This window comes from Magnolia sinica, chromosome 12 (genome assembly GCF_029962835.1).
Source record: "Magnolia sinica isolate HGM2019 chromosome 12, MsV1, whole genome shotgun sequence".
Lineage (NCBI taxonomy): Eukaryota > Viridiplantae > Streptophyta > Magnoliopsida > Magnoliales > Magnoliaceae > Magnolia > Magnolia sinica.
Genome location: NC_080584.1, coordinates 13,822,081 through 13,894,169, shown reverse-complemented (window position 1 = coordinate 13,894,169; position 72,089 = coordinate 13,822,081). Strand labels below are relative to the sequence as shown.

The 72,089-nt window shown below is 40.0% G+C and overlaps 2 protein-coding genes, 2 long non-coding RNA genes and 1 pseudogene across 4 annotated transcripts; all 5 read right to left on the bottom strand.

Annotated features, from left to right (window-relative positions):
- Window positions 1-23,068: 23,068 nt before the first annotated feature.
- LOC131221992 (uncharacterized) lies at window positions 23,069-25,291 on the bottom strand. Its single transcript, XR_009159703.1, has 3 exons — window positions 25,122-25,291; window positions 24,544-24,606; window positions 23,069-23,142 (listed from the first exon to the last, which is right to left on the bottom strand). It is a non-coding gene; the product is annotated as an uncharacterized LOC131221992 (long non-coding RNA).
- Window positions 25,292-27,892: 2,601 nt separating this feature from the next.
- On the bottom strand, window positions 27,893-29,064 carry LOC131220958 (uncharacterized). The gene is made up of 2 exons (XR_009158925.1): window positions 28,153-29,064; window positions 27,893-28,044 (listed from the first exon to the last, which is right to left on the bottom strand). It is a non-coding gene; the product is annotated as an uncharacterized LOC131220958 (long non-coding RNA).
- Window positions 29,065-29,092: 28 nt separating this feature from the next.
- LOC131219941 (uncharacterized) lies at window positions 29,093-32,401 on the bottom strand (annotated as a pseudogene).
- Window positions 32,402-47,098: 14,697 nt separating this feature from the next.
- Window positions 47,099-49,059, bottom strand: LOC131220957 (UPF0481 protein At3g47200-like). Its single transcript, XM_058215986.1, has one exon. The coding sequence runs from the start codon at window positions 48,713-48,715 to the stop codon at window positions 47,120-47,122; it is 1,596 nt and encodes a 531-aa protein (XP_058071969.1). The 5' UTR covers window positions 48,716-49,059; the 3' UTR covers window positions 47,099-47,119.
- A 17,600-nt stretch (window positions 49,060-66,659) lies between these two features.
- On the bottom strand, window positions 66,660-71,003 carry LOC131220956 (uncharacterized). The gene is made up of 3 exons (XM_058215985.1): window positions 70,830-71,003; window positions 68,599-68,700; window positions 66,660-67,386 (listed from the first exon to the last, which is right to left on the bottom strand). The coding sequence occupies exons 1-3, from the start codon at window positions 70,860-70,862 to the stop codon at window positions 67,072-67,074; spliced, it is 450 nt and encodes a 149-aa protein (XP_058071968.1). The 5' UTR covers window positions 70,863-71,003; the 3' UTR covers window positions 66,660-67,071.
- Window positions 71,004-72,089: the final 1,086 nt, after the last annotated feature.

The window sequence follows — 72,089 nt, the reverse complement described above, 5'->3', positions numbered from 1 at the left end:
ATATAACATGGCAACCACAACCCATACCTGGGTCGTGGTTGTAATGTGGTAAGGGTCGTGATTGTAATGTAGTAAGGGTTGTAGTTCTCATGTTATATGGGTCGTGGTTGTCATGGGTCGTAGTTTTTTCAGGTCGCAGTTTTTACATATTCACTTCCTTTACTACCAAATGAAAAGATAGCCATCAGTACAATAGCTGAGGCCAACAATGGGGAGATCCGTTCCGTCCATCTTGTCAGCCAACTCGGCGTAGGCCCAAAAAGTCCTGACTTGGGCAGTATCTGCTTCTAACAAACATCACGGTGAGCCTAGAAAGTTTCAACAATGGGTTCTATTGTCACCATTATTTTCTATTATGTGACCCACACGAGCTCTGGATCAGGCTGATATTTAGGCCCTAGCCCTAAAGTGACATGGTAAAAAGGATGGACGGCATGGATTATACACATACATCAATATAGGCCCCACGAGTTTAGTCCTTGCCCATGCGCAAAAAGGGTTTCATACACATCACTTTACTAGCATTAAATACTACGTAAATTCTTAGTCCCTAGAAAAGCGTGTAACTATTGAACCAAGGTCAGGGGCATTTTCATCCGAAACAAACTCCAAAAGCTGTCAGAAGGCCCTTTAGGGAATATATGGAGTGACGTAGCGTTCTAGGTAATTTGCCCAAACTTTAAGGCGAGTACAGTCAATTTCCCGGTAGAAAATCCTAGTCAACGCGATGTAACTCGCAAATCGAGTCGCTTGCGAGTGTTTGTTTTAATGAAACGAAAAGGGGATAGAAAAAACTAGACTGTTCGCTTATTAGATGGACCCACATGCTACAAAACAAATCCAAAAAAGAAAACCTTGGTTTTGCCATCCGTCTTCTTTCATACACTGTGAACAGCCCGATTTCTAGGTCACCCAATATATAAGGTGGGCCACACGTTATCACAGACATGTGCCCAGCTAGGCCATACATGCATTTGCGGAGATAATTAAGGTCTCTAGATGTTCTTAATTCAGGTGTTAGATTGTCATACCTTGGTCTCATCCTTTTGCGGTGTGATGCTGAAGATCGTCTTTTCATCGGAAGGGGGTGAATGAGGCTGCGAGTATCAACGGTTAAATGCGACGGTGTTAGAGATTTGCAACAAATCAAGAGATTATAGCAAGCATGAAGAAAGCTACAGAACACTTTCTGCACCACCATTGAAAACACAATTCTAGCCATCAATCAGCAGCCTACAAAATGACCGTCAAGATCATCTATACAGTGAAAAGGTCCAATGAAAACTTGACTGGGACATTTAGTGGAGCCCCCATGGATCACAGTTATAAAACTCAGTAACTCAGACTTGAAATTTGAGTGATGTAGAGTGGGTCGCGGACAGTTTCATGGCTAATATGAATCAGAAAAGGCCCGGTCGATGACAGAAGTGATCCGCACCATCAGACCTTAAATCGGGTGTATCTCACAATCCGGAATGAGTTATTCCACAAAACATATATGATTTTGGGGTAGGACAAGCTACTTTAGCCATCCAACCCCTCTACACCAGGTTACGCAAGCCGAATTTGTGCAATACCATCAGATCGACGGTCGTTTCCCAGTTTTAATTTCATTTTTTACTATAAATAGTAAGTTTTAGTTTAATTATAAATCTTCATTCGTTGGGCTTTAAGAGTTGCGCCCAATATGAAAAGTACAATTAAAATAATTAGGAGAACAGTGTGGTGACGCCAAATAGGACACTTACTATTTTTGGTCGAAAACCTTGCGCACTAGTAGACATCACGATTGTCTATAAATAGTAAGTTTACTATTTATAATAAGTAATGAATTCTAGGAGTTTTAGTTGTAGTTTGATTATGAAATTTCTTTTATTACTTCGTATCCCTATTTAAATTGTTGTCCACTCGTTTATTTCATTCAACAATCAAATTACGAATTTTCTAGAATTTATTTCTATTTTTCTTGTTTTTTCCTAATGGATTCGAGAAGTCTCTCTGAGGAGTCTAGAAAAGCTACGTAAATTCGAAGTAGTTATCCCCTTTAAGGAATACAGTGATCGACCTCTTGTAAGTGCAATGGGTTCTTGCTCCTTTGTTTGTCAAATTTTATAGTGCCAAAACCACAATCTGTCTTGTGTAGCACGTTGATGTTTAAGGCATTGCATTACAATGCTTCAAGTCAAGAATGAAGATCTACTTCAAGAAATGCAATGTTGAGTACCTTGTCCACTCCTGTAAGCTTCAAAGTTCAAAGTTTTTAAAGAGGTACATCAAAAGACAAGTTCTTATTCAAGATAAGATAAAGTACAACTCAAGACATAGTACAACTCAAGATGAAGTATAACTCAAATCCAAGCTTTAGAAGATCTCGAGTTCAAGTTACATCATATGTAGAGATCTCAAGCTTCATAATCTTCAAAGGTCAACCATCATTTGAAGAAATGAAGACTCAATGTTCATACATTACTTTCAAGGTATGATTGACCTTAGACTGACCTTAGGGTAGGTCATTTTGTATACATAATTCAAATTGAATCACTTTGTAAGTGTTTGGACTGTTCTAAGACTAGTCCTAAACCCTGTTCAACTAATCCTACGCTGGCTCGACTAGTCCAAGGAATTCTAGGACCAGTCCTAAGTTTGTTGCAATTTTTCAAATTTTTTTGTTCATCCTCGACCAGTCCTGGACTCTGCTCGACTGGTCGTGTGAATAGTGCACGACTCATCTTACGACCAGTGCAAGATCTATGACTCAAACTACAGCGACTAAATCAGGCTCCTTATGACCAGTCGTGGGAAGGTCACGAACAGTCGTGGAGGACTCACGACCGGTCGTGGACAGCCTTCAACCAGTCGTGGAACGGTTTTATTCGATCGCGCTCAAAAATTCAAAATTCTGTTCGACCTTCAACCAGTCGTAGTGTCCTCAGGATCAGTCGAAGATGCGATTTCTACAATTATAAATAGAGCACGAATTTCAGAGTTTGATAATCCAATTCAAGTAAATTCAAGGCATCACTCTGAGAGATAAGTTTGTGTTCTTTTTAAGCTCATTGTGCATATTTAATATTGTATTTTGTTAGCTTTGCATATTTGATTTTGTTTCTGCATTTCAATCTGATTTGAAAGAGGAGTTGTGATATTCCACTTCTTAGAATCAAAATCAAATAGAGCTAGCCCAAATTGGTTTAATTTAAAATCAATTAGACCTAGAACCATTTTAAAGTGAGTATTGGATATTGAACTTCTATTCGAACTTCTACTCCGACTTGGTTCTTCCGAGCTGTAACAAAAGGAGAAATCCAGGTATTTTACATTTGTGTAAATCTTCTATTTTTTGTTTCTTTTGAGATTGAGCCAGAAAAATCCCATTATATTGGTTCTCTGAGGAGAGCCATAAAACTCAGAGTGGGTTTTTTTAATTGTGTAAGCCCATTAGAAAGACACAATTGTGAGGGTTTTAGGTGAACCTGAGAAAAACCTATTTTCATAGTGAACGCTAATATCCACTGTGTGAGGATATTAGGAGTGGAGTAGCAAGTTGTGTGGCTGTTATTAATAGCTGGTCAACACACAGGCGAACCACTATAACTCCTTGTGTCTTGTGATTTGAATGCTTGTTTAATTTCTATATCTTTTATCATTCAAGTTTGTGGGATGTATGTGTGGATGTGAATGTTGTAATCTTTCATTTCAAGCATTGTGGGAAATGTTGTAATAGTTTAGAATTTATTTCTTACTATTTACTTTATTTTCTTTCCAGTTTGAGATTTTGTTTCTCTAATTGCTCTAGTAAGGTTGTCCTGCCATAAACCCTTGGTTTTTATGGTGAAAGGTTGTCCTTAGAACAACTAGAATTTGAGGTTGCTTTACATTCTGTATTGTGGGTTGTTATCTTTCCTTTACTTGGCTATCTTATTATTTTATTCCGTTGTTATCATTTTAAATTTGGCATGGTCCTATTCCCCACCCCCCCCCCCCCCCAGGACATATAGCTTGGCCTTTTCATTCTTTACGTTCATCCCTGCGTCAATTGGTATCAGAACGAGGATTCCTCATGGGCCGATAACAAATAATGAAGGTATGAACCAAAATCCTATGGATGGTGATCCAGGAATTTACTATCTTTTGAAAAAATTGGAAGTTTTCCACCAGAAAAGTCAATTGACCATGCAAGGGCTAAAGGCAACCCTCGACCATCTTGCGAATATGTTGCTTTCGCCCCAAGCCCTAAGCGATGCTTCACCGCCTATGGTTGTTGTACGGCACAAACTCGATTTCTGTATAGCACTACCAATGGTAAATCGTAGGGCTACACCAGATGATTCAAGTTCCACCGACGAGGACATTAATGAAGGCTTATCTCGACGACCAATTTATGGAGGCGATCACCTATATCGTGCTGAAAGAGACTATCAAGGTAAGACCAAACTTTCTAGCTTTAACGGTTTACTACGTATAGAAGATTTCCTTGATTGGCTAGCCGAAGTAGAAAGATATTTTGATTACATGGACATGTCAGAGCATAAAAAGATGAAATTAGTAGTATTTAAATTAAAATCTAGTACTTCCGCATTATGGGAGCATTTACAACTCTCACGTGCCCAACAAAATAAGGCGACCATCTCATCATGGCCACAGATGAAACGCCTTCTTCGATCATGATTCTTACTTAGTGATTACGAGCAGATATTATTCCAATAATACTAAAACTGCCAACAGGGGAATCTAACCTTCACCGACTATACCAAAGAATTCTAGAGGTGGCAACGTGAAATGACCCGTCAGAAACTGAATTACAGAAGGTGGCACGATTTATAGGTGGGTTACGATCAACAATTCAGGACCGAGCGTTTAGATGCACCCAGTCGAGACCATGGATGAAGCGATTCAATTAGCAAGTAGGGCAGAAATGCAACTTGCAAGAGTTCCTGCTTGGTCTTATCCTTTAACTCGACCCCCCATGACGGGTCCCACACAGGATCCAGTGCTAGCACGAAGAAAAGAACCAGTATGAGAATGTCATCAACCCCCTACAACCGCAAACCATGATATGGGAAGCGGCTCATCTAGGCCTCAACGTGTAGCACCCACAACAGTGGGCCTGAGTAGGATTCTAAATCCTTACATTCATCCAAGGTTGAACAATTGTTACCGTTGTGACAAATCGGGCCACTTATCAAACACCTATCCTCAACGTCTCACAGCACACTTAACTATAAATGAAGGGGGTGTTAAAGGTGATGCCGCAAAAGAAGACCCTGGCTTTGATGAACATGAACAAGCCGCTGAGGAAGGAGTAGATGGCGATGAATGGACGGGCAAGGATCGTGATGAATTCCTAGTTGTGAGGTGATTACTTTACACCCCACGGAAGGAATTATATCCACAGTGACAAAATATATTTCGTACACAGTGCACCGTCAATAGAAAAGTCCATGATGCAATGATAAACAGTGACAGTAGCGAGAACATCATCTCAAAAGTGACAGTGGATAAGTTACAGCTACCAACGATAAAACATCCTTTCCTGCACTCAATTGGTTGGATAAAAAAAGTTGAACGAGACCAAAGTAACTAAACAATGCACTGTCTCATTTTCAATTGGCAAAACTTATAAGGATCAAATCCTTTGTAATGTGGTCGACATGGAAGCATGCCATATGTTATTCGGTCGACCATGGCAGTCGGACTTCGGACCGTGATGCGACACACCGAGGACGTGACAATGTTTGTGTCTTCATTAAGGATAGTCGAAAAATAATCATTGCCCCTATGGCATCAAAGAACCAACTTGAAGCTTCTAAAGTGAAGGGGAGTTCCTTCCTCACCATTCGAGATTTCGTGGAGGAATCCGAGAAAATCAGCAAAGTATACGCCATAGTGGTGAAGGGCGATGAATTAAAACCCTAAAATATTCCTCAAAGTTTAAGGCTATTGCTAAACGAATTCAAAGAAATCTGGCTTAAAATTTTACCCGATGGATTGGCCCCCATGAGGGACATCTAACATCACATAGGTTTCGTCCCTGGGGCTAGCCTGCCCAACCGCCCTCACTATTGAATGAGTCCAAAAGAGTTTAAGATACCTCAAGGGCAGGTAGAGGAATTGATCTGTAAGGGTCTTTTGAGAGAGCATGAGCCCATGTGTTGTGCTGGCATCGTTAACGCAAAAAAAAAAAAAAAAAAAAAAAAAAAAAAAGACAGGGGCTAGAGCATTTTATGCGTTTGATGAATTAAGTCATGACATCAAATATCAGTTCCCAATACCGCGATTAGACGACATGCTCGCTATGCTAAAAGGGGTCAATGTATTCTCTAAGTTAGACCTGAGTAGCGGGTACCATCAAATTCGTATCCGACCTAGTGATGAGTGGAAAATGACATTTAAGACCAAGGAAGGGTTGTATGAGTGGTTGGTCATGCCCTTCGGTCTATCGAACGCACCAAGCACTTTTATGCGTTTGATGAATTAAGTGATAAAATTGTTCACTGGTCGATTTGTGGTAGTTTACTTTGATGACATCCTAATATATAGCCAGGATGAGACAGATCACAGGGAACATTTTAGGAAAGTGTTGCAAGTCCTACAAGTTAACAAGATATACCTCAACTTGAAAAGGCATAGCTTTTTAACGAACAACCTATTGTTCTTAAGATTTGTTGTAACATCTATGGGCATCCGTGTAGATGATGAAAAGGTGCAACCCATTAGGGAATGGCCGATCCCAACAAACATTCATGAAGTGAGGAATTTTCACGGGTGAGCGACATTCTATTGTCGATTCGTGTAAAATTTTACCATGATAGTCGCGCCTATTAGAGATTACATAAAAAAAGGGACCATTTGAATGGACCGATGAGGCTCACAAAAGCTTTCACGAGATCAAGCATCGGTTGTCCACAACACCGGTCTTGGTTCTTCCTAATTTCGACAAGTTATTTGAGGTTGAGTGAGAGCTTCATATGTCAAAATTGGAGGAGTATTATCACAAGAAGGCAGGCTGATAGCCTTCTACGGCGAGAAGCTCAGCAAAGCCTGAAAAAAGTGGTTGACGTATGAGCTTGATTTGTACGCAGTTGTTCAAGCGCTACAACATTGGCGACATTATCTGATTCAAAAAGAGTTTGTTATGTACACTGAACATTAAGCATTAAAGTTTATTAATAGTCAAACTAAAGTAAATTGTGTGCATGGTAGATGGGTTGCATTTTTGCAGGAATTCACATTCGTTCTAAAGCACAAGTCAGGACAACAGAACAAGGTGGCTGATGCACTTAGCCGTCGTAAATCACTATTTGTTATAATGAGCAATGAGGTGGTTGGCTTCGACTATCTTAAGGAGCTATATGCCGAGGACGAAGACTTCAAAGATTCTTGAATGAAGTACCAAGAAGGTCATCCCAATGACCTACATATACAGGACGGTTTCCTCTTCAAATGGAATTGATTGTACATCCCTCAAAGTTCTCTAAGGGAGTAGATTATTCAGGAGTTACATTGAAGTGGCCTTGGTGGGCACCTTGGGTGAGACAAGACGTGAGCTCTTGTGGAGGAGCGGTATTAATGGATGTAATTGGTACGTGATGTGGGAAAAGCAATACAGCGTTGTCATGTTTGTTAAACCTCCAAGGAAAAATCTCAGAATACGAGCCTCTACACCCCGTTACCTGTGTCTGACGACCCTTGGGAGGATTTATCTATGGATTTCGTGCTTAGTGTCCCACAAACACAACGCGGCATGGATTTGGAGTTCATGGTGGTAGATCATTTCTCAAAGATGGCGCATTTTATCCCATGAAAGAAAACCCTCGATGCAACACACGTGGCGAATACTGATGGGCAGACTGAAGTTATGAATTAAACATTGAAAAACTTCATTCGATGTATTTCAAGTGAAAAACCGAAGCAGTGGGATTTGGCCTTGTCTTAAGCAGAGTTTGCATTCAACAATATGGTGAACTACTCAACAGGAAAGTCCTCATTCCAGATTATTTACCAGCAAGTGTCTCGCTACACACTTGACTTGGTCCCTCTGCCCAAGCTCCCAGACATGAGCATTACAGCAAAACATATGGCAAACAGGATCATGGGCATTCATGCAGAGGTGCAGACCAAGCTATATATACCTCAAACAAGAAGTATAAGGAGCAAGTGGACAAGTATCAATGACAAAAAGTGTTCGAGGTGGGTGACTACGTTATGGTCAATCTACGCAAAGAGCGATTTCCGACTGAGACGTACAACAAATTGAAGTATAAGAAGATTGGACCGATACCGATCATCCGAAAAATCAATGACAATGCTTACGTTATTGATCTTCCGGATAATATGGCGATCTCACGGACTTTCAATGTCGCGGACCTCACCAAATATCATGAACCAAAGCAGGACGAGACCTAGAGGGCAAGTTCTTTTAAAGTGGAGGGGACTAATGTAGAGCGGGTCGCGGATAGTTTCATGGCCAAGATGGATCAGAAAAGGCCCGGTTGATGACAAAAGTAGTGATCCAGACCATCAGACCTTAAATTAGGCATATCTTACAATGGAATTCAACCGTCATGATGCTAGTATGTCAAAATCTCAAAATAAAAATTGTCTGCCATTTTAGGAATTAGCTAATGTCGGTCAGTTAATAATATTATTATTATTATGGTCACAATAATTTTTTCGTAGCCACATGCATGCACTGTATACTTAGTTAATAATAATCATATATGTTTCCGAAGTCAACATATATGACCATGTGTCTACTTACATCAGGCATGTGTCTATGAGAGGGACACATGTGATCTAATTCATCCACTCGGGTTGCCCTAACCACGTATATATCCTTATTTAATGTGGACCTAACTTGAAACCAAAGTTCAAAGACCCAATGGGTACACGTATTTGATTTAATCTAGTTTAGGTACATCCTCAGCAAAATCAGACGCTGACCGTGCGAAAAATCCAAGCTGGCTGGTAATTCAAATGGATCACACAAAGGAAATAGTAGGACGAAATGTCCTATGCTGATTTTTATAGGGCCCGCCATGATAATTATAAGAAATCCACTCCAACTATTAGATTCCACAAAAATATTTAGCCCTAATATGTAAGTGACATCAAGGAAAATAATTTAAAGGGTATTAATCACTACGAACATTATTTTCACCCAGATGGTCCACCTAAATAACAGATGAGACTATTTTATTTTATTTTTTTACATATAACTAAAAATAGGTCATATATCTAAAAATAGGTCATATATCTAATAACGGACTAAATTTTTTATAGCTTCCGATTTTTTGGGCAAAAAGATTGAGGCTTTAGGTCTCATCTAAATCTCCCAATTGATATTAATTTTAGCTTTTCATCCTCCATTGGTCATTGATTGAGATATTTTAGTAAATATAGATAGTCAAAGCATGTTATAAAAATATCAAATGTTCCGAGGAATTTTCAACTAAAAACCACAAAAAAGTAAGTAAATAAGCTCATTGACTATGATACTTAGATCTAGTGTCATGTTCGGTGATCTAAACTATTTTCATGACAAACCTCACTGTGGATAGAGACACCCAATACTATTCTCGTACTGGAATATACAATCATTATTATTATTAAACGTGGACAGCCATCTCTCGTCTTGTGCGCTATTAATCTAAATATTCTGGAGCCGTACAATATGGAAAATTTCCAGGGCTGGTACCGGTACCACTGTAATCCACCGCATGCAAAGGTCGGTCCATTGATATATTTATGGAATCCAATCCGTCCATGAGATGCTTCACCTCAGATAACCCCAACATGCCAAAATTCAGGCCGATCCAAAACTCAAGGCCACAACACAGGCTTATCATGTGCAGCCTAACTTGTTTTGTGTGTACACGCGTGAGCGTGTGATAGAGGTGTTCAGGCCCTTCATCCAATCTACATGAAGGAGCAGGCCAAGATTCAGGCTGTTTTCGTACTTGGGCGGGCCCTTGTGAAATTCAACGGTGGTTATTCTCTAGTAAGTCATTCTCTTTCCATCTGCGTACCTTAATTTTGGATCGAGCTGAGCTTTGGGTTGCAGGCACTTTCATGAAGTGACACGTCGTATGGACGGATTGGATGTCGTGCATACATCACTGGGGCCTACATCTGCTTGGTACCACGCTAAGATTGCTTGTGTTTTCTTTTGCATGTGCTTGGGAGGTACAAGAAAAGGTGGGACCCACATGATGTATTCATAAAATCCACTCCGTCCATTAGATGTGTTGCCTAGCATTATCCATGCATTGGAAAATCAGCACAAATGAAAACTTAGGTGGGTCACAAAACAGAGGATTGATGGAGGGGGAACACCCACCCTTGACTTGCGTGGGGACCACCATAATGTTTATACAAAATCCAGCTATCCAGACACTTCATTTACCATGAATGACAAATTAAGACAAAAAAAAAAAATGATGTTTCTCGACTCAGGTGGACCCTAGTGATAATCAAAAGTTAGCATCCCCTCCCATCTTGTTACTTGTATTGTGGCTCACCAGAGTTTTGAGCTTATTTTGCTGAGATGACTAGAGGGGACGCATTCAATGGACGGGTTGGATGTGATACAAATTCTCTATCATTTATCAAATGCACTTGCGTGATTATACAAATTTGGCTTGTGTATTTTGGACGACTTGAAATTCAGGTGTTGGCATGTGTGTATGGTTCTGTCATGCCTGTGCCTGACGCAGGGGAGGACGTGGGGTCGAACACTGTCTTCCTTAAGAGGATAACTATTCTGAATCCACGGAACTTCTCTAAACTTCTCACAGAGACTCTTCAAATCCATGAGGAAAGAAAGCAGAAAATAGAAATAAATTCTAATAAATTCAAAATTAATTAACGAATAAATAAAACTAAGTTCACAACCCTTTAAATAGGGGTACCAAGTAATAGGAAAGAAATCAGAATCAAACTACAACTAAAACTCCTAAAATTCGCGACATACTATAAATAGTAAACTTACTATTTATAGATGATCGTGATGTCTACTAGTGCGAAAGGTTTTTGGCCAAAAATAGTAAGTGTCCTGTTTGGCTTCACCAAACCGTTCTCCTAATTATTCTAAGCTCTTTTCACGTTGGGCGCAACTCCTAAAGCTCGACGGATGAAGAGTTATAATCAAACTAAAACTTACTATTTATAGTAAAAACGAAATTAAAATAGAGAAATGACCGTCGATCCAAGGGTTTTTCACAATTCTGAGTTGCGTAACCCCGCATAGCAGGGTTGGTTGACTAAAGTAGCTCATTCTATCCCAAAATCATATAATTTTACGTCATATAACTCATTCCGGATTGCTACATACGCCCGATCTAAGGTCCGACAGTCCGGACCACTTCTGTCATCAACCGGGCCTTTTCTGATCCATCTTGGCCATGAAACCATCTGAAACCCGCTCTACATTAGTGCCTATTACAGTTCGGCCTCCAAACTGAACATGCTTGACATAGGCAAACAAAAGGATGGTGAGCAAACATCTATAATTCAAAATTAAAGTAATTCGGTGGTCCATTCAGCCACATGTGAATGAAATTATAGGCACTTTGCATGCAAGGGTTTATAGGTTTTTTCCAATCAAAATAACTTTTCTCATTGTGATAAAAGAGATAATTTGGTTTGTGCAATATAAAAGTATAATGAATTTATTAAAAATGAAATAAAAATAAAAGTATACAAAAGTATCCATGCAATCCAGCCCCTATAATGTAGATGGCAATGCCTAAAATCCAAGTTTTTCTTGATTTAGTGATTTAGGCACTGATGAAGGAAATTATATTACTGGGAAAAAAAAAAAAAAAAGTCATCCTTGTAATTCAACACTTGACATAGATGGAAGGAAATTGCACTATTCATAATTTAAGTTGGTCTAGCATAGGCTAAAGTTGGTCCAACATACTAATGTAGACAGGTTCCTAGTTCAAGATAAAGTAAGATTAGATTAAAAAATGATAGACAACATTGCACTATAAATTTGATTTTTATTGGGCTGATGATGGCTCGAAGCTCTACGTTCTCTCTTATTTATAGAATTTTAAGACAACAATTAGAGAGATTTTATAGCAACTCCTCACATATGTTGATGTAAAAATGACCATCTAGACTCAAAGTCAATTGTGACTTATCAAGAACTGTACATTTGTTATTCGTTTATCGTGGGTTGGCCATGGGTGAACGACGGAAATTGAACCCGTCATTTGTTATTCTTTTTTTTCTTTTTTTTTCTTTTTTGTAGTTTCATTTACGCCTTAGATCCAGGAACGCGCAGGCCCTGCTACTATGATGTGGAAAAGAACTTCTCTTGTGATGCCATGTGTTAGTGGTAGTGGTCTATTTCTCTGCGCGTGAACATGTGTAGTGCATTATGAAACTTAGTTAACTTGGTGTTATTGTTTTTTTGCTAGGCATTTTTTGTCATAAGGGATTTTATGTGATGCTATTATGCATAGGATGAATTCCTACTTACTACAACTGTGTTTTGATTGATACCCATTTTTTATTATAAGGCTACTATGGTGAATAGCTAGTTCATACATGAGTAATATATGCAAAATGTGTCTTATGGTTGTGACTAGTTGAACTTTTTCTTTTTGGGCTGCTAATGACCTTTCAAATTCTGATCATATTCGGTTGTTAGCTGGCGCAGGGGAGGACGTGAGGTCGAGCACCGTCTTCCTCAAGAGGATAACTATTCCGAATCCACAGAACTTCTCTGGACTCCTCACAGAGACTTCTCGAATCCACGAGGAAAGAAAGCAGAAAATAGAAATAAATTCTAATAAATTCGTAATTGATTGATGAATCATTAAAAACGTGTTCACAACCCTTTAAATAAGGGTACTAAGTAATGGGAAAGAAATTAGAATCAAACTACAACTCAAACTCCTAGAATCCGCGACTTACTATACATAGTAAACTTACTATTTATAGACGGTCGTGATGTCTACTAGTGCGCAAGGTTTTCGGCTAAAAATAGTAAGTGTCCTATTTGGCTTCACCAAACCGTTCTCCTAATTATTCTAAGCTCTTTTCACGTTGGGCACAACTCCTAAAGCCCGACAGATGAAGAGTTGTAATCAAGCTAAAACTTACTATTTATAGTAAAAACGAAATTAAAACAGGGGAACGACCATCGATCAAGGGGTTTTTCGCAATTCCGGGTTGCGCAACCTCGCGTAGCTGGGTTGGTTGGCTAAAGTAGCTCGTTCTACCCCAAAATCATATATTTTACGTTAGATAACTCATTCCGGATTGCAAGATACGCCCGATCTAAGGTCTGGTGGTCCGGATCACTTCTGTCATCGACCGGGCCTTTTCTGATCCATCTTGGCCATGAAACTGTCCGCAACCCGCTTTACATTAATCCCCTCCACTTCAAAAGAACTCGTCCTCGAGTTCTTATCATGCGCTGGTTCATGATACTCGGTCAGGTCCACAACATTGAAAGTCCGTGAGATTGCCATGTCATCTGGAAGATCGACAACATAAGCGTTGTCATTGATCTTTTAGATGATTGGTACCGATCCAATCTTTTTATTCTTCAACTTGTTGTACGTTCTAGTCAGAAATCGTTCTTTGCGTAGATGGACCATTACTTGATCGCCCACCTTGAACACTTTTTGTCGCCGATGCTTGTCCGCTTGCTCCTTGTAATTTTTGTTCGAGGCATGTAGCTTGGTTTGTACCTCCGCATGAATGCCAATGATCTTGTCAGCCATATGTTCCGCTGTAATGCTCATGCCTGGGAGCTTGGGCAGAGGGACCAAGTCTAGTGTGTGGCGGGATACTCGTCCATAAATAACCTGGAACGGGGATCTCCTTGTCGAGCGGTTCACCATGTTATTAAATGCAAACTCCGCTTGAGACAAGGTCAAATCTCATTGCTTCGGTTTTTCTCCTAAAATATATCGAAGGAGGTTTCCCAACGTGCGATTCACAACCTCAGTTTGACCGTCAGTCTATGGGTGGTAGGCGCTGCTGAACTGAAGTCGTGTATCGAATCGAGTCCACAAAGTCCGCCAAAAGTGGCTTATGAACTTTGTGTCATGATCAGAAGTAATAGTCTTGAGAACCCCATGTAGCCGCACAATTTTCCTGAAGAATAGGTTCGCCACGTGTGTTGCATCGAAAGTCTTCTTGTATGGAATAAAGTGCGCCATCTTGGAGAAACGATCTACTACCACGAATACCGAATCCATGCCGCATTGTGTTCGTGGGAGACCAAGCACGAAGTCCATAGATAAATCCTCCCAAGGGTCGTCAGGCACGGGTAATGAAGTGTAAAGGCCCGTATTATGAGATTGCCCCTTAGAGGTCTGACAAATATAACAACGTTGGACTGCCTTTCCCACATCACGTACCAATTGCGGCTAGTAATATCGTTCTTCCACAAGAGCTCGCGTCTTGTCTCGCCCAAGATGTCCACTGAGGCCACCTCCATGTAGCTCTTGGATTATCTGTTCCCTTAGCGAACTGTTTGGGATGCACAGTCGATTTCCCTTGAAAAGGAACCCATCTTGCATATATAAGTCGCCGGGGTGACCTTCTTGGCATCTAACCCATGCGTCCTTGAAGTCGTCGTCATCGGCATATATGTCTTTGAGGCGCTCGAACCCGACAACCTCATTACTCATAGTGACTAACAAAGTTGTACGGCGACTCAGTGCATCAGCTACTTTGTTCTGTTGCCCTGACTTATGTTTTAGTACGAACGTGAATTCTTGCAAAAACGAGATCCATCTAGCATGCACACGGTTAATGTTAGCTTGACTATTAATGAATTTGAGAGCTTGATGGTCCGTGTAAAGTATGAATTCTCTTTGAATCAAATAATGTCGCCAGTGCCGCAGTGCCTGGACCACCCCGTATAACTCGATCTCATATGTAGACCACTTCTTACGTGCATCGCTAATTTTCTCGCTGTAGAAGGCTACCGGCTTACCTTCTTAAGACAAAACTTCCCCAATTCCGACATATGAGGCATCACATTCGACTTCAAAAAGTTTGTCGAAGTTGGGAAGTACAAGAACCGGGGTCGTGGATAATCTGCGCTTGATTTTGGTAAAGCTCTTATCGGCTTCATCGGTCCACTGAAACTGACCTTTCTTCATGCAATCTGTGATTGGTAACACAATGGTACTGAAATTTTTCACGAACCGACGATAGAATGTCGCCAGTCCATGAAAATTTCACACTTCGTGAATATTTGTAGGAACCGACCATTCTCTGATTGCCTTCACCTTTTCCTCATCCACCTGAATGCCCATGAAAGTGACGACAAAACCCAGGAACAATAGGCTATTAGTCATGAAGCTGCACTTTTTTAAATTGAGGTACAACTTATTTTTAGTGAGCACTTGAAGGACCTTCTTGAGGTGTTCCATATGGGTGGTTTCGTCTTGACTGTATATCAAAATATCATCGAAGTAAACCACAACGAACCGCCCAATGAAAGATTTCAGAACTTAGTTCATCAATCTCATAAATGTGTTAGGCACATTCGAAAGACCGAAGGGCATGACCATCCATTCGTATAATCCTTCCTTGGTCTTAAAGGCCGTTTTCCACTCATCACCCGACCATATTCGAATCTGATGGTAGCCGCTCCTTAGGTCCAATTTAGAGAATATTTTTACACCCTCTAGCATGTCCAGCATATCGTCCAACCGTGGTATAAGAAACATGTATTTTATGGTGATTTTGTTGATGGCTCGGCTGTCGACACACATGCGCCAACTCCCATCTTCCTTTGAAGTTAATAGAGCTGGTACAGCACATGGACTCATGCTCTCTCGAATAAGACCCTTACGGATCAACTCCTCTACTTGTCCCTACAGAATCTCACACTCATTCGGACTCATTCGATAATGGGGACGATTAGGTAAAATGGACCCAGGGACAAAGTCGATATGGTGTTGGATATCCCGCATGGGGGGTAACCCATCGGGAAGGTCATCGGGCCAGATTTCTTTGAATTCATGTAGCAGGGGCCTTAGTCTTTCAAGGATGTTGGTAGGCTCGAGTTCTTCCCCTTTTACAATTAATGCATAAGTCTGTCCTGTTTCCTTTGATTCTTCCACGAAGTCCCGTATGGTTAAGAGAAAATGACCCTCAACTTTAGAAGTTTCAGGTGGTCCCTCTGGATCCATAGGAGCCAATATGGTCTTTCGGTCATCCTTGACGAAAATATATATATTATCTCGCCCTTTATGAGTGGCGTCACGGTCAGATTGCTAAGGCTGACCGAGTAGTATGTGACATGCTTTCATGTCAACCACATCGCATACTACTTCATCCTTATAATATTTTCCAATTGAAAAGGATATGGTACACCGTTCAGTTACCTTTATTTCGCTGACCTTCTTGATCCAACCGATTGTATATAGATGAGGATGATGCTCCGTTTTCAATTGCGATTTTTTCACCATAACCTTGGAGACGATGTTCTCGCTGCTCCCACTGTCAATGATCATGTCACAAACCTTTCGATTCACCATACACCTAGTGCGGAAGATGTTATGCCGCTGTGGATGCACTTCTTTTCTTGGCGGATATAATAGTCGCCTCACGACGAGCGACTCGCCGTGATCTTGCTGAATTCAACCTAAATCATATGCCTCGTCCTCGGTGGTATGCTCCTGTTCTTCAATATCTGGATCTTCATAAGCGTTATCAGCACTACCATCATTGATGGCGAGGTTTGCCACTTTTCGCTGAGGACAAGCATTTAATAGGTGGCCCGGTTGGCCACAACGATAGCAGTTATCGAGCCTTGGCCGAGCATAGGGGTTTGGGATTCTACTTGGAACAGCAGCAGTCGATACGCCCCTTTGGGGTCTAGCTTGCCCGCTTCTCTGATCTCGGTTCTCAATCGTAGGAGGTTGAGTGCGTGCTCCTACGGGCTCCTTCCCCTTAGGCTGTGCAGTTCCCTGGGGCAGACCTACCACAGGGATCTTTGCAGTAGGATAGGTCCGTGTGTTAGGACGTTCAAGTTGCGCTTCTGCCCGAGTAGCCAATTTGATCGCATCATTCATCGTCTAGACGGACTGCATCTGGACCCAATCCTGGATAGCCATACGCAATCCACCGTTGAATCGGGTGACTTGCTGCGATTCAGTCTCGACCAAATCGTTAGGCGCCGCCAGGCGGTAAAATTCTTCTACGTATTCTCTCACCGACCGACTACCCTGTCGACAATTTTGATATTGTTGGAATAATACCTGATCGTAATCGCTAGGGAGGAATCAGGCATGTAGTAGCTGCTTCATCCGCTACCAGGTGCAGATTGGTGCTTTTATCTGCCTAGTTCGCGCGAGTTGCAGTTATTCCCACCAAGCTGAAGCTCCTCCTTTCAACTTGTAGGCCACAAGCTTGACCTTCTTTGCTTCAGAGATGTCCATATAGTCGAAAAATTATTCAACTTCAGAAAGCCAATCGAGGAAATCCTCAATGTGTAGTTGGCCATTGAAGCTAGGAATATCAACCCTCATCTTGAATTCTCGATCCGCTCGATCTACTCGATCGCCGCCATGTCTAGGGTGTTGGAAGATTATGTCGTAAATTTCCTCATCACTGGAACCATCTTCCTTAGGAATGACCCTTGGATGTACTGCCGGTACTATCCTGTGATCAGGGTGATTAATTGGGGGTGGAGGATTGCCATCAGGAACACGGAGTTGCCTTAGGTTTTCTACCAAGAGATCCGCTATGCGGTCGATGGAAGCCTGCAGCACTTGCATAGCTTATTGATTCTCTCGTTGCGCTACTTCGAAAGCTGCCGCCGTTAAAGGTAAATCCCCTGGAGCACTATCCATGGGATTGTTGCCCGACCCGTCATTAGAAGCCATCAATCCAAGGAGAAACCTTGTGTCATGCCTGTGCCTGACACAGGGGAGGACGTGAGGTTGAACACCGTCTTCCTCGAGAGGATAACTATTCCAAATCCACGGAACTTCTCTGAACTTCTCACAAAGACTCTTCAAATTCATGAGAAAAGAAAGCAGAAAATAAGAATAAATTCTAATAAATTCGAAATTAATTAACGAATGAATAAAACCAAGTTCACAACCCTTTAAATAGGGGTACCAAGCAATGGGAAAGAAATCAGAATCAAACTACAACTAAAACTCCTAAAATTCACGACATACTATAAATAGTAAACTTACTATTTATAGATGATTGTGATGTCTACTAGTGCGAAAGGTTTTTGGCCAAAAATAGTAAGTGTCCTGTTTGGCTTCACCAAACCGTTCTCCTAATTATTCTAAGCTCTTTTCACGTTGGGCGCAACTCCTAAAGTCCGACGGATGAAGAGTTATAATCAAACTAAAACTTACTATTTATAGTAAAAACGAAATTAAAACAGGGAAATGACCGTCGATACAGGGGTTTTTCAATTCGGGATTGCGTAACCCCGCATAGCAGGGTTGGTTGGCTAAAGTAGCTCATTCTATCCCAAAATCATATATTTTACGTCATATAACTCATTCTGGATTGCGACATACGCCCGATCTAAGGTCCGACAGTCCGGATCACTTCTGCCATCGACCGGGCCTTTTCTGATCCATCTTGGCCATGAAACCATCTGTAACTCGCTCTACATCAGTGCCTATTATAGTTCGGCCTCCAAACTGAACATGCTTGACATAGGTAAACAAAAGGACAGTGAGCAAACATCTATAATTCAAAATTAAAGTAATTCGGTGGTCCATTCAGCCACATGTGAATGAAGTTATAGGCACTTTGCATGCAAGGGTTTATAAGTTTTTTCAGTCAAAATAACTTTTTCTCATTGTGATAAAAGAGATAATTTGGTTTGTGCAATATAAAAGTATAATGAATTTATTAAAAATGAAATAAAAATAAAAGTATACAGAAGTATCCATGCAATCCAGCCCCTGTAATGTAGATGGCAATCCCTAAAATCCAAGTTTTTCTTGATTTAGTGATTTAGGCACTGATGAAGGAAATTATATTACTAGAAAAAAAAAAAAAAAAAAAAAGTCATCCTTGTAATTCAACACTTGACGTAGATGGAAGGAAATTGCACTATTCATAATTTAAGTTGGTCTAGCATCGGCTAAAGTTGGCCCAACATACTAATGTAGACAGGTTCCTAGTTCAAGATAAAGTAAGATTAGATTAAAAAATGATAGACAACATTGCACTATAAATTTGATTTTTATCGGGCTGATGATGGCTCGAAGCTCTTCGTTCTCTCTTATTTATAGAATTTTAAGACAGCAATTACAGAGATTTTATAGCCACTCCTCACGTATGTTGATATAAAAATGACCATCTAGACTCAAAGTCAATTGTGACTTATCAAGAACTGTACATTTGTTATTCGTTTATCGTGGGTTGGCCATGGGTGAACGATGGAAATTGAACCTGTCATTTGTTATTCTTTTTTTTTTTTTTTTGTAGTTTCATTTACGCCTTAGATCCAGGAACGCACAGGCCCTGCTACTATGACGTGGAAAAGAACTTCTCTTGTGATGCCATGTGTTAGTGGTAGTGGTCTATTTCTCTGCGCGTGAACATGTGTAGTGCATTATGAAACTTAGTTAACTTGGTGTTATTGTTTTTTTGCTAGGCATTTTTGGTCATAAGGGATTTTATGTGATGCTATTATGCATAGGATGAATTCCTACTTACTACAACTGTGTTTTGATTGATACCCATTTTTTATTATAAGGCTACTATGGTGAATAGCTAGTTCATACATGAGTAATATATGCAACATGTGTCTTATGGTTGTGACTAGTTGAACTTTTTCTTTTTGGGTTGCTAATGACCTTTCAAATTCTGATCATATTCGGTTATTAGCCAGCTAAAAATATCTTTCATTTATCTCTTTATGAAATTTCGTCACAACGTGACATCAGAATCTCTAAATCTAACATAGAATGATCACGTACGAGTGTATCGTTAGATTTTGCAATTCAGGACAAAATTCGAAAATTCAAGTAGAAAATAAGGTGGGCCGTTTCATGTTGGTGCACATTTTAAAAGCGACATGATTAGAACACTCAACCACTGAACACCGATAGATAGAAATAAGTTGTGGCCCACATTCAGCAAGCAAAAGTCCTCATCAAATGGCTTGGTCTGATCAATGTTGTGGACTCTCAAATATGGACCTTATGTGATAGGGCACGGTTGAATGGTGTGGATCTCATTCCAACAAGCCACACCTTCAATCTTGAATCAATGACAGGAGTATATTAATCTGAACAACCTATTTGTTTAACTTATCATATTATTAAATTTATCCATGCGAAAATGTAAATTAATACCAAAATAAACTAATGTTGTTGTTTCAACTGAAGTTTCCAATATAAAATTGTAATCGTTACAAAATTTCTCTGTGCAATTCCTTTTATATCTATATTTGACTCTCTAAATATGTACCATAATATTTATTTAAATAAATGCTTTTAAATATAATGATAACTCCTTTATGTTATTTTACCACATAAGGGGAAAGAAACATGCCCTAAAAGTAAAGAGGAGATCCATATGACGACAAATTAGCTTTAGTCCTGGTAGTTTAAAAAACAGTTATGTAATGACTTTTCTAAAATTAAATTTATCTAAAAATGATAATTTTGAAAATCATCTAGAAATGATTTTTTATGATAGCATCTAATTTTCTAGAGTTGTTTTTTTTCTCCTTAAAAATATAGTTTGGATGCCAGAGTCCGAAAAAAAAAAAAAAAGTCATTTTGTGAAAGAAATGCAATATGATGCATTTATCAACTCTAGTATATCTATTGCAAACAAGGTCTCAAGTTAAGGACCACCCAGTGAATAAATTCCAACGTTTCATGTTTGTACCACATCCAATCCGTCCAATATATTAGCCTCATTATAAGGATTGCATTGTACAAAAATCAACCACACACTGATTGAGTGTATCACACTTGTATTTTTCTATTTATCAATGGATATTCATCGCTTTCCTAACATCCAATCCTCTACTTTACCACTGCACAATATATCTTTAACGATGACTATGTCTTACATTTGGATAACCCTTGCCTTATGTTAAATTTTTATTATTATTTTTAAAAAAAAAAAGAAACAGCTGAAACAGAAATTAATGGTTTTTGGCCGTCATCCAAACAGTCTCTTATTTTACTGATCTCACATGTGAAATCATCAGATCATAGGATCACTCTGATTCTTAAGACATGGCATCTACATAATAGGGACCATCTGATGATGGGCTGGGATCTCGCGCACATGCACTTCAATGTGCAATCAAGCGCAGGCACACCCGGTGGCCCACTTTGTTGCTCGATCATCACCGTTCATCTTTCTTTTGGTCGTCTTCTGTTTACTTCTTTTGCCTTTTCTCAGGACTTTGATCACCAACTGAGCTCTTTCTTTTCCTTATGTTCGAATCTTTTGGAAGCTGGTTAACGTTCATCAATTGCTCTTTGGAAGCTGTAGCCAATGGCTCTGCAGCTTCAATTAGTAGGTGGGCCTCGGCCTTGCGAGTCAGATGAGTCTTGTCATTGGCCTCAAGCTCTCTCACCTTCAGCAGTAGATTGGTCACCACATTTTGAAGGCCTTTCATCTGCTTCTCACGCTCCTTTATCTGTTGCTCTTTTAGAGTGTTCATCTCCTTTTTAAGGCCTTCCATCTTATTCTTACACTTCTTTATTTGTTGCTCCTGTTGTATACAATAGTGGACCGTTTAGTCGTACTGGGACCCAGCATCATACATAATATGCTCACCAACATATATATGAAAAGCACATCATGATCATTGATTTAATTTTAAATTTTATTTAATCAATTTAAATTTAAAAATAAAAATAAAAATCCATAAGGTATCATCAGGAGACAGGGTGATACTGCACAGATGTGGGCCCTGTAATGTTTGAACGACATCCAACACATCCACCAGATGTATCATCCCAAAATATCCGAAAGGATAAAAAATCAGTTTGGTCCAAAACTCACGTGGGCCACAGCATGGAAACAAGCCAGGAAGGGGAGCGGACTAGGTGAAACTTCGGATCCACCAAGGTGGGTGGGACCCCTGACTGTGGGGCTCACATTGATGCATGTTCCTTAAATCCACACCGTCCAACCATTTTTAAAGTTCATTTCAACAAATGATCTCACAAATGAAGCATGGTCAAATCTTAAGTGGACCACACCACAGGAAACAGTGTGATTGAATTCCCACCACTAAAAACGTCACGGAGTCCACCAGAATGTTTATTTGTCATCCAACTTGTTGATAAGGTCACAAAAACCTATATAAAGAGACCACACAAATATCACCTTGATCCAAAGCTTCTTTAAAATCTCAGGCGGGGCACACCACATGAAACAGTGAGGATTAAACACTTATCTTTGAAAATTTTGTTTGGGCCAACAGAAGTTTTATATCAAGCTGATATTTGTGTTTTCTCTTCATCCAGGATTTTTTTTTTTTTTTTGAAAAACCTTACCAATAGGTTGGATGGCAAATAAACATTACAGTGAGCCCTAGAAAGCTTTTAAATGGTGGACCTGTTGTGTGGTCGATTTGAGATTTGGATCTGCCTCATTTTTTAATTCGTGCACTGAAATGATCTGAAAAAATGAATGGACGGCATGGATAAAACAGATGCATCATCATGAGACCCACACAGAGCTTTGACCCCAGCTAGCTGGCTGGTGTTGGGGTCACTAGCCAAACCGCGTCCCACTCCTCAATTGCCTAAGAGCTACTTAGATGGTGGCGTTGCCATTATCCCAACAACGCTATCCGAATGGAACTTGTTGGTAACCAAGTGGCTCCTAAGGTTTTGAGTTAGTACAAGTGGGTGTCATACTTGTCATGATCCAGACCGTTAGTCTGGTGGGGCCCACATGGGAATGATCATTCCCCAAACTTATCTCCAATAGGACCCACCTTTCAACCATGTGCCCTACTTGTACGAACTTGAATGTGGAGCATTGTATAATCAGGAAGTGAGGAACACGAAAATACATGCATGTGAAAGCAAGACTTACCAAAGCCGCTAGCGTTCTCTCACTGTGCGCGGTGGAATCAATCCTACCATGCTTTGACCCGTCCTCAACGAGTAGGGTAAGTGCGAGTGGACCCGAAGATTTCTACACTCGCATAGGAAAACTAAAAAAATGAGAGAAAAATAACTTCAACCTCTTTCATCATTCATCGTGTGATCACTCGTAAAGAAAAAGCCTCATCATCGCTGCTAATACATACGTTCAAACGTAAGTGATAAGGGTCCAAAACTCAGCCTAATCCAACGCTCAGAGAGAACGAGATGGAGCAATGGGTAGGGACGTTGATTGCGTGGCGACCCTATCACCGCCGAACTCTGTGGTGGCAAGACTTTGTGGGCCCCACCATAATGTATGTTTTTTATCCATGCCACATCCATTTTTCTGTTTTATCCTTGAGCTTTGGATATGCTTTGGGCTCATCTCCTAAAATGAGTTTGGAAAAATGGATGGCATGGATAAATCACATACATCAGGGTTGGACCCAGAAAGTCCTGCTTTCATAGAGGTCGGTGGTGGCAGTGTCACCACACAATCCGGGTCCGAAAAACTTTCAGATTGTGTGGGGTCCAATAGGATCAGACGCCCCACCAAGATTGGACAGCCCAAGAAGCAGGTCATTCCAAAATTCAAGTGGTCTACATCACATGAACTAAAGGGTTTTAGTTGTGATTTTATGTTGTTCTCTTTGTTGTGGCCTACCAAAGTTTTTTTTTTTTTTTTTTTCTAAATAAAATTATTTTATTTTATTTTATATCAGCTTGTTTTCTGGGAATCTAGGGAACATGAGGCAATGTACCTGATGCACGGTTTGGATTCCACCAACACATAAAGATGGGCCCTAAACAAGATCGACAGCATGGGAACTCAAATTTTCTTTCAAAGCCCCTGTTGGTGTCTGCACTTGGACAGTCCAATGAATGAATCCGGACCGTCTATTTGGTCCCCAATATATTTCAAACGCTGCCCAAAGAATTCAAACCATCCAATCAAAAGCCTGTGAAGTCGATGGTGAGGATGATTTATGAAGAAAGAGCTCCGATCAGTAATTTGAGCCATCTATTTGTTATTGTTAAGTCTCATCATGGATTGCTTATGGTTTTAAAGAATTACTTCAGTTGCATAATCCTAACCATCCCATCATCCATGGGTTAAAGAATGGACGGTTGTGAGTAAGAAGGTAAGCTTAATTATGGATGAATCAGGTCATTCTGAAGTGTGATTTTCATACTGTTGCCCATGGACTGTTTACAGGATGCAGCGGACAGTGCAGATCAATCCATCGGATCATTGAAGTGTCCCTATGCAATTCATCTTGTTTCACACACTGAACGGGCCGATTTCCAGACCACCCAATATATAAGGTGGGCCACACGTCATTGCAGACATGTGCCCAGCTGGGCCATACATTCATTTGGTATTATCAACCCTCCATTTGTAGAGATTAAAGGCGTAAACATGCTCTTAAATCAGGTGTTACGATCATACCTTAGCCTCTTTGTTTTCTGGTGTTCTGGTGAGGTACGTACTTCTATCTACTGATGAAGAAGGCTGCAAGTAATCAACAGTTAGATGCGATGGTGTTGGAGATTAGCAGCTAATCAAGAGAATATAGCAAGCATGCATGAAGAAAGCTACAGACAACAGTTTCTGGACTACCATGAAAAACACAATTTTAGCCATCAATCAGCAGCCTACGAAATGACGGTCAAGATGATCTATATAGTGAAAAGGTCCAAATCTGAGTCATTTAACTCGATGCAACTCGCAAATTGACTCACTCACTTCCGGTTGTTTGTTTTAATAAAAGGAGGAAAACAAATCTGGACCGTTCACTCATCAGATGGGCCCACAAGCTACCCAAAAAAAAAAGGTTTTTCCATCCATCTTGTTTCATACACTGTGAACGGGCCCAATTTCCAGGCCACCCAATATGTAAGGTGAACAACACCTCATCACAGACGTGCCCAGCTGGGCTATACATGCATTTGGGATCGTCAACCCTCCCTTGGTAAAGATAATTAAGTCCTAAACAAGCTCTTAAATTAGGTGTTAGATCATCATACCTTATCCTCTTTCTTTGCCAGTGTGCCGGTGGAGTATGAACTTTCATCGGATGATGAAGAAGAAGGCTGCAAGTATCAACGGTTAGATGTGAGGAGTTAGAGATTAGCAGCTAATCAAGAGATTATAACGAGCATGAAGAAAGGTACAGACAACACTTTCTGAACCACTATGAAAAACACAAATCTAGCCATCAATCAGCAGCCTACAAAATAACGGTCAAGATCATCTATATGGTGAAAAGGTCCAACAAAAACTCAACTCGGACATTTAGTGGAGCCTGCATATATAGATCAGAGTTATGAAACTCAGTGACTCGATGGATTTCGAGCTGAGTCATTACGAAACTCTCTAGTGAGGTTTACTCAGATTATACTCGACAAGATCTACTTGCTGATTCATTCAACTCAAATCGTGGGTGTTTGTTTTAATAAATGAAAAAAGGGGCAGAAAAATCTGGACCGTTCACTCATCAGATGGGCCCACAAGCTACAGAACAAAACATGGGTTTTGCCATCCATCTCGTTTCATACACTGTGAACGGGCCCGATTTCCAGGCCACCCAATATTTACGGTGGGCCACACGTCATCACAGACATGTGCCCAGCTGGGCCATACATGCATTTGGGATTATCAACCATCCGTTTGTAGAGATAATTAAGGTCTAAACATGCTCTTAACGTAGGTGTTAGATTATCATACTGTATCCTCCCTTTTCACTTCCGGTATCTTGTTGAAGCCCATACTTTCGACGGCTGATGGAGAAGGCCGCGATAATCAACGGTTAGATAAGATGGTGTTGGAGATTAGCAGCTAATCAAGAGATTATAGCAAGCATCAAGATGCTTGAAGAGCCTAAAAGGGAAGATTTGCAGGAATGCATAACATACTACCTCTTTTTGTAGAGAAGAGGAACCATACGATCCTCAGCATGAGGATCGATGCGGTATCCTTCGTTGCTTATTTAATAAATGTGGGGCCTGTAGTTGGGACGCGGTTTGGCTACTGACCCCAACATCGCAGAGGATCATATGAGATCTTGGAATAATAAAGGTTGCCAAAATCAATGGTTGATATCCAGTCAATTCTTCTGGAAGCAGATTCGGTGAGATTGACGTATGTGTTTAGAGCTAGGCTTGAGTGGAGTCGGACAGAGTTAGGGTTGACGAAACTCAGCTCAGTTTTGAAATAGACTTGAACCGAACTCGACCCAACGTAGTATCTAGTCCAGCATGTCACCGGATCCTGAGTCCGGGTCTGGCCTAGACTAATTCAGCTTGAGTCCGATCCAGTAGCAGGTATCGATTCAGGTCAAGTTGGCACCGAGTCATGTCAGGTGCAGGGTCTTGTATCCACGGGCTGATATCACAACTCAGAACCTAGGTGCACCTGGCAGAATTGTAGCCTCTCAATCAGCTACTTGCCATCTTGGGTTTCAGAACCCGTGGAATCAGTAGCAAGTTGGATTTTGGGTTCAGTCAAGTCGCAGCTCATTTTATTTTAGTGCATGATACCAAAATGAAGCATATCTAAATCCGAGGTGGACCATACCACACCATACCACAAAAAACATTGATGATTGAATGCCCATCATCAAAAACTTTTACCTACGAAATATTTCGTAGGTAAATGATATTATTTCGTAGGCAAAGAGTTTTACCTACGAAATAGTTCGTCGGTAAATCACCGTTGCCAGGACTTTTACCTATGAACTTTTTCGTAGGTAGAAAGTGTGTTCAGACTTTTATCTACAAACATTTCCGTAGCTAAAAAACACTGTTAAGACTTTTACCTACGACAATTTTCGTAGCTAATAGTTATTTACTCAACCTTTTACCTACGAAAATTTGCTTGGTAAAAGTCTCTTTTTTTCCCCCCAAATTCAGGCAAAATTCCCTGTTATACACCTGTTACAATATATTTCATTATATTCACATTCGCATTTTTCCAAACAAACACAAACTACATCCATCCTTGACCTGAGGCATTCTGGTTTTCTACAAAACTAATTTGATCTAATGCTGGTTGGGACGACAACACCATCTTTTCTTCTTTTTTTTTGCTTTTTCTTTTTTAAGAGTAGAACTGAAGAAAACAAAGAGAAACAGAGGATTCTGGATATGTCGTTGGGACAACCTATCAATGCTTTCCTAGAGTAAAGCATCCATGTTCAACAACAGCTCTTACGTATGTGTTGTTGAGTGCAAATATAAAATAAGCAACAATTTCTTTATATTCAAGTTGAACATGAAAACTTAGTGAATGGAATCTAATCACATAAAAGCATCACAATGCTCCAATCATCAACAGAAGCATCAATTGAAATTATAAGCAAAACATAAACATCTTAGAAAACACAATAGGCAGCTGGATCCTATGACCTTAGGACATACCATCTCAGAGTTGAAGCCGAGAACTAGGAGACTTCATAGGTGCTCCATGTTACTGTAAATGAACTGTAACTCAGACAAAAAAGTAAAATGTTGCACATAGTAACAGTGATGAATTCTCCAAATAAAACATAAAAACATGAAACTGTTGTATCATGTTTTCATGTTTGGATTAATATTTTCTGTTATATCAATTTTTAAGACTTAGTTGGACATTTAGAAAGCATTAAGACTCATAATTTTTTAATACTCAAATTATTTCTTAATATCATGAAGTCAAGCCAGCTCCAGCCCCTCCCTCCATGCCAATAAAGCATAGGAGAAAACTCCAATATATTGTATATTCCACCAAATAGTAGTTTCTTCCCCCTTTTTTCTGTGGGTAGGTAAATTGGGATCACACCTGAGACCTAAATGTTGCGTCAAAGATCACCATCCATGGAGCAACATGATCGAACCAACTCATAGTTACTACTTACTACATTCATCCAATTGTTAAGCGAATTTAGTGGACCCACATATCTTACTCCACTACCTGAAAATACACATCGCAAACGATTATGTAAGAATACAAGTGATACAAATAGAATACATCAAAAAAATAAAAAAGAAGAAAAGAAAAAGAAGACTGAGGGAATTTCACCTTTGCCTAGCTGTAGGCTGTAGCAGGTTGTTGCAGGAATAAATGAGTTGCTATCTATAGAACTGCAGGCCCTTAACGGTGGTGATTGGTTTTCAGCCTTTCATAGATGAGTTGGAGATGTAGTCCTGCTTGTATTTTCTTGGGATGGATATACATTGTTGAGCTCGTTAGTGGAAGTTAAGTGGGTTTTTATTAACAGTTAGTTTCTTTCCTTGTTTTTCTTACATTGTTTAGCAGGCTTTCGTTGCTGCCAATAGTCCAATCTCAAATAGGTGTTACCATTTTTTGGTTTAACACCAAAAGAAAAGACATCTTTTACCTTTAATCCACTCTGGCAATCTCCATGAACTGAGGGGGTAATTCTGGCCATACCTCCTCATTTTCTCCAAATTTAAAATTCCGAAGGTGTGTTAGGAATGACAGAATATGGGATTAAAAATAAAATAAAAAATAAAAAAATCCAAGTTTTTCAGATTTGTCACAGGAAAGGGGATTCAAATATGAGACGGTGCACACATCTCAAATACTTTCAGGGATGGAAGCTGGAAGCTGGCAGAATCCAGCAGTTCTCCTACCAATTTTCTTTCATCTCCCCACTTGAAACGAATGGATGGAGCTAATTCTAATCCTATTCAACTGATCTGCAGTTCAACACCAGTTGTGTGCAAACAGGCTCTTAAACATATCGAATTTCGTTTTATGATTTTAATAGATACAAGTTCGAGTGATTCTGCGACCAGTTGCTCCCACTGAGGAAAGCTGACCGTTCCACACTAATGGGTCCACAATATCAAAGGCTCACCTAAGTAGGGGCATCGGGATTATTTGGTTGACAAGCAATGCAGAGGCTACCCTAATTAGAGATGGAAACGTAACACATCCAAACAAGATCCATGCCACTCATCAGGTGGGGACCACTGTCATTGCCTACAAATCAGGCTGGTACTATCATCAGCAAGGCCAAATGTGTACAATAAATAAATAAATAATTGATAGTTGAAGAGAATTAACCAACATGGATTTTGGACTACAGCAGATGCACTACCTTGTGAATAGCTTTTTATTTTATTTTATTTTATTAAATGAAGCCCACTCATGAGTTAGTTGCTCAAATGGGAGTTTTTTCTCAAATGAAAGTAATTCATCTGGTAGCTAAATTTCAGCAGCAACATCTGAGTTAGTCGCTCAAATGGGTGTTTTTTCTTAAATGAAAGCAATTCATCTGGTAGCTAAATTTTAGCAGCAACATCTAAGGACACCCTTAGAGTAACTTTCACAAGTGTACCACTCATTCAGTATAATCAAACTCCTAGATGCATTACCGGTAAACCTCCTATTTCTACCATTTGATCATCAGGCTAAGGGAATTTCACCGGTATCCCTGCAATGGGTTAGCTGTTTTCCCAGATCTTGCATCTGTCCATGCTTTTGCAATCGTCCACTTCATGTCATCATCTCCATCCTCATACATGTTCTGCAACAGGTCATTTTCTCAGCTTAATCCAGAATGTGCAACCCCTTGATATCCATGGTGGTTGACAAAAGGAGGTAATGTATGATGCTCAGCCTATAGAAAAAAAGGGCAATTTTCAGTTGTGTCAGCATGCCGGACACTTGAGGCCTGCTTTTCAGTGATCCAGACAGTTCATTTCATGCTAGCATAACTGCTTTTCGGTTTTTAATCATCCATTTGTAGGAAAGCAATTATAGATGGCGAGGATCTTCTCCCTGAGGTGGTTTTCACAGCATTTACCCAATCAACAATGGGGCACAACAAAAGCTAGGACTCATATGCACAGAATGTTGGCTCAAAAAAAAAACTGCTAGTTCAGGCCGAGGCATAGGACATTTCCCAAGAAAAGAATGGATACAGGACTTACCTTCATCAAATCCATAATTCCAGCCATTGGATCCTTTTATGTATCCATATTTGGCTTCAACTGCAAAATAATAAAACTGCAAAATAATAAAACAAACCTTATAACCATTTCCGAGACAAAACCACACAAGTTGGAATGTATAGAGCTGTTCAAAGATGATAATCTCCAAGGTACCCAAGTACCCATGTGGACATATACATTCAACTATAATTCACAAAACAATATCAATTTCGGTTTTCATCATCCAAAGACAGGCTGACTCCTTGGATAGCAGTAATGTGGATTGCCATATAATAATAACAATGCCTTTTTTTACCATGCCATGCATATGTTCTTTCATCATCCAAAGACACAGGAAATGAAAGAGGAAATGAAAAATTGGCATTTACCTTATCTTCTTTGAAGTGCAAATCAAGCCAATTCCCTTCTGAAGTTTTAGACAGTGTGACAATGACTCGGTTGGGCTTAACAACCACCTTACATTGCTCAGGCACAATCTCCTTGTTCAACTTCAGTATGGCACAACGGTAATTCTTCCCTTGAACGTCATGGAATTTAATATCAACAGACAGGCTTGAAAACAGTTTCCACCTTCTCTTGCTCCACACCCTCCAAGGACACGTAAATCTTAAAGGAAAACAAATAATGAAAAATAAAAATCAACTTTTACATTTAATTTCTATCAACCACAAACACTAGAGACACATGAGAATATGTTTCCAACTGTCTTTAAAAATTGAAGTACAACATTTATGAAAATAAGATTTAAGAAGGAAAAAAAAAACCCATGTTTGTATGTACAATTAAGCTAATGGTGTTCCCTAATGATTGTAATGAAGAAGTAAGCCTCAAACTGGAACCATATTCCTTTCCAATCTGACTTGAAAGTGGCATAGTTGCAACTGGAAGCCAAGTCCTTGAATATGATTGCCAGGTACTTTTGCTTATTTCCACTTTAGTATACTTTTAATTGCAACCAAATTCGATAGCATCCTACACACCCAATTCAAAGTAGGTGAGGCTCCTACTAGTGCAACTCATCTCATACCTATTTAATAAATACAACCAGAAAAAAAAAAAAAAAAAAAACACTAGCACAACTTTCTGAGTATAGTATTCTTCGTAGTAACAGAAATTTGTGAGATTCAACAAGGAGCTGAGTTAAGAAATCTGACAATACCATATGCAGAAATATGCCACATGTGATGATTAAAAGTTCTCTTAACTTTTGAACAATACCATATGCAGAAATATGCCACAACACTTCAAATTCGGAAGTTGAACCCGAATTTTGTCTAGTTTTGTCCATATGTACTGCAATAAAGGTTCCAGACCCAACCCAATTTGACCCCCACTTCAGCAACAAGAAGGATACATTTTGTGCTTTGTATAAAGGCAAAAGAAGTTTCTTATGGTACCTCATAAGGAAAAAGAGATCTTCCTCCTCAAGCAAATAACTGATAAAGCAAAACCCAACATCCAAGAAAGTCCATTTACACCACAAATCAAAATTTTATTAATGCAACAAGCAAACTTGAAAAAAGAACCTAAAAAAATAACAAGGCTAATAGGTACTTGCATAGAAATTGTCTCAGCCAACAGGCTCTAGTAATTTCAAATTGTCTATTAGGTGATTTAAGTTATGGAGCAATAAGGAAACTGAGAACTAAGAGAAAAATGCTCCAGCTGTACAAGAAGCATAACATGCAGTTACCAATGCGCAATGACGAAAGGCGGAGCTAAAATCCTCCAAAAGTGGTGACTCAGATGGTGTTGTTCCCACCAAGTGGAGAATAATCCATTGAGTAAGTATTTCCTGAATCATGGGAATCAATTCAAGCTATACATGGGAGATGTCTTCATGAACCATAAGGACCTACAAACAAGTAAGAAATTCAATAGAGAAAAGAGAGATTTAGGTGAGATTCTCAAAGCATGGCCGTAATTGTAGAAAGGTTTGCATTTTAACACAATTACATAAAAGTTTCACTAGAAAATGCATAATGACAGATGAGACTGCCTGGAAGAACTTGGAAGAAAACAAACTCAGTGCAGCCCAAAGTTGACAAACAGTGAACAAATTCAAGGCAAAGATGGCACTTCTTTAAAAACATCTAAAAGATGAACCTGCAAAAGTTTGGTTTTCAGGGGAACTATAAGACTTGCTACATCTAGAAATTTGCTAGTACTTACAATGAGGAGGTGGGACCTCAAACAGAGAAAGTTCCAATGAGGAGGTGCCTATACAACCTGCATTCCAATAGCAGATGAAAGGACATTCTCCCAAACATCAGTGATGATTTTATTTTAAAGAAAGAGAAACATAAATACAGAGAGGGCTGACAAGGGCTCAGATACAACAGAGGCATTGCATCGGAGATGACTAGCTCCAATCCAGTCACCCGCCGCAAGTCTGTTCACATGACTGTCTGCCTCCCAAATACATCTTTAAAACCAAATTCTCTTTCCTACTCCTAGCAATCATATTTCTATTTCAAAAGGCAAATACATGACTGATCTCTACATTAACCATATAGTTTATTTAATACCATTGTTTCTCCTTCATTTGAATTTAGTCTAGAATGAATGAAGCTTGGTAGATGAATGTGGGCCGGTTGACTCGAAGACAACCAAGATTTTTTTTTTTTTCTTTTTTTTTCCCCCTTTCCAAAAGTCCTGTCTTTTTATTAAATTACTGTTGGTTTTCAGATAAATTATTGAGCATCAGATAAAAAGGGAATCGCATGCATGTATAGTAAATAAATTATTTATTAACTAGCAACAGTCTTTCAAAAGCTGAGACAGAACCTTGGGAAGTACAAAAAGGCGAACAACACTGCTATATTGAATTACAAAAGAAAAGGAATAACAAGATTATGAATATCTAAGATTTTCAAGAGCTTCTAAAAGTATGGAAGGATTTCAATGGTTCCATCAACTATAGTGAAACTATAAATAAAACGGCCATTCAATTCTTAAAAGAAAATATCTACTCCGAATCTATTTCTTGAAATTTAACTCAGGGAAAGACATGATGAGGTTGATCACTGTCTTCCTTAGGATAACTACTCCAAATCTATGAAGCTCTTTGAATTCTTCATCGTCGACATTGGCAACATTGCTACATTAAATGTAGTCTGTGATAATGTGGTTCAATCACATTGCAATAAATAAGAATTTTTTTATTTGTGACAAGCAACTTTATTGAATTGCATATTTGATCATGTGCAATTGCATATGCGACAACATATTTTTGTTTTGTTTGTTTTTTTTTTTTTTTTGAAAATTAAAAAAAAATCAAAAATATGAAAAATAAATAAATTAAAATTTGTAAAAAAACAAAAAAAGAAGAACAAATTAAGGATAACTTTCCTAAGTTAACAAATGGGGATGTTTTGTGTTGTATTAGGAAAAAACAAAAGAGTTCTTTCAAATCCACATGAATATCATTTAACTGTTTTTGGATTTTCTACTAATAGTGTAAGAGTAGAAATCCAAAATCACGTATTAATGCGCAAGTAAAAAAGAATGTAGTGTTGTTGTCGACTTCGAGTTCTGCTGCATTATGTTTTTAAGGATGTTGTATATCTATAGGCACTCAAAGATGGATTTGTTGTATTAACAAGGTGTAATTAAGTTTGCTTATTTTTGGCTTTTTGTTTATAAACTGAGGTATATATAATGCTTGGCCTGAGGCTTTCTATGGCATGTTTGGGTTTTCAACTTGTACAAGTGGGGCCCATGTTCAACCCTCATCAGAGTTTAAATAGAGGCACGGTGGCTGCCGTTTTTCCTGCCAAGGAACGGCCCGAAACAGGGGCATTTTTACCCGGATTTCCGGACTGATATCAGTCCGATTTCTGGGATTTGTTGCAGCTCAAACAGAGCCCGATTATGAACTGTTTCTGGACTAAGTTTTAGCCCTCAGCTGGGGCCATTTTCATGCCATTGTTCGGCCCCAACTAGCACCTGAACTCAGGCCATGTTCGGCCTCAAACAGGGCCCGTAATCAGGTCATGTTTATCCTCAAAACAGGGACCGTATTCAGGCCCTATTCAAGCTCCGCCATGGACGGATCGTGGCCCCAAACTTGGCTTATATCAGGGCCTTATAGCTACACATATGGAAGAAGGAGAAACAGATAAGAAGGAAAGAAGAGAAAGGCTGAGTTGTGGACTGATTACCTAGCCGGGCTTGGCTCTACTCCTTCTCCCTTTTCTTCTTCATTTCTCACCCCTTTTTGTGTGAAAACTCTGAAGGGAACTGGATCCTTGTTATAGGCAGGGAGAGTATCATCCAACGGCCGGGATCGTTTCTGCCATTCGGCCGTCGGCGCGGCCTCTTTTCACCGAAGAGGAGAAGACAGACCAGATCTGGGTTAGGGAACAGAGAGAGAGAGAGATTTGGGATTTGGGGGTTTTTTTTGGGCGCGGCTTTGTTTTTAAGCGCGCGCCCAAATTTAGTCCTTGGTTTGGTATGGCTCTGTGGGCCCCACCATAATGCGTGTCAAACATCTACCCCATCAGTCAGATGCACCATCCCATGGTGGGCAAAGGGATAAAAAATCAAATCAATCTATTACTTTTGTGAGCCACACCACATACAAAAGTTGAGAGGGGTTACCCTCCATTAAAACATTCATAATTATTTTTTGGGCCCACCGAGATGTGGCCCACAAATCCAGCCCATCCATTATGTGTGTGCCTCTTGGATGAGGGGTCATACCAAGTTTCAGACGCATCCAAATTTCAGGTGGGGCCCACCAAGTGCTTTTATATGTTTTAGGCATGTCTTCACATGATTTTAGATGGTATGGCCCAACGGAGTTTCGTATACAGCTAATTTTTGGCATATCGCATAATTTAAAGGGCACCCATCAAATGCATGATGTTAATGTTTGACACATGTCATGGTGGGGCCCACACAGCTTGACCTCATGGGGACGGCATGGATTAAACACAAAGGTCAAGTTGTGTGGGCTTCACCATGACATGTGTCAAACATCAACACCGTGCATTTGATGGGCCCCCTTTAAATTATGAGATATCCCAAAAATCAGCCGTAAACGGATCTTAGGTGGGCCATACCTTCTAAATTCATGTGAATAAATGCCTAAAACATATAAAAGCACTTGGTTGGGCTCACTTGAAATTTTCATGCATATGAAACTTGGTCTGACTCCTCATCCAAGTGGGACACACATAATGGATGAGCTAGATTTGTGAACCACATCTCGGTGGGCCTAACAAATGATTATGAATATTTTAATGGAGTGTAATCCCTCTCAACTTTTGTATGTGGTGTGGCCCAAAAAAGTCACGAATTGACTTGATTTTTAAGCCCTAGGCCCACCATGGAATGGTGCATTTGACTGATGGGGTAGTTGTGGGCCCACTTTGATTTATATATTGTATATCCATATGATCCATTTGCTAGGCTCGATGTACAACCATAGTGACTCTAGAGTGGGCAACGTTTAAAAATTGGAGGTAATTCTTTAGCTGTACAGGTGGCATGGTTTTACAGTAATCACAACAGTCCAAATCGCTAAACCAAGTGTGGACGGAGTATAATTGAAAAATGACAAAGAGAAGATTATTAACCATGCACCTGATTTTTTACTTTAAATTTGGACCACTCGCTGCTTTCTTTTAATAATCTATTTGATGGCCATTAATTGGATGGTCAAGATTAGAGATTTGCTTAATCTCACAATTTGGATGGTCTGGATAGTCGTACATCATTGTCACGCGTAAGGAGAATGAATGGACAATCAGCTTGTTTTTCGAGAAGGACAATCTTCATTGAGGGGCCTACCTTTTTCATGGTACTGATGTCCTCCATAAATGACACGGTAACGCGAGCCATGGTACCGTTGCATATAGGTGATTAGTTCTCTTTTTAAAATGTTGAAATATCAATATTGTATTATAAGCTTTGCTAAGCGCACACGCATGTGCAATACAGCTCAAGTACATGCCATATATTTGCCAGCATGGCACAATAGATCTGAGATCCAGTCCATCCATCAGAACAGAAACACAATAATAATAACTTAATTCAAGAATCCATTTGGTCCAGGTGTTACGTGGGCCACAATTTTTAAAAAAAGTATGGCTCTGAAAAACCTGGTTGAAGTTTTCTAACCCATTCACTGTTTCCAAATTGAGGCCCACATACTCATTGGACCAGATTTTATTTTGAAGAAAAAAACATATACAGAGTAGGACCAACCTAATGGATGGATGAGATCTAGCATGTATGTGTCATGCTGGCATATGTGTGGCACGTACACGAGTTTAATTGCACACGCATGTGCGCTTAGCAAAACTCTACAATTTCCATTCATATGATATAAAAACTAAACACACACACATATATACACACACACACACACACATTTTTACTGACAAAAATTTTTAAAAATTAAAACATTTTAACATTACTAGAAAAATATATACATTTTTACATTAGGAAAAACACTTTTACCGATGATTTTTTGTATTTTGAAAAATTCAAAACACACTGTACCTACGAAAATTTTCGTAGGTAAAGATGACTAGGTAAAACTAAAGATTTCAATTGTTGTATTTTGAAAAATTCAAAACACCATTTACCTATATTTTGAAAAATTCAAAACACCCTTTACTTATGAAACTTTTCGTAGGTAAAGATGACTTTTACCTTCTTATTTCGTAGGTAAATGTAGACTTTTCGATATAGAAGAAAGATTCAAATTTCAAAACACCCTTTACCTACGAATATTTTCGTAGGTACATGAAAATTTAGAATTTACAATTTCAAAACACCCTTTACCTACGACTATTTTCGATTCAAATCACCCTTTAACTACGAATAGTTTCATAGGTAAATATGTTGAGAACACCCTTTAGCTACGATAAGTTTCGTAGGTAAAGAGGGCTTTTATTTCGTATGTAAAAGTAAGGTTTTCGATTTTTGTATTTTGAAATTTTCAAAACACCCTATGACTTTTGCTTACGAAATCCAATTTCATTGCTAAAAGTAGACTTTTGGGTATAATCGAAAATTTCAAAACACCCTTTACCTACGAATTCATAGGTAAAGATGGATTTTTCCTACGACATAAAATATTTGTATGTAAAGATGAATTTTACCTATGAAATATAGTATCGTAGGTACAAGTAAACTTTTTGATATTTAGAAAATTCAGAACACCCTTTAGCTATGGATTTTTTCGTAGGTAAATATGGCTTTGGTAGATAAAAGTAGACTATTCGATTATTTAAAAAATTGAGAACACCCTTTAGCTACGACAATTTTCGTAGGTAAATAGGGCTTTTACCTAGGTAAAAGTAAGGTTTTCGATTTTTATTGCAAAACACCCTTTACCTACCAAAGTTTTCGTAGGTAAAGATGACTTAACGATTTAATTTAAAAATTCAAAACACCCTTTAGCTACGAACATTTTCGTAGGTAAAGATAGCTTTTACCTACGAACTTATATTTCGCAGGTAAAAGTAAGGTTTTCGATTTTTCAAATTTCAAAAGACCTTTTACCTATGAATATTTTCGTAGGTAAAGAGGGATTTTCCCTAAATTTAGAACACCCTTTAGCTATGAATATTTTCGTAGGTAAAGATGTCTTCTGCCTACTAAAAGTTTCATAGGTGTAGATATCTTTTACCTACGAAATTATATTTCGTTGGTAAAAGTAATCCGAAAAATTGAAAACACCTTTTGCCTACTAAAAGCTTCGTAGGTGAAGATATCTTTTACCTACGAAATTGTATTTCGTCGGTAAAAGTAATCTTTTCGATTTTTTATTTTTTTGAAAAATTCAAAACACCCTTTACCTATGAAAATTTGCGTAGGTAAAGATGGCTTTTACCTACGATATTAGATTTCGTAGGTAAAAGTAAACCGTGGATTAAAAAGACCCTTTACCTACGAAAATTTTCGTAGGTAAATATGACTTGTACCTACAAAATTTAATTGCGTCGGTAAAAGGTTACTTTTACCTACGAAAATGATTTTCGTTGGTAAAAGTCATCTTTACCTACGAAAATTAATTTCGTAGGTAAAAGTTTCGTAGGTAAAAACCATATTTCTTGTAGTGGTCCCAACCGTCAAACAAAAAAAAAAATTATATTTTTTAATGGTGGGCATTTAATCATCACTGATTGTTGTGGTGTCGTCCACCTGAGATTTGGATCAGCTACGTTTTTGGTCTTGGGCTTTAAAATGACCTGGATAAATGGATGGACGGCATAGATATAGTACACATACATCAAGGTGAGCCCCACGGTCCTGGCTTCATTGAATTCCGGTTCATTCTTCCCCTCTTCCAATCGATGGATCCCGAGGTGGGGTGGTATCCTGACCGTGGGGCACTGTGATGCAGTTTCCTTAAATCCAAGTTGTCTATCCATCTTGACAGCTCTTTTTAGGAAATGATCCCAGCCTATCCAAATCCCATGTGGATTACACATCCACATGAGAACAGCGGTTATTGACAATTAAAAATTTCCCTATTTAAAGGGTTGTGAACTCGTTTATTTCATTCATCAATCAAATTACAAATTTTATAGAATTTATTTCTATTTTTATTGCTTTCCTCATGGATTCGAGAAGTCTCTGTGCGGACTCCAAAAGAGCTCCGTGGATTCGGAGTAGTTATCCTTGAGGAAGATGGTGATTGACCTCATCATGTTCATCCCTGCGTCAATTAGTATCAGAGCGAGGATTCCCCTTGGGCTGATGGCAAACAACAAAGGTATGAACCCAAATCATATGGATGGTGATCCAGGGATTCGTTATCTTTCGGAAGAGTCAATTGACCATACAAGGGTTGCGGGTAACCCTCGATTATCTTGCGGATACGTTACTTCTGCCCCGAGCCCTAGGCGATACTCCATCACCGGTAATTGTTGTATGTAAGGGTGTACATCGAGCCGAAGCAAGTCAAGCTGGGCTCAACTCGGCTCAGCTCAGTCACCAGGCACACCTAGCTCGAAATCGGCTCAACTCGGTGACCGAGCCAGCATGTCCAGCTCGGCTCTACTTGTTTAGGAATCGGATCAGTTCGAGCTCGAGCATTCCCCTTTCAAGTAGGGGAGAGGGTTTTGAACGGTTAGATGTGCCAAGAACAACAGTGTGGATCACAAATTGAGGTGGTCTAGCAGACTACCAAAAAAACCCCTAATTCTATTAAGGAAATGAAAGGATGAGAAACGAATGGCAAACCTATAAATATCATAATTGAGATCCTTTGAGAAAAGCAAGGGCAGGTCTTCCCTGCGGACAGCAGTGCCTAGGTTGAGGTAGAAATCATTCCTTTGGTTATCGTGCGCATCCCAAACGGGAGGTGGCTCAAGCTTAGTGAGAGGGAAGGAGGAGGGAAGAAGGGGAGGGGCAGAAATGGAAAAGGAATTGTAGAGGGTGTCCTTGCGAAGGGCAGATGATGACGTGGATTTTTGTCATTTAGTGGTCTGAAGGAAAGGTGGAGAAGGAGAGATGTTTAGAAGGAGAGAGGCCATTATCAGTTCTTAGAGAGTTACATGGCAGAGAGAGAAAGACAGAGAGAGTGTGAGAGAGGAAGGGAGAGATCATGTGTTTTTCAGACGAGGAGCCAGGAAAGTGATTGGAGAAAGGACGGGATATGTCCCGCTGCAGCTCGGGATCGGAGAAAGGACGGCCAACGAGCTCGAAAGGGGAATGGGATGAGGGTTTTGAATCGTTGGGGTCGAGCGGCCGTGTTTTCAAAAGGGGAATGGGATTAGGGTTATATATATATATCGATCCGAGTCGAGATGGGGTCTCGAGCTGTAAAAAACGGCCCGACTCAGATCGAACTCAGTTTTGAGTCAGGCCGAGTCGAGCTTTTTCGGGCCGAGTTGAGCGAGCTAACTCGGTTCGTGTACACCCCTAGTTGTACGACACAACCCCGATTTCCATTAAGCACTACCAGTGGTAAATCGTAGGGCTACACCGGATGATTTAAGTTCTAACGACGATGAAGGCTTTGCCCGACGACCAATCCATGGAGAAGATCATCTAGGTCGTGCTGAAAGAGACTATCGAGGTAAGGCTGAACTTCCTAGTTTTAACGGTCTATTACGCAAAGAAGATTTTCTCGACTGGCTAACCGAAGTAGAACGATATTTTGATTACATGGATGTGTCAGAGCAAAAAAAAAGTGAAATTAGTAGCATTTAAATTAAAATATGGTACTTCTGCATGGTGGGAGCAATTGTAACTCTCACGTGCCCGACAGAATAAGGCGTCCATCTCATCATGGCCACAGATGAGGCACCTTCTTTGATCACGATTTATTCCTAGTAATTACGAGCGGGTACTATTCTAGCAATACTAAAACTGTCGACAGGAGAATCGAACCGTCACCGACTACACCGAAGAATTTCAACGGTTGGCAACGTGAAACAACCTGTCAGAAACCAAATCATAAAAGGTAGCACGATTTATAGGTGGGTTACGACCGACGATTCAGGACCGAGTTTAGATACACCCAGTCGAGATCGTAGTTGAAGCAGTTCAATTAGCAGGTAGGGCAGAAATGTAACTTGCAAGAGCTCCTGCTCGACCCTATCCTTCAACTCAACCCCCCATGACGGGTCCCACGTAGGATCTAGTGCTGACACGAGGAAAAGAACCAGTAGGAGAATGTTATCAACCTCCTGCAACCGCAAACCATGATACGGGGAGCGGGTCATGTAGGCCTCAACGTGTAGCACCCATAACAACGGGCCTGAGTAGGATTTCAATCCTTGCGTTCGGATAAGGTCGAACAATTGTTACCGTTGTGGCCAACTGGGCCACTTATCTAACACCTATCATCAACGTCCCGCAACACACTTGACCATAAACGAATGGGACACTAAAGGTGAGGCCGTAGAAGAAGACCGTGGCTTTGATGAACATAAACAAGCCACTGAGGAAGGAGCAGATGGCGATGAATGGACGGGCGAAGATCATGACAAATCTCTAGTTGTAAGGCAATTATTGTACACCTCATGGAAGGAATTACATCTACAGCGACACAATATATTTTGTACGCAGTGCACCGTCAAAGACAAAGTCTGTGATGTAATCATAAACAATGGTAGTAGTGAGAACATTGTCTCAAGAGTGATGGTAGACAAGTTACAGCTACCAACTATAAAACATCATTCTCTGTATTCAATTGGTTAAATAAAAAAGGTGAACGAGACCAAAGGTAACTGAATTACACGTTGGAAAACCTCTTTCGATGCATTTCAGGAAAAAAATGAAGCAGTGGGATTTGGTCATGTCTCAAACAAAGTTTGCATTCAACAATATGGTGAACCGCTTGACAGAGAAATCCACATCCCAGATTATTTACGGACGAGTGCCTCGCCATACACTTAACTTGGTCCCTCTGCTCAAGCTCCCAGGCATGAGCATTGCAACAGAACATGTGGCAAATAAGATCATGGGCATTCATGCAGAGGTGTAAACCAAGCTACATGCCTCGAATGAGAAGTAAAAAGAGCAAGCGGATAAGCATCAGAGGCAAAAAAATGTTTGAGGTGGGAGGCCACGTTATGATCCATCTGCACAAAGAGAGATTTTCAACCGGGACGACATACAACAAATTAAAGAATAAGAAGATTAGACCGATACCAATCATCCGAAAGATCAATGACAACACTTACGTTATTGATCTTCCAGATGACATGGCAATCTCATGGACTTTCAACGTCGCAGACCTGACCGAGTATCACACACCAAAGCAAGACGAGTTCTTTTGAAATAGAGGGGACTAATGTAGAGCAGGTCAAGAATAATTTCATGGCCAAGATGAATCAGAAAAGGCCCAGTTGATGATAGAAGTGACCCAGATCGTTAGACCTTAAATCGGGCATATCTCGTAATCCAAAATGAGTTATCGGACGTAAAATATATGATTTTGGGGTAGGACGGGCTACTTTAGCCACCCAACTTACTATGTCGGGTTGCGCAAGCCGGATTTGTAAAATACCATCAGATCGACGGTCGTTTCCCTATTTTAATTCCTTTTTTATTATAAATAATAGGTTTTTGTTTGATTATAACTCTTCATCCGTTGGGCTTTAGGAGTTGCACCCAACGTGAATAGTGCTTAGAATAATTAGGAAAACAGCGTGGTGAAGCCAAATAGGACACTTACTATTTGGCTGAAAACCTTGCGCACTGGTGGAAATCACGACTGTCTATAAATAATAAGTTGTGAATTCTAGGAGTTTTAGCTGTAGTTGGATTCTGAAATCCCTCCCATTGCTTGGTATCCCTATTTAAAGGGTTGAGAACTCGTTTATTTCATTCAACAATCAAATTACGAATTTTATAGAATTTATTTCTATTTTTTATTGCTTTTTCCTCGTGGATTCGAGAAGTTTCTGTGAGGAGTCCAGAGGAGCTCCGTGGATTCGGAGTAGTTATCCTTGAGGAAGAAGAATATGCCTTGCCACGGGAGATGTTAGTCTCTCAAATGAGCCACACAGGAATATATGAGTTCACGACTCGCTAATCAGAACCGTCCTTCCAACAGAGTGGACAGCATGCACCGGCAGAGTTCCCAACATCCTTACTTTCTTCACGTTGTTGAGAAACAAGACGCCAGACTTCTCACCTTCCTCATATCTTAGAAACGAGGCTTGTCTCTTACAAATCCAGCCACCCAAACCATTCAGGTATTCAAGATGTCCAACAAGTGGACCCTTTAATGTATCACCAATCTCGGCCATTCAAGTTAGGAAACCCATCATCATCAGACTGCCCTCCAACTCAAGACACATGACAACAAATCTAGCAACTCATCATCATGTCCCATTCCTGTTCACCCTGGTAAACCCAGAACCACAACTACTAACAACATTGGTAGTGTAACAGAACATCATTGGAAAGTCCTCATTTACTTATTTCTTTCTTTTGATGTCCCTTTAAACACAAAAAAGAATGTTGCAATAGCCCACCGATCTGAATCATTCAGATCCTAAAATTCACCTCGATGTCCTAAACCAGTCATCAAATCAAGCAAGATCGGTTTATCGTGTATGACAATAGCAAATCAAACTAACTATCAACCCAAATCTTTCCAATGGATTAGTGTGTAGGCATTGGTGTGGAGAGAGAGCTACCGGCGGCTTCATGTTGCAATGGGCAGTATCTAGAGATAGGTGTGTGTATAGGGTTTGGTACAAGTAAGTAATCCCAACATGTTTCCTCTCCGTATGATAAAAATATACTGCTTTGGCTATTATGTTTTGTTGTATTATGATTTTGATTACTAATATTTGAATTAAATTGATTGTGGAATGATTTGTGTTGAAGTGTTCTTGAAATCATTGAAATTGCCTTTCATGTAGAGATATGTGTGTTATAGTTCATGTGGTTACTAATATATTAGATATTCATTCCTTACATTGAACATCAGTATTGCACAAATAACAGCCTTTTGTATCCACAAGTAGTCCACTATATGTGAAAGCCTGCCCAATGAGGGAGATATGGGACTTATGCCTTTCAATGGTAGTAGCCTGCCCAATGGGAGGATGCGGGCCTTGCCCATGCCTACCAATGGCATGCTAAGTGCATATGCAAGTTATCGATATCCAACCCAAGAAATGGATGGTTTCTATTTATACCTACTTAATACAAAATCAACATCATTTGCATCATATACATCGATCGCATTATATTTCTATCTACTATATTGGATTGTTATGTTGTACCTGAATGTATTGTTTTAATTGTATCTATTGGATTCTCTCATTGGGCCTTGCCAGGTGACGTTATATTGATGGAAAAATTGTACACATATTATTAAAGATGAAACAATTACTAAATTTCTAAGACACATGAGACCGAACTAGTAGATAATCCACAGGGGCAATGGCCCTATCTTGAAGAAGAGTTAAACATGTTGGATCATTAACATGTTTAAATGGAATTTGTACCATCTTCGTTTATGTTTAGGAATGTATTATTGCTTACAAACTTCAAGTTGAGAATGTTTTAAAATATTTTATTGATTATTAAGTTGACAATTATGAATATGTTCTCATGAGATCCCAAGTACTAGGCAGACTTAGTGGAATAATGGGTATTTTTACATTTATTAAATACGTATGAAGATGAGTGTTTGTCAATATTTGCGACGAATGATGGTGCAGGGTCATGTGTGGATGATGGATATTAACGAGAACTTAGAAGACGTATAATTATATGGCTCTGGAAAATAGCATAAACACATGATTTTAGAACACTGTAAGAGTTGCATTCTATAACTTGTGACTTGTCTATATGAGGGTGCACACTCTTTATCCCAATATGAGAACGTGACACGCATGAGAAGTCAATGCTAGTAATGATTACTTGTGACTTGTCTATATGAGGGTGCACACTCTTTATCCCAATATGAGAACGTGACATGCATGAGAAGTCAATGCTAGTAATGATTGTGTTATACCCCTGTCCTTATCCTTAGGATGGACTCGATCTTAATAATGTCATGTGAGGCCTACACTGATATCTCCATTGTAGGCCTGAGCCTCAAAATGGAGGTAGATCTAAGTTTCAAATATGCCAAACCACATGAAGCAGGGGTGACAATGACACCACCGTTGATACCTTTTTAAGGCCCACCATGGTGTTTATTTGTCATCCACCCGGTTCATAGTGTCACACATACATGGACGAAGGATAAACGCAAATATCAGCTGAATCAAAATTTTCTGTAACCCAAGGAAGCTTTCCACGTTAAGCATTTAATCCCCACTTTTTCCAGTGGTCTGGCCCAGCTGAGACTTGCATCTGCCTTGTTTTTGGTCTCAAGTGCTGAAATTAGCAGTTAAAATGAATGGACGGCGTGGACAAAACATATACATCACGGTGGCCACACATGCCCAGACAGGACCGAGTCAATCCACGCAGGGTTAGGGCGCAATACGCGTCCCTTACGAGTCTATGAGTAAGAAGCCCACCCTGGTTGACCGTCTTGACAGCGGACGCGGATTCCTTTGGTCGGAAGCTGTATGGGAACACAGACGTGCCGGTCACAAATTACTCCAGCCATCAATATTAGAAGAGCATGATAGGACACCAGTTTAAAATTCAGGCAGATCCAAAACTCATGTGAGCCAAACTGTTTCAGCACCCACAATTGGCAACTTTGTGGGGACGTAGAAGTTCTGTATTAGGATTATGCTTGTGACTGCGGTTTATCTGAGTGGAAATAGCCATATGAACGGTTTGGATGGGTGTATAAACATTATGATTAGCTCTATGAAGATTTAAGGGGTGGATGCTTCAATTCCCGCTGTTTCGTTTGTTGGGGCGCACTTGTATTTTTGGATCTTTTTATTTTTAGAATTATGCCCAATTGTAGTCTTGAAAAATCGATGGATGGAGTGAATTTATCACTAAATATATGTGGGCCCCATATAACTTTGGACGCATGAACTTGCACAAACGTATTAATATACCATACTACCCAACATGATAATTCAAGTGGATGGAAAACGAGTAAAGGATTTTTACTTTTCTTCTCTTTTTCACATGAGTGACGAGTCCTAATGTGCATCATGCACCTATACACTTGTTCATATACCTGCATATGAGTTGTACCCATAATAAATTCGTATAATCTATCGTATAGATCATAATATAATAATATAAATAAATAAAGTAATGATGTTTCAAGACTTTATTCATCTTGATTTATTTCTTTTCCTTATCTTTGCTAACCTTTTTTTTTTTTTTTTAAGATCGTTACACTTAGTCTTGTTTTCAAAGAGATGATAGACAAATTTAAAATAAAATTTGAAAATCATCCAACCACAGGTTATATGTTGTGGGGTTTTTTTTTTTTTTTTTTTTTTAAGCAACAGAAAAACAATGCCGGTTAATTTTGGATGGGAAACAACTATAAAAAATCAATAAGGTGTGATATCCCTTCAATAAATGCTTGTATATGTTATTGGAGAGACCTTGGCAATTTGATCAGAATGCACCCGCATGCCGGACACAGTACACACGTACGGGTAAATCCATGCCAAACAACTTCACAATCCATGGAAAAACTGCCAAAACAAGCATTACTGGTTTTTGGCCGTCATTCAAACAGTCCCTTATTTTACTGACCTCACGTGTGGAAACAAGACACGTGTGCGCGATGGAGGAACTTATGACGTGATTCCCGACATGTAGATGCCACAATTGAAAAATCCGACCAATGAGATCATCAGATCAGGTCCAAAAAATGACCAAGACCCGCTAAATCAGATGGAGTACATCAGGTATTCTTCATGTACCGGTACCCATTGACCCAGGCCCAGCTTGACTAGCGTGAAATGCTGGTTGGGCTTCGTGGGCCTGAACTAAATACCCATTGAAATATAGTTAGGCTTCAGCATGCAGGCTGGCCCATTTTCAAACGGCCCTGATCATTCCTACCCCAGTCCTGCCCCACTCCGTCCCACTTCTCTCTTCCACAATGCTTGAACGAAGATAGCAATATCATGTCAAACACAAACATCTCAATTAACGATGCAGGGATGAATCGTATTGAGGTCGATCACCCGTCTTCCTCAAGGATAAGCTTCTCTAGAATGGGTCCTTACTCTTGGTCGGGTGGTAGACTCTCATGAGTTTCAACACCGGGTCAAGGGTTCGAGTATCGATAGGTGGTGAAATTCCACTACACGTGAGTGTGTAGGGGTGTGTGTGCGTGAGTTAAAATAAAAAATAATAATTAAAAATTAAAAATAAAAAATAAAAAAAGCTTACGTAGAATCCTCACAAAGACTTCTCGAATCCATCAAAATAAAAAAGACAAGTAAGATATAAAATAAATTCTATAAAATTTGTAATCCCCGACCAGTGGGTTGGGTGGCTAAACTAGCTCGTTCTACCCAAAATATATATGGTTACAACAGCTCATTCGGGTTTGCCAGATACGTCCATTTGAAGTTATGATGGTCCGGATCACCTCCGCTTCCGATCAGAGCTTTTCTGATCCATCTTGGCCACGCCACCCGCTCTACATCAATTACCCCAATATAATGAAGAAGAAGATCATCACATCCCTACAATGGAGGTCGAAAATATGAATACATGGTAAAAAACGTCTGGATGAAAGTAAGGCCCAGAAGAATAATTGCTGCCGCAAAAGAAATAATCGCCCATGGATTATTGAAATAATCCCGCTTCAAGCTCGCTTTCCATGCATTCCAATCCGTCCTGCAATACAGATTAACGTCCTTAAACACATCAGACAGATAGAATCCGTCCGTCGAAATAGCCACCTCCCTACCCAGCATCTTAAACAGGTGGGCCACATCTTCATCACTCCCCAACCAGTTCTCAACGATCCCACTCCGGCGGAGGATCCCAACATCCCTGGCTGAGTTTATCAGGCAATTCATGAAAGCAGTGTAGGCCGTGAAATGATCACTACAATCAGAGTAACATTGCTCAAGCGCAATCAGATTGAGGAACAGCGAATTCGTGGCTCCATGAATCACGACCGTCGGTATCTCCATCGTGCCGTTCTTGAATTTCACATCGAAGAAGTTGTCTGCCGTCTTCGCTTTCTTGAATTTGATCCCAGCCTCCTTAAGGGCGGTGACCGAATGTATCAGGTTTAGGTGATTAGCCTCCTTTTCGTTATCTTTCTCTTTCTTTTCAGCCTTCTTAAATGTTGGAAGTAAGCTGGAGTGGAAGAGATGGAGTAAATGCTGACAGTTGATCTTGGGGTCCTCTTTCATTGCATTTTCGATCTTGGGCACCAGTCCTTCGAAGAAATTGAGGGATAGGTGGGCCAGGGAGGTACGATCATGACCGCTCGAGACATTCATCAGATCAAACAGGGATTGGAGGACAACAAAAGGGATTTGGTTTTCGAGCATCAGCAAATCATTTTGAAGCTTGCTCATCAGCCAACCCATCTTGAAAATGGGATCGCCATCGTCGACGTGGATCAGGTGGGCCACCTTGCAAAGTAGGCCGATGATGAAACAACCATCCACCACCATCATTTCCACAAAGGCGTTGCTGTCGAGATCAATGGTCTCTGAGTAACAATCCCGGGCTGTTTTCTCCACCGATTTGATGGCGATTAGGTACTTCTCCAAGATAATCGATGGGGCATCTCCACGGTTGATTCGGGTCCATGAAATGACGTCACGAAGGTAGTTCCTCTTTCGATCCTCCATGGCTTGTAGGTTCTTCTTGGACCGGTGGAATGGGCCGATGGAGACAATCTGTGGCATGTATGCGTTTTCATCACCTTGACGGAAGCAATCGGGGACTCTGTGGATTGAGCATGAGCCGTTGATGCTTGATGATTTCTTTTGGATCTGCGGCTCGAAGAGAAGCTTTCGCTCGAGTGAAAAAACCCACCTTGGATCTAGATCATCGTGGCCCATCAGAACGTGTGGCTGTTCTTCTTGATTCGCTTCTTCTTCGAGCTCGTCGCCGTGAATAGAAACAAGGGATTCTCCATCTTCTTCTTCTTCTTCTTCTTCATCATCATCATCAGAGCCATCTTCGCCGTGTTCTTCTTCACTGCCTACTTGTATGATCGTGGCGTATCCTATCCGTTGATCGACCGGATCGTCATCGGTACGGGCTGGTATGAGCAATTGATGTTCCACCATTTCAAGTGAAGTGCGATCTACCATATCTCCTCTCTCTCTCTCTCTCTCTCTCTGAGAAAATGGTCTTGGGAATAATTACATCTGTTTTTCAATCAATTCATCATAAATGCCACCGGAGTTCAACTCTCTCTATAATTGCCTCTTTGTTTTAACTTAATTCACCAAAAATGCCACTGGGTCTTAAGAATCCTTTCTTTTTCACTCAATTTACCAAAAATGCCACTGAAGCTTCAACCATCTCTCTCTCTCTAAACAAATGGCCATAAGAACCGCTGCCCTCTTTTTTAACTCGATTCCCCAAAAATGCCACTGGCTTCGACTTTTTCTGTCTAAGAAAATCGCGTTGAGAATGCCCTCTTTTTTCACTCAATTTACAAAAAGCAACTGGGTTACAGTTGCAGCCAAGATCTTGCACGTGGAGTACGTGAGAGAAGAGAGAGATTTTTATAAGGAATTTTGACCGCACTAGCCTCTACGTTTGGTCAAATTATCTAAAAAGAGTTTTTAGACTCGCTGAATGTCCATTGAAGAGAATTATTCTTCATATTGTATTATAATTATAGTCATAATTGTCATATTATATAGGTCGTGGTTTACCATGGAGTCGTGGTTGTTATATTATATGAGTCGTAGTTTTCATGGGTCGTAATTGTTATATTATATGGATCGTGGTTGTTATGTTACGTGGGTCGTGCTTGTTATATTATATGAGTCATAATTTTCATGGGTCATGGTTGTCATGTTATATGGGTCGTGGCTGTCATGTTAAATGGTTCGTATCCCTAAAATGACACGGTAAAAAGAAGGGACGACATAGATTATACACATACATCAATGTGGGCCCATATAGATCGTGGTTTGCATGGATCGTAGTTGTTGTATTATATGAGTTATGGTTGTCATATTGTATGGATCGTGGTTTCACGTATTCACTTCCTTTTATACCAAACTATTGGTACCCTAGCTTAAGGCCCCACAATGGGGTGATCTGATTCATCCACCTTGTCGGCCAGCTTGCCGTGGGCCCAAAAGTCCTAACTTGATCAATATCCACTTCTAACAAGCATCACAGTGAACTTAGAAAATTTCTACCGTCACTATTATTTTCTACTTTCTGCCCCACACGAGCACCGGATCAAGCTAATATTTGGGCCCTACCCCTAAAATGACACGGTAAAAAAAAAGAAGGATGGGCGGCATGAATTATACACGTATATCAATGTGGGCTCATATGGATCGTTATTTGCATGGGTCGTAGTTGTCATGTTATATAGGTCGTGGTTGTCATGTTACATGGATTGTGGTATCCACATGTTCACCTCCTCTTCTACCAGACCATTGGTACCATAGCTTAAAGCCCATAATGAGGTGATCCGATTCATCCACCTTGTCAGCCAGCTCGTTGCGGGCCCAAAAAGTTCTGACATGGGCAGTATACACTTCTAACAAACATCATAATGAGCCTAAAATTTTTCAATAGTCACCATTACTTTTTATTATGTGGGCCACAAGAGCACTAAATCGAGCTGATATTTAGGCCATAGCCCTAAAATGACATGGCAAGAAGGATCGGCGATATGGATGAAACACATACATGGTGATGGGGCCCATAGACCATCGAGCACCAGCCATTGGCTGGTGGCACGAGAGTAGCCAATCTGTCACTTTCTCGGGGGTTAAAATAGAATGTAACTTCTTATTCACTTCAGGACCATACAACTTAGGAACCAAGGACAAGGGCATTTTCGTTTGAAATAATATCCAAAAGTTGTCGGAAGGTCACTTTTGGGATATCTTGAATGCCATAGCTTTTTAGGTAATTTGACCAAACTTCGAGGCCAATAAGATTAAGATCCCTTTTTATAATAGTGGAGTAGTGATAGTTTATACGCAATCAATCAGCAAATGCACACGCGTATGACGTGTCAATCAAATCAAACCGTCCAATCATTTGAACGGATACAGATTAATCATATCTAAGAATTTATTGTGGGAAAGTAATTCAAACTAGATGATTTGTGGACATCTAATAGACGGTGGGAAGTATTAAATATTCAACGGTTGGAATTCAATACAAATTTGTCAGGATCCAACGAATCTGATTTTAGGACTTCGATGCGACTGTGAGGCCTGCTATTTGAGAAGTTTAGATTGAGGTATATATGTGCACCGTGTACGGTTTCTCAGCGCATGCGTATGAAGCATCCAACTCAGCGAGAGTATCAAAAACTCCACGTGTCGGGCTTGTACTCGCATGCTCACTTTATTGGTTCGCGCAGTCAGTGGGGCCCACGAAAGAGAATTCAGCGCCGAACTTCGTTGACTGTCTATATGACATATTAACTGGTTACTCGCGCGAGTACCGTAACTAATCCGACGCTCATGGGTCATGGCGCGTGCAGACGTGGCATTTGTGTGTGAGATCCAGGTCAGTCATCCGGTGGAGCCCTACTTGGCGTGCCTTCACACCGGGCGCGGATTAGATACTGACAAGGTCAGTAGCCAAATCGCTACTGAAGTGACGTCACCAAGCTATGTGGACCCCACCATGATGCGTGTGTTGTATCCATACCGTCCAACCATTTGTAGAGATTGTTTTATGGCATGAGAAAAAGAACGAGATAGATCTAAAGTTCAAGTGCACCCACCACAGAAAACCATAGGATCAGTCACACCCACCGTTGAAACATTTATTTCCTACAATGATGAATTTTTTACATCCAACCTATTCATAAGTTAACATAGAGATAGACGAAGTGAAAACAAAAATATAAGCTTGATGGGAAACTTCCATGGCCCCTAAGAAGTTTTGAACGGTGGATGTTACTGTCACCACTGTTTTCTATGTTGGGGTCCACTTGAACTTTAGATCTATCTCATCATTTTTCTCACGTATAAAACAATCTCTCCAAATGGATGGACGGTATGGATACAACACATTCATCATGGTGGGTCCACGGAGCTTGGTGACGTCACTTCAGTAGCGATTTGGCTACTGACCTTGTCAGTATCCAATCCGCGCCCCTTCACACCTAACATCATACGGATATGGCCGTATAATGACAATCCTATCTACTGAAAGAATGGACGGTCAAAAAAAGTTAGACAGTGTGATGAACGGACTAGCCTGATTTTCGGCCCATGCTGCACACAGTGGGATCTCCGGCTGCAAACTCCCACGTGCATGCTAATCGAGTAGGAATAACTTATTAGAAATCGGGTATCAAGCCTGCAATTTGTGACCCCATTAAAAATGGGTCCACCATTTTGGACCCGGTTGGAATCAAGTAATGTTAGTCCAGTTAATAGTAATCTTATCAACATAGGCTCATTTCTAGTCACGGAACAACGTTGTCTTAGCCACACAAGAAAGATTATTTACACTAGACATGTGTCAAAGTGGCACACGTGTGTAATCTAATCCGTCCCTTCAGATTGGCGTGACCATGTAAGTACCCTTATCTGGCATGGACCCAACTTGAAACCAAGGTGTAAAGACCCAATGGGTATCCATACTTTATTGGATCTAGTCTAAGATCCTAGAAAGTGAGACCCGGACCCGGCAAGACCATCTGACTTTTGGAGGCAGATTGCTTGTGTGCGGGACCAACAGAGATGTCCGACATAAATCCACTCCGTCCATCTGTCTTGCAAGACCACGGTAGGAAGGTCCAAAACTCATTGGGGCCATACCACACGAAATAGTGGGGATTGAAAGCTTGGAGGTGACAGAAGTTTTGTATCAGGATGATATTAGTGCCTACAGTTTATCTGAGTGGTAATAAGCCTATGAACAGTTTGGATGGCAAATAAACATCATGGTTAGCTCAAGGAAGGTTTCAATGGTGGACATTTCGTTTGGTGTAGCCCACCTTAGTTTTGGATCTATCTGGTTTTTAGATTGGTGTCTTACTGTGGTCTTTCAAAGCAGATGGACGGAGTGGATTTATAAAAGACATCCCCGTGCCCGGGGTTAGAGGCAATCCACTTTCTTGACTTTAAGGTTAGATTTATAAAAGACATCCTGTGCCCGGGGTTCGGGCACTATTCTTTCAACTGTTCGTTTCATGTTCTCTACCCGGATCCAAAAAGACGTGAGCGGATTAGCTGTTACCCGGTAACACTTACCCTTACCGTGTGAGGCCCACCTTGATTAATATATTGTATATCCACACAGTCCATCCGTTTTATCAGTTTATTTTATGGCATTATTCCAAAACGTAAACATATCCAAATCTCCAATGGACCACACCACTGTTAAAAGGGGCGAATGACCATAAAAAGCTTTTTATGTGCCCAGAAGTTTTGATTCAAGCTAATATTTTTATTTTACCCTCATCCAAGTCCGTTTGAACTTATAAACTGATTGGATGATAAATAAACATTACATATTTACTTCCAGTGGCCCTGGGAAGTTTTTAGTGGCAAGAGTTCAATCAACACTGTCTCATGTGGTGTGGTCCCCCTGAAACTTGAATCTTCTTAAATTTTTGAATAGCTTCTAAAATAGGCTGGAAAAACGGATGGACGGAGTTGATATATAACATATTATCAAGATGGGCCCCACGGTAAGGGTATCACCTACAAAGGTGATCGAGACACCACTATAGTTTTATGCTCAGAATCACCTATTATAGTTTTATGCGAGGTGGAGAGGTTGTGGCGTTTGAGTAAAGCAGCCCTTCTCGAAAACGACAGAAGCATCCTAATATGCGCCGCATGTGATCCTGTCGGTCACAAAAGCGGTGTCTTCATTTGGGTGCGATGCTAGGTACGGTACCACCATGAACCAACGTCAGAAGACGTGAGTCTCTGTTATATATTCAGTTAATCATCCATCCATAAGATGCTCTACCTCATGATATCACAACATGATAAAAATAAGCCGTATAAAAAATTTAAAAAAAATGCTTCACCTCGTAATATCACAACGGGATAAAAATAAGCCATATAAAAAAAAAATTAGATGAGCCACAGCACAGAGAACACATTAAGAGGAAATGCCACTGTTGATTAGCGTGTGCCGCCTAGCCTGTTGTGTGTGTGATGACGGTGTTTGGAGTCCTTATCCATTCTAGATGAAGGATTAGGCCAGGCTGTTTTTCCACTTGCGTTGGTCCTGTTAAATTCAATGGTGGCTGCGGAGCCTGTTTGATTTTTCATCTCACACGTTACCTTGTAAATGGGTAATAATTACATACCTAGATAATTACAGTATCATTTCTATGCAAATGTGACCACTTGACTTCTAAGCGATGGAACCGGGACAGCTGCCAAATGAATGTAGGGCTCATTATGATGTAAGTGGCTTATCCACACAGCTCATCTTATATGTCAGCATCATTTAGGGCATGAGCCCCAAAATAGGCAGATCCAAAGCTCAAGTGGACCACACTATAGGAAACTGTGATAAATCATTCACCCACCATTGAATACTTCTCGAGGCTCCTGGAGGCTCTGGATGAAGCTGATATTTGTGTTTTTCCATTATCCATGCCCGTGTGACCTTATGAAGGGTTTAGATGACAAAAAAACTTCGATGTGGATGCGTTGAAAGAAACATCTTTGAATGGTGGACGTTTTATGGATACTATTTCCTTTAGTGTGGGCCAATTGAGCGTTGGATCTGCCTCTTTTTTCAAACCACACCCCAAAATGTTATGCTAAAATGGATTGACGGCATGGATATGTCAAATATATCATAGTGCAACCCACAAATTTCAGTCAAATTTTCTGAACTGTTTTTCAAAGCAAAAATATAACCCGATTATCAAACAAGCTCAATAAGTAATAATTACTCATTTACCATGTATTTAAGGTTACTACGAAAAATCAAACAGGCCCAATTTTAGATCGGGCCAAGCTTTGGGTACTTTTCAATAGACGAAGATTAGGTACTCCTCCCTCTCGTCCCTAGCTGGGAGAAATCGGATTGCTAGCCTAATGACTAAAAACTGTGGGCCTCATATGAGTGATCTGTCTTATCCACCCGTCCATCCGTTTTAACAGCTTATTTTAAAGTATGAAATCAAAATCGAAGCATATACAAAGCTTAAGTGGACCACACCACATGAGACTGTGAATTTAACATCTACATTTTAATCTCAACCGGCCACAGGTCCTGGATCAAGCTGATATTTGTGTTTTCCCTTTATGTTCATATAGCCTTATGAACAGACGTTTCAACACTGAGGTCTTAGTATCGATTCCCTAGTGGGGGTAGCTAACAGTGAAGTGTGACCTGACTGTTGGGAAGCACGGAAAGTGAGCCCTCAAGATCTGACGGTCTACACGATGTTTGGAACCTTTACAAAGCAGAAGATTGACGCTCCAACGGCCCGCCTATCTACTACTGGAGCAGATGGATCTATTCACGCCTCTGATCCTACAGTATAAGTGGCCCCGGATTGCGATCTATGGATCAGATCGTCCCAAGGACAAGCTAAAATGGACAGACTATAGTGCACACTGTATCTCTCTGTATACTCTCGGTTTATCGTATGATCTTTTTACGAGAGAAGCTTATCCCTTTTTATAAGAAAGAAAGGAGATAAGATGAGACCGGATTATCCGATCTTCTCTCTATCTCCTATCCAATATCAAATTCAAAATTGAATTTGAAATCTCAACCGAATGGAAAAGGCCAGAAGAAGCCAAACCATTTGGGACCCACCCACTAGTGATTGCTCACGAGTGGGCCCCACTGGCCTACGTCCAACATCTCTCACTCAATCACATAATGGGATAGGCACAAAAATTTGTCCATCTAACTTGCCTAATAACAATCAAAGACCAAACATCACGATCAAAAGAATCAGAGGCATGGGACCAGCTGGATCACCATAATCTTCTCACAGGTGCTTAAGTACTAAGTGACCACCTAACTAGTACTCAATAACCTAAGCTTTGCAATCCTTGTCTTAGTCCGCATGACTACACCGAATGGAGCTAACTCTCGATCTGGAGTACTCGGCCAACATACACACTTATCCAACTTATTGAGTTATTCCGAAAACTTGATTTTTCACAAATTTCGATTAAAATCAATTAAAAGCAATACTTATATATGTGTGTGTGTGCGCGCGCGCTTTTTAAGAAAAATATTATTTGCAAAAGTCTAATAAAAACAACTCGATACTGCTGGCGGATAAGTCTTCAAGTGCATATTTATAATTCTAGAAACTTGGTGTAGCTGTCACGGGATCTTCCCCACGTAGATGTGTAATTTGAAATTAATCAAGCCGTTTTCTTAGCGTAACTGAGTCTGACCAATTAAGGACCTTTCGTCATAGTACATTAAAGTAGTGACACTCAATCTCATCCTCATATACACAAGAGAATGGTAGCTAAGGACACAAAGAGTCACCTGCGGAACTGGCTACTTGCACGTTGCAATGATTAGATCGAATCAAAGCAATGTGTAGGTAAAAGGTCCTAGTACGTGGCTACAATCCACGTCGTAAAGTAGACAATACTAGGTGAATGTCAGGTCTACAATACGCAGGTCATTCTACATGAGGTACGACTTATCTCATAACCTCATAACCTGACTTTAATTTAAAGTCATAACATTGATCGCATGTAACGGAATGGTGCGATTATGTTATTCGACTTTATCAGTCTCATTTTCAATCTTTATAAGATTGTAGGCGGATACGACTCACTCATATCCTCATCCTTTATTATTCACAATAAAGGGAAGTTCATACCTCAATGTATAAACATAGCCCCAAATGTACCTCTCTTGTACATTCAAGGTTGGTCAACCCGTGCGAGTGGGTGACCGGCCTGCCGACAAAAAATAGAAATCCTACATGATCTCAAGGTAAATGCTGATGATCTACTTACCTAATTTATATTAGTGTTCGATACTGAATAAATGGAATATATTATTCATGAAAGATCGAATGTATTACAAAACAAGTACATCAGTCAAACTTTCCTCAATCCCATCTGCCTGACGTGAACCTGAAATAGATCTCTAGCTATAGGTTTCGTCATGGGATCAGCCATCATCTCCTTAGTAGGAATGTAGCTGAGGCAACCTTCTTATCTCTCACTTAATCACAGACGTAATGATACTTGATCTCAATGTGCTTAGATTTCTAGTGGTGTTTAGGGTCCTTTGCCACCCCTGAACTGCAGCACAACATGCAATGTACTCGGCCTCCATAGATGAAAGAGCCGTGGATGTCTGCTTCTTACTCGACCATGAGATAGCTCCTTCCCCAAGTAAGAATACATACTCTGAAGTAGACTTTCCCTCATCGGTGTCATTACCCCAAGCAGCATCAGAATATCCTTTGAACTCGAGGCTTGTGCCTTCATAACATAACATTAGGTCTTTTGTTCCTCTGAGATAGCGAATATATGTTTGATAGCTTGTCAATGAGACTGTCTCGGGTTACTCTAATAACGGCTGACTATGTCTACTGTATAGCTAATATCCTGTCTGGTACAAAGCATAGCATACATTAAGCTCCCTACTGCGCTTGCATAAGGTACTAAGGACAACCAATTTCTCGGCTTCAGTCTGGGGACACGATTTCCTATCTAGCTTGGTAGCTTTATCCATAGGGGTTTCAACAGCTTTTGAATTTTTCATCCTGAACCGCTCTAAGATCTTTTGTATATAGATTGCTTGAGACAAGCCTAAAAATTTCTTAGGGCGATCCCTGATGATTTTACCCCAAGAATAAAGTTGGCTTCACCAAGGTCTTTCATCTCAAAGTTCGAGAATAATCAATCTTTAGTCGATATCAACAATTGCATGTCATTACCAGGTAATAAGATATCGTCTATATATAGAGATAGTATCAGAAAAGATCCTCCAGACTGTTTCATGTATACACAATGATCTTCTTCACTCATCGTGAATTCAAAAGTAGTGATGGCCAAGTGGAATCTCATGTACTACTGTCTTGAAGATTGCTTCAGCCCATAGATAGATTTCAACAACTTGCAGACTTTCTTTGGATGTTTTTTGTCCACATAACCCATGGGTTGCTGCATATATATTTATTCATCCAAGTCACCATTTAAGAATGCGGTCTTTACATCCATCTGATATAGCTCTAAATTTAAATTTGCGACAATGGACAAGATCATGCGGATTGAGGAGAACTTTGCAACAGGTGAAAAGGTCTCCTCGTAATCAATGTCTTCTTGTTGTGTAAAACCTTTAGCAACTAATCGTGCTTTATACTTGTCCACTGGACCATCTGTCTTTCTTTTGATCTTAAGTACCCATTTATTATCTATCACTTTGCGATTCAAAGGCAGATCAACAAGTTTTCAGACTTTATTCTTCTCCAAAGAAGCGATCTCTTCGTCCATAACATCCACCCAATCGGCCGAGTTAGAAGATAATAATGCATCCTGATACGAATCAGGTTCATCATCATCAACTGCAACGCAAGAGAATGTTTGCCCCTTAATATCGAAGTATCTTCGGGGAATCAATCCTCTTTCGCTTCGACGTAACTCAGGAGCCTACTGAGATGTCCTCCCACCATCCTGACGAACGATAGGAGCATTATCATCATGAGAAGTAGAACTCCCACTCTCCTAAGATACATCGGGTATTTCAAAAAATTCTAAGGGAACCTTTTGGTTCATTCGGGTTAGGTATCTAACGAAGGTTACGTATCGGGATTCTATCTCAATCTGTCGTTCATGGTCCTCATAAACTAGAACGTATCCCTTTGAATGCATAGGGTACCTTATGAACACGTATTCAATGGTTTTACTATCAAGTTTACCTCTATGCGTAGTAGGTAGCAAAACATATCCTAAAGATCCCCAAGGGCGTAGGTTGGCCAGAGAAGGAATCCTCCCAGAACACATCTCATATGAAGTCTTAAGAATAAATTTGGTTGGGACTCTATTAAGGACGTAGACGGCTGTTAACACTCCATCTCCCCAGAATGTGATAGAGAGATTGACTTATGCCATCATCGATCTTACCATGTCCAATAGTGTCCTATTCCTTCTCTCTGCAATATCATTTTGTTGTGGAGTGTAAGCCATTGTGTACTGCTGAACAATTTCAACGTTTTCACAATAAGATTTAAACGTTTCAGATATATACTCGCCACCTCTATCAGATCGAGGGATTTTAATCTTTTTCTCAAGTTACAAACAATGTTCATAAAATGGCAGATCAACTTTGGATAAAGAGTCTAACAAACCAGAACGTACTAGTCTTCTCATACAATCCTTTCCTATATGACCTAACTTCGCGTGCCATTTTTTATATTCACATACTACTGTTTCATTCGACATAGCAGATAAAGCAAGAGGAGCATTATCACAATCTATCAGTCTCAAAGAAACTCTTATCCCGAAAAATTGAATATCAAAACCATCAAATAATAACGTAAAAACAGAAATTAAATTCCGACGCATCCCCGGTGCATAAAGAGTATCATGGAGGATTATTGTTCACCTTATGCGCTTACGGAGATGGAAAAGGCCAATCCCTTGTACGTCTTCGACAGTATTATTGCTCATGTACAACTTGTAACTTCCTTTAACTATAGGTCGGAATTCCTCGAGTCCTCGACGACTCTGTGTCACGTACTTTGTTACGTCTGAATCCAAAATCCACTCGTTAGATATATTATCAACGGAAAGGATTTCAAAACAAACACCTACATACAAAGTATCTAGTGACTTAGGAATTACCGTCTTTTTATGGGTACACTACCAAGCATAATGGTCGGAATTTCTCCAAACAAAGCAGACTATATTGGTCTTTTTTTGCTTCTTTTTTTTTCATTCCCCTTCTTGAGATTTAGAGGAGGTGTTGTTAACTTCTGTTCTTGGTTATTCTTTTTCGTCTTCTTGCGAGCTTTAAACCGTTTCTAGTTAGCTTTCCTCTTATGGGTCTTTACTATAAAGGCCTTGGCCGAACCTTACTGAATTGCATTCATTTCAACCTCACGTACCCAGTGGCCACAAAAGTCTCTAAACGTAGTAATAGAATCAGTATGGTTCAGAATTCTTTTGATTTGGGCCCAAAATTCAGGCAAGGAAGGGTGCATGGCTATAATCTTTTGATTTTCAGTCAATTTACACCCAACATTCTTAAGGGCACCTATCATTTGCTCCATCTTATAGATGATCTTTGATGGTGCAGCCGATTGACATCCTATACTCCTGGAATTCTAATTCCATAGCCCAAACTTTCGCATCTGACTTCTGTGCATAGGCATTTATCAGTGCTTCCCAGATTCCCTTAGCGGTTTCATGTACTTCATATGTAGGTATGAGTTCTTTGTGCATAGTGCTAAGAAGGATATTACAGGCTGAACGATTTTATTTTTGCCACTTATTATAGCAAGTCATCGCAACCCTATGTTCTTGTAAATTTTCGTTTTCAGCTAAGATAGTCTTCGTAGTTGTTGCCGTCGAAATGTTGTCCTTTCAGTTGTTCAGCGATTAATGCTTTGGTGGCCATCTCTACATTGCATAAGTATAACTATTTAGATATGATCTAAGGTATTGACACTAATCATCAGCATTTTTACATGTTATATAAATTTTCAAAGTATAAAAGCAGTTAAAACATCTTAATGAGATCTGAAAGTCTACATACCCGAATGGGCAGTGTAAAACAATCAAGTTCTCTATTTAAGATGAGCCCACTCTCCTGAGATACATCGGGTATTTAAAAAAATTCTAAGGGAACCTTTTAGTTCATTCGGCTTGGGTATCTATTTTCAACGAAGGTTACGTATTGGGATTTTATCTCAATCTATCGTCCATGGTTCTCATAAACTAGAACGTATCCCTTTGAACGCATAGAGTACCTTATGAACACACATTTAATGGTTTTACTATCAAGTTTACCTCTATGCAGAGTAAGTTGCAAAACATATCCTAAAGATCCCCAAGGGCAAAAGTTACGGTATGACATATTTTTGTGATGTACACGCATGTGTTATATTTCTATTGTGATGTACACGCATGTGGTACATTACTTAGATCAATCCTTAAATTAACAAAATGGTATACATGAACCAATACCATTTGAAAGCCTTGGATTCCAATCCAAAAAAAAAAAGGATAGGCCACTTGCCTTTTTAAATGAAAATAATCGGAGATCCGCCGTTAAATGCTCTGATACCACTGTTGGGAAGCGCGAAAGGTGAGCCCTCAAGATCTGATGGTCTACACAATGTTTGGAACATTTACAAAGCAGAAGATTGACGCTCCAACGACCCGCCTATCTACCATTGGAGCAGATGGATCTATTCACACCTCTGATCCTACGGTATAAGTGGCCCTGGATTGCGATCTATGGATCAGATCGTCCAAAGGACAAGCTAAAATGGACAGAATATAGTGCACACTGTATCTCTCTATATACTCTCAGTTTATCGTATGATCTTTTTACGAGAGAAGCTCATCCCTTTTTATAAGAAAGAAAGGAGATAAGATGAGACCGGATTATCCGATCTTCTCTCTATCTCCTATACAATATCAAATTCAAAATTGAATTTGAAATCTCATCCGAATGGAAAAGGCCGGAAGAAGCCAAACCATTTGGGACCCACACACTAGTGATTGCTCATGAGTGGGCCCCACTGGCCTACATCCAACACTGACAGTGTTGTGTATTAACAAGCTAACAATATATATAGCCTTATGAACAACCTAGATGACAAATAAACATCGTTGTGGGTCCTAGGAAGGTTTCAATGTTAGACATGTTGTTTTTTGTGGTGGGTCCATTTTTTTTCTTTTAACACACGCACACACTCACGCTGTTATGGGATTTCACCACCTATGATACTCGAACCCTTGATCAGGTGTTGAAAGTCCAGAGAGTCTACCACCGAAGCAAGAGTAAGGATTGGTGGGTCCATTTGAGCTTTGGATATCCTTCAATTTTGGGCTCAATTCATAAAATGAATTGAGAAAAAAAAATGGATGGACGGCGTGGATAAGCCACATAAATTCATAGATGGCCTAACATAGTTTAAGCAGTATGATAAAGTGCTCTAAAATACTCAGTACACAATTCGCTTCCAGCTATAACGCACAAGAGCTTTCAGGGGCCACCGTGATGCATGGGTTTTAACCCCACCGTTCATCTATTTTGTCATGTCACTTTTGGGTACAATCACAGGCTTAAGTGGACCATATCCATCAAGTCCATCCATCTGGTGCACGGCCCACCATATTGATAGAGATTTCACAGGCAGATCCCTAGTTTCAAAGCAGCGTGACTTTTTAAGAGTACTTTCGTCTTTGTAAAAAGAGTCACATGAATAGATTGATGTCATAAATGAATCACACCAGGCCCACAAACAACTAACGAGTTGAATCAAGTATTTTAGAATTGTTCAGATCGGTAAGTTCATCCATCTCTTATAAATATCGTTTCATAGTGAATTGTTTGTCGCTTTACGCCGTCATTTTTTTTCCCGCAATGGTTATTCCACTTAAAATTCATGTTATTTGCATGTTTTGTTTACCTTCAATTTCGTCTTATTTGATTGAATTTGGATTTGCTTTCATGCAATCCCCAACAAGTGGTATCAGAGATAGAGTTGAGGTTTTGAGTTCTAATCTGAAACATGACGACGAAATGGTCTAACATGAAGTACGAAACGAAAAAGTTCGCTAATAGAAACAATTTTGAACTATGTAAGGTGAAGATGAAATGGCTTTTAGTTCAACAAAGATTACAACACACGCTCCTTGGTAAGACAAAGTGTCCTGCATGTATAAGTGATAAATAGTGGGATGAACTTGATGAGATGGCTATAACCTCGATCCAATTGTGTCTAGCAAACAACATTCTCTATAATGTCCTAGATTAAAAGATTGTCACGGGAATATGGACGAAACTTGATACTTTGTACATGAAGAAATCTCTGGGCAATCTTCTGTATCTTAAGAAACAGTTTTGATATCAATGAACACATGAGCACCTTTTAGTGAATTGTTGTATGAACTGATGAATGTGGAGATTAAGAAAGAGGAAAATCAAGCCTTAATTCTTTTGAATTCTCTTCCATCATCTTTCAATAATCTAGTATATGTGTTGATCCACGATAGGGATACCATTGATGTTGAGAGTTTCATCTCAGCCCTTCATGAGAAGCGGTTAAGAAAGAAAGACAATGGCAAGGGTATCTCTACATATGCTTTGGTTACTAAGGGAATGAATTTTAATTGAAAAAATGAAAATTCTCAGTCTATATCCAAATCGAAAGGGAATGACAAGATGAAATGCTGGAATCATGGAATTACAGGGCACATGAATAATGATTGTTGGAATTCCAAGGCACGGAAGTAAAAAAATTCTGATAATACGTAGAAGGAAGCCAACATAGTAGAATCCAACGGGAAAATTGATAGTGGTGATGTTCTAACCACATCCAAATATGGGTATCTTAACAACGAGTGAGTTTTGGATACGGGGGCTTCACACCACATGACTTTTCGGTGACCAGTTACAATGAATGTGATGGTGGATAGGTGTTTACGGGCAATGACATTACATGTATGGTTGTTAGTGTTAATTCATTGTGCATCAAGATGTTCAATGGGGTGGAGTATATCCTGATAGAGGTGAGATACATTTCGGATCAATATGTTCAATGTTGATCTCTCTTAAAGTATTAGAGGCACTTGGGTGTAAGTTCACATATTTTTATTATGCCTTTAAAGTTTCTAAAGGGGCACTCATAGTAATGAAAACACAACGGAGCGATAACATTTACAAGTTGATCGGGAATATCATATCGGGTGGAGCCACGGTATTTGTAAAGGAGTCCATATCAGCACATTTGTGGCATGTGCATCTAGGCAACATGAGCGAGCGCGATATGAAGGCACTTTCTTATCGTTCTCTGATTCTTGTATTTAAAAGCGTTGATTTTCATATATGTGAGTATTGTACATATGGTAAACAATCACAACTAACTTTTAAGACTAGAAAGCATGTTTCTAAGGGTGTACTATAGTATGTGCATTCGAATGTATGAGACTCATCGCACGTTGTTTCTACTGTGGTCATCGTTTTTATCTCATTCATAGATGACTACTCCAGGAAAGTATGGATTAATTTTTTAAAAAATAAATCTGGTGTATTCAGTAGATTCAAAGTGTGGAAGACAATGGTTGAGAAACAAACATTCTAGAAACTGAAGGTTTTAAGGACAAACAATAGAGGTAAATTCACCTCAAAGGAATTCAACTAGTTTTGTAAAGATAAGTGGATTATAAGGCATAATACAGTGAGTCACACACATGAACAGAATGGTGTAGCAGAACGAATAAATAGGACTCTCTTGGAGAGAACTCAAAACATATTGAGTAATGCTGCATTGGGCAAGGAGCTATGGACTAGGGCTCATAAAACGGCTTGTTACCCGGTGATCTATTCTTGTTTACGCTAATAAACTGTAAGATTTCAGAAGAAGTGTGGAGTGGTCATTATGTTGAATACTCACAGTTGCGGGTTTTTTGTTGTGATGCTTACTCTTATATACCATCGGTTGAAATAGATAACTTAGATCAAATGATGAAGAAGCGTACTTTTGTAGGTTATGATGATGGAATGAAGGGATACAAGTTGTATAACTGAATTACTCAAAAAATCATAATTAGTTGAGATGTCAGGTTTGATAAGGATTATGTGTTTTGTAAGGAAGAACAAAAGGAACTGGAGAAATCAGCAGTCATTGATGTCGAGATTGAAAAGGTTGATACACATGCAGAGCTCGAGCCGCATGTAGAGGTACATGAGTAGGTGGAGCAACCACTTCTCAAAAGGAATTTGCCGAGAGATCACGGATTATCGGCCATAAACAGAGATGACTTGAATGTTGCATTCGCCCTCATTTAGGATGAGGGGGATCTATCTACCTTCCAAGAAGCAATAAATGATGTAAATATTGAGAAGATGATGGTGGTCATGCATTACGAAATGAGCTCTCTGTACAAGAATGAGACGTAGGAGCTGATGGAGCTTTCAGTTGGGTGTAAAGTAATCGGTTGTAGACGATTTATAAGAAGAAGCAGGATAGATACAATTCGAGATTAGTCATAAAAGGGTATGCATAGAAGCATGGTGTCGACTTCAACGAAATTTTTGCACATATGATCAAGCAGATGTCCATCATATTTGTGTTGGCGCTAGTCGCCCAATACAACTCGAGATTAGAACAAATGGATGTGAAGATCACTGTTGAAATAGAAGTCATTAGCTCAAGGCAAAAAGAATCAGCTCAGAAGGACTAACTCTCCCCTTCAAAATCGCATGATCGTTGCAACATTGGTAGTAAGACAATCAACAGTTACACCCACCTTCACAAGTCTGATTCTATGACTAATTTGGTGCATGGAGTTATAAGCATTCAATCAAACTCTAGTTGAGTATGACTCTAGCATGCCCGCACTACCTTAATCATACAAATTTAATTGAATATGAGCCATTCATTAACACACGTGGCCTCATGTTTGATTAAATAGGTCCAGAGTGATACCAACCTAATTTGGTCTGACTTACGTCTAGGGTCAGGTGAGCCCTTCCATGTTGGTACACAATTTAAAAGTCAAACGCTCAATCAATGAGCACCAATGGATTGAAACAAGTTGTGGCCCACATTCAATAAACAAAGGTACTAAACAAAGGCTTGAACTGTCTGATCAACGTGCACAGTCAAATCTGTACCCTATGTAATAGGGTACACCTAACGAATGGTGTGGATCTCATCCCAGCAAGCCACATCTTCAATCTTGGATCTATGACGGTGATTTCATTCTTAAAAGAAAAAACAGATAGAGAATGACTGCGGCAGTTCTCCAATGACTTTAAAATATATATATATATATATATATATATATATATATATATATATATATATATATATATATAATTTAAAAATCAGTTTCTGAAATTTAATTTTATCTGGAAATGATTTTTCATGACACTATCCATTTTGCTGCATTTATTTATTTATTTTTACCTTAAAAATGTCGTTTGGATGCCCGTGTCTGAAAAAAATCGTTGTATGAAATAAATGCAATATAATGCATTTATCAACTCCATTGCCAATAAGGTTTCAAGTCACGGTCCAGCAGTCAAATAAATTCTAACCTTTCATGTTTGTACCCATCCAATCCGTCCAACAGGTTGGCCCCACCATCAGGATTGCCATGTGCAAAAATAAGCCACACCCACTTATTGACTGCATCACACTTGTATATTTTTCTATTTATCATTGGATCTACATTTTTTTTCCATGGTGAGGTCCACTTGATGGATGATTGGATGAGGCTGATTTTTTTACTAGGCGATCATCATGCTGGGACCAGTCTATTGGAAGGCTGGATGTCGCATTCACTGCATAACTTGGAAGTTATCCTCTTTGTGAACCATAACTTGTGGTCTTGGACTTCATTCCTTCTCATGTAGGGCTCTCAATGGGTGGAATGCGGATCGGACCCAAGTCTGAAATTTGTAGTCAGATTCGGAACTAACTCGGATTGAAGGTGATATCCATATCATATCCACTTATAAATAGCCACGTCCATTTTCGATTCAAAAATCCATATAGCCATCATTTTCGGAGCAAATATGGTTCGAATTCACCACATTATAAATATAAAAATATATAAGATAATATATTTAATTTAAGAATAAAATGATACCATTTGAATATTTTCAATTTAAATCATACAGAAGTATTGAAGCTTGAAGAGTAGAAGTCAAATAGCCACACTAAATTTACTATAGTAGAAGTTGAAACAATTGACAACTTAAAGCATGCAATAGTGGGGATCCGATGGAATCTCACCGCTAGATCCAGATCTGACCCGAATATGATTCGAATTTATTTTTATGAACCCGAATCCGGTCCATTTAATTAATCAAAACCTATTTTAAGATCCAACTTTGTATTGTACAGGTTCGGAGCGAATCGGATCTCGGATATAACCGACTCCATTGAGAGCCCTAATCTCGTGACTTCTAATCCTCTCATTAACAACTAAACAATCCATCCTTAACTATGATTATGTCTTACATTTGGACAACCGTTGCCTTAGAAAAAATGGGCCAAAACAAAATTATTGGTTTTTTGGTGGTCATCCAAACAGTTCCAACCTCGCATGTGTAAACAAGGCACATGTGCGTGCAATAGGGGCTGCCTATCGCATGATCTCGAATTCCTAGATCCCACATTTTAAAATCCAACCAATCCAATCATCAGATCAGTCTGATTCTTAACACATGGCATCTATACAATGGAGATCACCTGATGATCGGCTCTGATCTCACGTGCATGCGCTTCCAATGCGCACTCGAGCAAGTACACGTAGCAGCGCACCTTCTCGCTTGATCATCACCGTTCATCTTTCTATTGGTCACCTTCCACTCCCGTCTTTTGCCTTTTATTAAGACTTTCATCACCATCTGAGCTCTCTCTTCTCTTTTGAGTCGAACCTTTTGAAATGGTCCTTGAAATGAGCCGGTTTGTACTATTCAATTGCTCTTTGTAAGCTGTAGCCAATGCTTCTGCAGCTTCTTTATCTTTCCTTAGCGAGTGCGCCTCAACCTTGCAAGCCAGATGGCTCTTGTCATTGGCCTCCAGCTCTCTCACTTTCAGCTGTAGAATGATCACCTCATATTCCAGTTCTTTCATCCGCTTCTCATATTCTTTTATTTGTTGCTCCTGTTGTATAGAATAGTGGACCGTTTAGTGCTACTGGGACCCACCATCATTCATGTGGCCCACCATGATGATTAGGAGAAACAAGCATGTGACACCTCTAGTGAGTTTTTAAGGTTTTTATTTTGATGTTTTGTTGTGCCAGTGTTTTAACGGTTGGATCTTCAATACCCCAAAGAGAAATGCTCTCCTGATGCTTTGGATAGGCTTATCCGCATTAACTTTTGATTTTAACAACTAAAATATTTAAAAATGGATTTGACAAAAACAAATATCATTACATTATTTATAATTAATGATCTGAGTGTTGCATGTGAAAATGAACCATTAGTTTATTGGTGATTTTTATGGTGGGGCCCGCTTTCTCATTCGATGGATTGGACGCAGTTTGGCTGGTGACCAGAACACCAGCCAGGTAGCTAATGACAAAGCTCTGTGGGTCCCACCATGATGTATGCGTCTTATCAATACTATCCATCCATTTTTCCAGCTCATTTTAGGGCACGACTCCAAAAATGAGTCAGATCCAAAGTGGACCACACCACAAGAAACGGGAGATTGATGTCCACCGTTGAAACCTTCCTAGGGCCTACAATGATGTTTATCTGTCATCCAACCTGTTCATAAGACTTATATAGAAGGAAAACACAAATATCATATCTAAAATTTATGTGGTCCCAAGAAGTTTTCAATGGTACGTGTTCAATCCTCAGTGTTTTCAGTGGTGTGGTTTATTTCAGTTTTGAATTTGCCTTATTTTCTGGCCCAACCCCTAAAATTAACTGACAAAATAAATGAACGGAGTGGATAAAACACATGCATCATGGTGGGTACCAAAACAACATAGATCAGTGTGCTTTAGGTGTGCCTCACAATCTTTTTCCCACCTCTATTACCTCGTAGACGGTAACAGCTACTTGGACACCGGTGCTAGATCATGGAACAGGTTGGTAACCAAGTGGCCCTTAAGGTTTTGAGTTATCGTAGAAGTGGGTGGCATACTTCTCATGATCCAGACCGTTAGTCTGGTGGGACCCACCTTGGGATTGATCATTCGCGAAAGATATCTCCAACATGACCGGCCACCTTTTAGTTACACTGGACCATGGGCCCCACTTGTGAGTGTATGTTTTTAAAAAAAATAAAAATAAAAGATACATGTGAAAGCATTACTTACCAAAGTAAATAAAAGATACGTGTGAAAGCATGACCTACCAAAGTAGCCACCGTTCTCTGACCATGCGTGGAGGAATCAGTCTCACCATGCTTTGACTCCGCATCAAGGCGTTGGGTAGATGCGGGTGGACTCGAAGATTGCTACACCCGCAAATAATAACTCAAAAATGTGAGAAAAATAAAAATAAATTGTATGTTTTTATATCATTCATCATATTGACAAGATTCTGTGGGACCCACAGTGATGCATGTGTTTTATCCAAGTAAAACACATTATAGCTATAAGCCCAAAATTAAAGCATACCCAAAGCTCAAGTGAACCGCACCATAGTAAACAGAGGCGATCCAGCACCTACTACTGTTCAAAAAGGCCAACGAGGTTTTGGATTGCTGGTATTTGCGTTTTACCTTCACCTTCATTTAGGTATGTGTGGGGTGAGTATTGAGTACTATCCCACCAGACCTATCTAGAGACTACAGGGTCATGTTAGGAGTTATGTTGGACCCACCATGATGTATATGTTTTAATATCCATGCCATCCATCCATTTTTAGAGATCATTTAAGTCCATGAATCCAAAAGAGAGGTAGATTAAAGGCTCAATTGGACCACATAGGAAGCATAAGGTATAGGAAGCCTATAGTTGAAAACTTACTGGAGTAACAAAAGTTTAAGATTAAGTTGATATTTACGTTTTTTCTTTGTCCATATTTATCTAACCTTAGATTGCAAATAAAGGTCCAGATAATCCCCATTAAGCTTTCGTCAGTGGGAGTTCAATCCCCCTCCTTCACGTGGTGTAGATCACTTGAGCCTTTGATCCACCCCTTTTGGGGCTCATAAAATGAACTTTTAAAACAACGTGTAGGGTAGGCCTTTAGGCTCACGGCCTAAAATGAGCTGGCAAAATGGATGGACAGCAGGGATAAAACACATGCATTGTCGGTACCAAGAATTCTACCATCAAGGAGTTGGGTGGTGGACAGCATGGATAAGACACATGCAGATAATGGTTTTAAAGAATCACTTCAGGAAGATATTCGTAACCATCCCATCATCCATTGGTTGGAGAATGGATGGTTGTAAGCAAGTAGGCCAACTTATGGATGAATCAGGCCATTCTGTCAGTGTGATTTTCACATTGTTGCCCATGGACCGTTTACTAGATGCAACAGACGGTGCAGATCAATTGATCGAAATATTGGTGTGTCCCAATACAACTACGAGCACTGGCTTGTTTCTCCGAAATAAATTACGGTGCTACAATTTGCAGGGGGCATCTGCAAAATCCAGTACGTCAGTCTCGACTGTCCAGCAGGTACAGACAACAACCACCATGGAAAAGAACGCGGATTGCGTCCTGCCCGCGCTGGACAGATTACCGTCCAGGCAGATCTATGGAGGGGCCCACCGTGATGTATCTATTTATCCACGCTGTCCATACCTTTTCTCGGATCATTTTAAAGTACGAGCCCAAGAATAAGGCAGATCCAACATTCAAGTGGACCACATCAAATTGGGCACTTGGGTTGCATTAAATGCAAGGGTCATCAGTGGTGTGGTCCACTGGAGCGTTGGATCTGCCTCATTCTTAGGGTCATGCCTTAAAATTATATTAGAAAAGGGATAGACGGCAGATACATCACGGTGGGCCCCTCCACAGATCTGGGCAGGACGCAATCTGCCTTCCATGGAAAAACACAATTCTAGCCATCCATCACGGCATATGAAATGACGGCCAGGATCATCTACTGTGGTGAAAGGTCCAACAAAAATTTGACTCGGACATTTTGTGGAACCTCCGTAGACCACAGTTATAAAACTCAGTGACTGGACTCGAAACAGGGGCGAGTCAACTTGACTGAGTCATCACGAAACTCGCCAGTGAGCGTGACTCGGCTTCTACTCGGCAAGTTCTTCGAATCGCCTTGCTGACTCGGTTAATCCATGCAACTCGCAAATCGAGTCGCTTGCGGGTTTCTGTTTTAATAGAAGGAAAAAAAAAGGGGCAGAAATCCTGGATCGTTCACTCATCAGATGGGCCCACAATCTAAAAAAATCAACAAAAGAAAAACTGGGTTTTGCCATCCATCTTGTTTCATACACTGTGAACGGGCCCGATTTCCTGGCCACCCAATCTATACGGTGGGTCACACGTCATCATAGACGTGCCAGCTGGGCCACACATGCATTTGGGGTTATCAACCCCCCGTTTGTAGAGATAATTAAAGCCTAAAGATGCTCCTAAATCAGGTGTTAGATCATCATACCTTGGCCTCCTTTTTCAGTGGGCTGATGCGCATACTTTCAATGGCTGATGGAGAAGGCCGCGAATATCAACGGTTAGATGCGATGGTGTTGGAGATTAGCAGCTAATCAAGAGACTGCAGCAAGTATGAAGTAGCTTGAAGAGCTCAAAGGAAGGATTGGCAGGAATGCAAGGCATGCCTATTTGGGTATTTTAGAGAAGAGGAACCATACGATCCTCAGCTTGAGGATAGGTGTAGTATCCTCCGCTGCTTAGTCAGTAAATGTGGGGCCTGTAGTTCGATTATCAGGACTGTTGATCTGATGGATCCCACCCTGGATGGACCCGAACCGAAAACATTTTATGATTAGTAAACCTAATGGCTTGATGGGAAGCCTGAATATGGACCTTGGGCTACACACATTGCGTTGTAGGTTAACCTATGTAGCAGTGGATCAGGGCGCGGATTAGGTGAGCCCGGGTAACAGCTTTAGTGAGTGAGTCCCCGACCGTGGCCCCATCATTGATGTATGTGTTGTACATCCACTCCGTCTATCAGTTTTTTCAGCTCATTTTTGTGAATGGTCCGAAAAATTAAGTAGATCAAAATCTTGAGTGGACCACACGACAAGAAACAAAAGTCATTGAACACCCAACATTAGAAAATGTTTATTTGCTATCCATTGGATGAAGAGAGCATACAAATATCGGCTCGATCCAAAACTTTTGTGGCCCACCAATGACCATTGTTTCCTATGGTATGGTCCAGTACTGGAGATTTGGATCTACCTAAAATGAGCGGAAAGGGGATTTTGCGCTATATAGACCCAATCTATTATTTATCAGTTTTCATTGGACTTCAAAAAAAAACGTTAAACCTCAAGGAAGACATTTATTAGTTCTGACAAACCTAGAAAGACAAATATACCCCTACTTTGTTCGTTTTTTTACCCTAACAAGCAAGGTTATTTTCATCAAAAAAACCAACCTCCATACCTTAAAAATCATCTTTAGTGAGATAAGTTTTTCGGCAGCGATTAAAAAAAAGGGCGTTATACGGACTCATCTAAGTGCTAAATTTTTTGCTGAAAAACTAATGAATGGAGTAGATATACAACACATGCATCAAGGTGGGCCCCACCGGAATCACCTAATCGGTGCCTAGTGGATCGGGTCTAAAAGGGACTACAGGAAAGCTCTACGGTCAGCGTAAAAGACCAACATTGAACAGCTAGGATCCTCCGAATCTGGAGGATTTTATGTGCATGTAATATTGTACGGC

Bases quoted from the DNA above. Each gene is read 5' to 3' on its own strand.
- LOC131220957 (XM_058215986.1), bottom strand. From the start codon at position 48,715: ATGGTAGATCGCACTTCACTTGAAATGGTGGAACATCAATTGCTCATA.
- LOC131220956 (XM_058215985.1), bottom strand. From the start codon at position 70,862: ATGCGCATCAGCCCACTGAAAAAGGAGGCCAAG. The intron at 68,701-70,829 runs GTATGATGATCT...TTGCGGGTGTAG, and splicing joins CACTGAAAAAGGAGGCCAAG to CAATCTTCGAGTCCACCCGC. The intron at 67,387-68,598 runs GTAGGTCATGCT...TCTATACAACAG, and splicing joins AGAGAACGGTGGCTACTTTG to GAGCAACAAATAAAAGAATA.